The 72,089-nt window shown below is 40.9% G+C and overlaps 3 protein-coding genes across 6 annotated transcripts in view; all 3 read right to left on the bottom strand.

Moving 5' to 3' along the window:
• Positions 1-14,048, bottom strand: part of LOC137296955 (EGF domain-specific O-linked N-acetylglucosamine transferase-like) — a 21,890-nt gene extending 7,842 nt beyond the window's left edge. The window contains exons 1-9 of the mRNA XM_067828879.1: positions 14,019-14,048; positions 9,903-10,089; positions 8,297-8,388; positions 7,411-7,522; positions 5,257-5,357; positions 4,294-4,398; positions 2,570-2,676; positions 1,684-1,787; positions 704-796 (exon numbers count right to left, since the gene is read on the bottom strand). Of these exons, the coding sequence (XP_067684980.1) occupies positions 704-796; positions 1,684-1,787; positions 2,570-2,676; positions 4,294-4,398; positions 5,257-5,357; positions 7,411-7,522; positions 8,297-8,388; positions 9,903-10,088 (900 nt within the window). The 5' untranslated portion in view covers position 10,089; positions 14,019-14,048. The remainder of the gene's footprint in view (positions 1-703; positions 797-1,683; positions 1,788-2,569; positions 2,677-4,293; positions 4,399-5,256; positions 5,358-7,410; positions 7,523-8,296; positions 8,389-9,902; positions 10,090-14,018) is intronic.
• Positions 14,049-27,920: 13,872 nt separating this feature from the next.
• Positions 27,921-41,812, bottom strand: LOC137296588 (EGF domain-specific O-linked N-acetylglucosamine transferase-like). Its single transcript, XM_067828402.1, has 13 exons — positions 41,645-41,812; positions 40,858-40,961; positions 40,362-40,467; positions 39,320-39,417; positions 38,653-38,769; positions 37,158-37,264; positions 36,356-36,459; positions 34,267-34,359; positions 33,832-33,903; positions 32,563-32,596; positions 31,442-31,469; positions 29,986-30,088; positions 27,921-28,064 (listed from the first exon to the last, which is right to left on the bottom strand). The coding sequence occupies exons 1-13, from the start codon at positions 41,810-41,812 to the stop codon at positions 27,921-27,923; spliced, it is 1,278 nt and encodes a 425-aa protein (XP_067684503.1).
• Positions 41,813-46,838: 5,026 nt separating this feature from the next.
• LOC137296954 (EGF domain-specific O-linked N-acetylglucosamine transferase-like) lies at positions 46,839-69,248 on the bottom strand. Of its 4 annotated transcripts, none has more exons than XM_067828876.1 (17): positions 69,073-69,248; positions 65,746-65,932; positions 64,636-64,733; positions 63,923-64,040; positions 60,241-60,341; positions 58,781-58,885; positions 57,472-57,578; positions 56,255-56,358; positions 54,872-54,961; positions 53,560-53,631; positions 51,974-52,060; positions 49,968-50,036; positions 49,553-49,611; positions 49,215-49,242; positions 48,425-48,516; positions 47,714-47,816; positions 46,839-47,058 (listed from the first exon to the last, which is right to left on the bottom strand). In XM_067828876.1, exons 2-17 carry the CDS (start codon positions 65,929-65,931, stop codon positions 46,891-46,893), a joined length of 1,587 nt encoding a protein of 528 aa, XP_067684977.1. In that variant the 5' UTR covers position 65,932; positions 69,073-69,248; the 3' UTR covers positions 46,839-46,890. The 4 variants fall into 4 exon arrangements, with proteins under 4 accessions (XP_067684977.1, XP_067684976.1, XP_067684978.1 ...); XM_067828875.1 differs by lacking the exon at positions 69,073-69,248 and adding an exon at positions 66,535-66,818; XM_067828877.1 differs by lacking the exon at positions 69,073-69,248 and adding an exon at positions 66,535-66,807 and having other exon boundaries at positions 54,872-54,934.
• Positions 69,249-72,089: the final 2,841 nt, after the last annotated feature.

Here is a 72,089-nt window from a genome sequence, read left to right as displayed (position 1 = left end):
CATCACGATAAGCAATATTCCAACACTATCAAGGAAGGTGATACCAGAAATAGCATTCACTACTCAACCTATGGATTTGAACCTGGGTCTTAGGTGTGACGAGCAAACACCTTAACTACAAGGCTACCCTACTGGCCACCTCACTTTTAGATATTTGTACATATTCTATTGTCGGTCTTGATTTAAAAGATATTAACCTACTTGTAACATGTGCAACCTAAGATAAAATCTAGTTGAACGAGTCAAATTCCAAATTCGACGTTTCGTGCACACTATTATTTTCGTGATGTAGTACCCATGAAACCATAGCAACACAGAGAAGCTGTTAAAAAGAGCTGTCATAGCCGAGACATGTCTATAAATAGCAATGTTTCAGCCCCATAGCTATTCAAAGTCTAGAACAAAAATGAGCGGACATACTTATCCTTATGTTCCATTTATTGTTGAATTATTTATGAAAAAAACATTGGAGCATCTTTGACTCATAACTAGGTCACAATCTGTAACACTGGGTTGCACCAGTGCAAGTAACAAAAGCAGCAAATTGCGCCCCATTGTTCTGTCCAACGGCAATGTGCTTTACAAAGGAGCAGTCAGTATTTGTTATCCCAGGTGAATATCATTAATTATCAAACATTAAAAGACAAATAAGACCTGTCTGTGATCTGTTTTGTGAATAGAAAGGTTCCGAATGTCCACCTACCCTTTTGCCTTCGTATTGACGGAGAGGAATAATGGGATAATCTGAAAAAGCTTTCCACGTGGCGCTGAAGAAGTCTCCATAATGGAAGCCACTCTGCAACAAATAAAAATACAAAATGAAAATAACTGGACATTGAACATAGCAAAAGCAGTGCACCAATTGAAATTGGTAACTACTGCACTGCACAGAGTGCATCTACACAGGTCTCGTAACTCTGCTCCACATTGCATGTGTAAACGATAAGTTTACCGTCAGTTTGAATCATTAGCAAGCGTAGTACAGATTAATGAGAAGCCGGATCCTATTTTACAAAACAAACTCTCTGTCACGATTTACATAAAATAAACTGCAAGCCTGCTGAAAAATATAATTGTCTGGCCGAGCACAAATTGGTCAGCCCCAGATGTCTGTTTCAAACTCTGAATGTCGTATAGCCAGAAGATTGATGTGAGTGGTGTTAAACAATAAACACACAATAAGTGATGTTTGTTACTTGCAAGAAGTACCATAGTACAGGGAATTTGGACCCTTGCTTGTCAGAAGAGGCGACTAACAGAACCACGTGGTCAGGCTCGCCGATTTGGTCGACGCATGTCATGGCATCATGATTGCGGTGGACGATACTCATTATGACTATTTACAGACCTCCATCACACCTGAAGAATTGCTCAGCGCTTTGTTATATAACCAGTGATCTGGGTTAGAAATGGCCTTCTGCATGTCAATCTTAATCATCAATAATGGGGATTGGGTGGTCTGGTTCACTTTGTGTCTCGATTGCGCAGATTGAGGCTCCTGATGTTGCTTACTGGATTGTCTGGTCCAGACTTGATTCCTTTCAGTACACTGTCACATAACTGGAACATTGCTGAGTGTGGCATTAACCTACAAACAAACGTCTGTGAACAACAACACTGCTTAACTGATTTGAGAATGCAAATGTGACCACACGTCATCATATTGGTGACATGTCTACTGACCGTATCCCACATGACGATGTTGACGTCGGTGGAGAAGGAGTTGTTGAAGTGTTGGCTGAGGTAAAGGTTCACATAGTCGCAGAAATGATGGAACATATTCACTCCTGAAAACAATTCATAACAAATGTCAGTGTATCACACCACCAGAAAGGACACAAACTTGCATGATTGTATGTATACCACAGGTGGATCCATAGGAGGGATGCAACCCAAAACCCCACCTTTTGTCCTGGAATTTTGTGACATCACCATTGAAACTCGAGTGAAAATGAAGTGTGCACCACCCTTTTCTCAACAGTTTACCCCCTTTCTCAAAGAGCTGTATCCGCCCTGAAGGTACCCCAACAAAAGTTGTGTGCTATCAAATGAGTGATAACTGAAATTCTAAGGACCGGTGGAAATCTTACTTTACTTGTCCTGATGATATGTTGATAATGATACCCGAATGAGATGAAAATGTTTACATTTTGTGTCAGTCTTATTTGGTCAGTTGAGCTAAATACTCAAAACCAGTACAGAGAATACAAAATGATCACAGTAGCCTGTGAGATTTGGGTATATTTGCCTTTGCTGAGCTTGGGACTGTTAATGTCATATTGATGTGTTATTTTGACATTTTGTATTGACATGATACCTACTGATATGTTATATTGACACACAATATTGAAATGCTATACTGAAATGCTATCTTGACATGTTGCACTGATATGATATGTTAGTACGTTAACGCTGACAGTTTCTCTAAAAATCAAGAGAGTGGTTCCAGCTTCATATTTTGCTGTTCTGGTCAGCAGAAGGAGAACAGCTGTGGCCACTGTTGGCCATCGTACCAATGCAAACTGCATAGAAGTAACCAAGGGCTTTTGGACAAGGGGAGGTAACTCACCAGCATCAAGTTTAATGAGGTAGGTTGGTTTTTCGATGATGATGTCACAAACACCTGAGGTCAAAGGTTGTGACTCTAATGAAGTGAAATGTTCGAACTCTGCATACCTGAAACACGACACACAGGATGGAAGTAATTAATTACACTCTGTTAATGCCTTACTTCTTCCTATTTTAAAACCTTGTCTCATTAGATTGTTAAGTGCAATGTGTGCATCACAGTTCTGATATCTTGAACCATAATATTGAATATTCTGAATGCTACTGAAATCTGAATATAATTTATACATTTAACTTATGAATACACAACATCATTTAGAAAATAGTCAAATGGAACATATATTATATCTGAGATTACACATTCTAAAGTAAAATACAAATCTGGGATTCTAACCCACACATTGAGCCCCACATTCTCAGAGTATGTAAGTTGTGGTGGGTTAGGGACCATTCATAATTTATGGCTAGGGTGGTGGTGATGATTTTAAAGGGGGTCACCCGTTTTGTTCTGGGAAGGTGGGGTGATTCATCAAATTTGTACAGATGTTCATTGAATTTACAGATGACAAGCAGCGGGGGTGGGTTTGGGGGACTTCACTTCAGTGAGGGGGTTGTCCATTCACATTGTACATACAACACCATAAATATCATCATCACCACCCCTAGCCGTAAATTATGAATGGTCCCTAACCCACCACAACTTCCATACTCCGAGAATGTGGGTCTCAGTGTGACTTTGTGCACTGGTGTTTAAGTGCCTCACTCTGAGAATGTGGGTCTCAATGTGACTTTGTGCACTGGTGTTTAAGTGCCTCACTCTGAGAATGTGGGTCTCAATGTGACTTTGTGCACTGGTGTTTAAGTGCCTCACTCTGAGAATGTGGGTCTCAATGTGACTTTGTGCCCTGGTGTTTAAGTGCCTCACTCTGAGAATGTGGGTCTCAGTGTGACTTTGTGCACTGGTGTTTAAGTGCCTCACTCTGAGAATGTGGGTCTCAATGTGACTTTGTGCACTGGTGTTTAAGTGCCTCACTCTGAGAATGTGGGTCTCAATGTGACTTTGTGCACTGGTGTTTAAGTGCCTCACTCCGAGAATGTGGGTCTCAATGTGACTTTGTGCACTGGTGTTTAAGTGCCTCACTCCGAGAATGTGGGTCTCAATGTGACTTTGTGCACTGGTGTTTAAGTGCCTCACACTGAGAATGTGGGTCTCAATGTGACTTTGTGCACTGGTGTTTAAGTGCCTCACTCCGAGAATGTGGGTCTCAATGTGACTTTGTGCACTGGTGTTTAAGTGCCTCACTCTGAGAATGTGGGTCTCAATGTGACTTTGTGCCCTGGTGTTTAAGTGCCTCACTCCGAGAATGTGGGTCTCAATGTGACTTTGTGCACTGGTGTTTAAGTGCCTCACTCTGAGAATGTGGGTCTCAATGTGACTTTGTGCCCTGGTGTTTAAGTGCCTCACTCCGAGAATGTGGGTCTCAATGTGACTTTGTGCACTGGTGTTTAAGTGCCTCACTCTGAGAATGTGGGTCTCAATGTGACTTTGTGCACTGGTGTTTAAGTGCCTCACTCCGAGAATGTGGATTCGAATCCAAAAAGATAAAACATTGGTTACACAATGAAATTATCAAAAAGGAACACAAATGTTTCCCTAAGTTATTTTAACCATGTAAATGTGAATAAAGTGACATAGTTTAAATATTGCACTGATTCCCATCTCACCATGACTGGAGTGGACTCTTGTGGTCACCCTGTCTGGCTAGAGAGGCCTTATCCAGCGTACAGTGACCTCCAATCTTGCCATAGTCTAGGAGATCCTCACGGTACCTGAAAACACATGACCTCATTACTAGTGGTGTTCCAGTTAACTGAAATAATCGCCGCAGTGACCAAATGACCAAGCAGTCAATCACATTTTCTTAAAGCTAATAACAGCATCATCATCGATAGACACAGTTCACTAACCATCAAAAACATTTAGGAATCAGGGTATTTGGAGGAGTCCAAGTTTACTACCTGGGAACCCAATCCGCTAACATCTAATCTACCCACTGTGGGGCTCACAGGTGAGTGGGTGGGTGCATTCACGATTGGGAAGAGGAAAACTTATTATTTTATCTTGGTAAGTGATCACTAAAATGGGTCACAAGTGTTTCATAAACATTTACAGGGGATGTTTGTAACAGTATCTTTGAGCTATTTACAAATTAAATGACTGGCACTAAGTATACATCTAAATATAGCAGTTGTTCAGCAATGTCGACAATAAACGTCTGACTACCCCTTCTAATTTTGTGTCAATTAATAAGTCTACAGTGTGTCATCAACTGATTTTTGGTTTTGTGTGGTAATTATTGTTGATTAAGTGACTGGTCATTTACTACAAGCAATGTGGCAGGGGGGCAAAGAAACCCCATCCATATGACCCTCTTAAAATTGTGTAAAAATTGCCCCCTACTCCTCTTTGGCTGAATTTTTGAAACTACCGATGAAACAAACACTGACTGTATTTAGGTCTTATCTAGTTTTACGGTACATCACATAAAAAAACAAAAAAACATCAACATGTACTTCCTGATGAATTCTGATGATAATCTGAAAGAGTGGGTTGTCATTTCAACACTGATTACCTTCCCCACAAAACAAACAGTGATAAGTGTTTTGCATCTGTGATTAAAGTCTGACCTGTTGTTGCTCTGCTTCATGTTGGCACTGCGGAAGTCCAAGTAGACGTTGGTGGCGTGGCAGTACCGTATGTGGTCCACGCAGCGCAGGGAGGAGTCGTCCTGTACAACATGGACAACCATTACATCACCAGACAATGTACATTCAACTACTTTCAAAACACTTAAAGGTCACATGAAACATAAATCACAACTCTGCAGATTCTGACACCTTTTGGTATGCACTTACTGAAACAAAACATCAAAAGTGCAAATTCAACCTAAAAAAAAAACGCGATAAAAAAGCCAGTGAAATCAGAGTTCAAACGATTCACTGATTTTCCCCAGCAGTGGGGGAAAAAGTGGTTTGAACAGCTATCCTGCGTTGTGCGCATTACACATGTGCATTGAAAAGGTTCGCTGAGCTTCAGTCTAAGTAAACTTAGTCTCAGTGTATTTCTTAACACTCCACCACGGAGTCTAACAAAACCTAGTAGAAGGTTGTGTCAGGTAACCTTTGAGGGACCAATGACCGTCCAATCAAATGCGAGATGATTAAATAGATTTAACCAATCAGACAACGTCTACCATTTAGGGATCGGAGGGACTTTCAAAATATTCAGGTCACTGACACAGATCTCTTCACAAACAAAAATCTGCATATAACACAGTTATTTGACCTGCAGTATATACGCTTTGGGTTTTCTGTTGACATGGTTACCATTACCTGACATTTTTGCAAGCTGACATCCTTGAATATTGCCAAAAACACTATTTTCAGCGACTGTTTACTCACAGTTGTCATGGTTGTACGTACACTGTGTGCATCACCCAGAAACGTGTGTACGCTAAATAGCAGGCGGAATCGTTCGGGTACGAACCTTATCGAGATAAAAAGTTCAAAAGGTATGTGCGAATGTGCACTTTCGCGATTTGGTAAGCTGTGTTCTGACTGGTCAATCTCAAAGGTTACCTGACGCGACCTCCCATAAGGTTTTGTTAGACTCAGTAGTGGAGGTTGTGAAAAGTTGTCTAATGTTGGCTGTGCACACAAACAAGTAAATGATCTTCTTGTTACATAAAAAAACATGTTGATTGTGATAAGCAGACTCTGTCACAGAGAAAACTCAGTGTCTGGTTTACTGACACCTATATGTCTGCCTGTCTGCTTATGACAATATGCAATGCACAACTTCAATCACTGACCACATGCAATTTGAAATTAACACCTATTGGGCTTATAAGTCATAAAAGAGCCGGTTAAGTGTATCGGCAAATGAACTACTGGTCAATGAAAAAGCTTTGTTACACTTGAATGCACACATACTGGCTCCAACTGGGATTGTTATCACTTTTGATTTGCCATTATACGTATATAATTCTGTTTATTTGCATTTTCTTAATCAGCTATGCATTTTATACATCACAAATAAATGATAACTGTGTTTTAATTGTTTGATTTTTTGGTTGCATGTGACCTTTAATAATAATCTGCTTGTTACACCTTAATGACACCTACGGGACAGTTCATGATTTATGGCAGGAGAGGGAGTGGGTTTGGCGTGATGATGGTGTACAAAATACCTGAACACAAGAATAGGTACCTTGCAAACTGTTGCAACTGTGCAGGTACACTTGCACAAAGTGACCCAAATGTTCCGGCGATTGAGACTACCATGCTCTAATACAGACCTACAACAGTTGTAGCACTAACATTGCTTTGACGAACAAAACCCTGGTCTAAAAAAATTGGCCAAGTGGACTGACTGGATTCCTACAAACAAGCATGTGTTGCTGAAGACCCATTTGAACCTGGATCTTCACAGGTTTTCTAGTAAATGCCACACAATTCTATTTCTAGTTCTATGGATCCGCTGGTTGAATTTTTTCAAGAATAGGAAAAAATAAAATTAATTTTCCATGCCCCAAAATTAAAATCCTCATGTTTTTATTGATAAAAAATGTCAGTTTACAAAAAAAGTTTTACTTTTAGCCCCATATAAACTTCATAAATTACCAAAAATAACACACTTTTTAGTATTAAAAAGGAAAAGTATTTTGACCAGTGATTTTTATTTTTCATTTTTTCCCCTCCTGTCTTTAAAACAGGAAACAGAATTGGTCTGACCAAAGGAAACTAAATTAATTTATTTCATCTTGAGCACCAAATGCTTACTTTGTGATTAGGCTTGCAGTAGTACTTGAATTCCCCACGCCTCTCCTTCACCAATCCAAAGTCTGCCTGCTTCCAGAATATCTCCAGGTTCGTCTCCTCACTGCTTATCCTTCTGGAGTATATCATATATATCGACTAAATGTGGGAAATAGGGCAGTATGTCATGTACATCATAAAGGGAGCAGGTCAAAATGACCACATGAATAACAGGCCCAAAAATGGAGAAGGCAAAAGGCAGCGAGAAAGTTAAAAGGGCCTCAAAACCCCAGTGTAAAGGGCCGCATACAAAGGTCAAAATGGCCACATCAAAAAGTCGAAAGGGCCTCAGACCCCTAAGAAAAAGGGCCCCATATAAAGAAATCTTTTTTTAAAATATATATTTTGGTAAACCATTAGACACATATACAAAGTATCCTCTATGAAACTATTTCTGTATCTATAAGATATTTTTCAAAATGTGAGATTGTATTTATAATCAAAATCACTCTTCATTAGTTTTCAGTGAAAAGTGTACATCTCTGAACACTGTACTGCCAATAGAATTGCAGTGCAGCAATGTTATGACAAACTGTGACAAATTTCAAAATGCTATCTCCTAGCATGCTAAATCAGTACATCGTGTATATTAACTTGAGATTGTGTATCTCATATTGACACTTGAGACTTAGCAGTACATGGAAAAGGGCTGTGTATCGTGATGTCTCAAATAAAGACTTGAAACATATTATTTGTATATTCTTTCTAAGAACAGGATTTTCTTAAAAATCCATGACTACCTCATCGTTTTTGTCAGACTGCCCCTTGCATATTTTGTTTCATACTAATCATATCCTAAAGTACATTCTAATTTGATGGATACATATTTAAGGTTACCATGGTTACTCACCTCTCCTTGCTGTTGCATCGAGGCATGCTCATCCTCTGCTTCTCTGGACATGATTTCTCGAAACCCCAGCAACGCTTCGATTGTGTTTCAGCCTGAAAAACAGAGAGAGTGACTTGTGTTGAAAGTTGTAAGCAAACAAAATTAAAGCTTAGGTGTAATCAACAAAATAAACATAAATATAAAACACAATTATCATTCATTCATGACACATAATATACACTGCTGATTATGAAAACACAAACAAACAAAATTAGAAGTGCACAATTATACATCAAAGGTGCAATATTTTGTACTTGGATTTCCTACCCTCAAAATGAAGCACCCGGGTTCCTGAACTAGTCAGAGCGGGTGGGATTGCACTTAAGTGTGACAAAGAATTTCACTGGCTGGTTCATTTGCTGATACGCTCAGGGCTCTTTGTTTATGGTGTATAGCCTGACTGGTGTTAAGTTCAAATTGCATGTGGTCAATGATTGACGTTGTGCATTGCATGTTGTCATTAGCAACAAGGATTTTTTTAGGCAGCAAATGGATTATTTACTATATGTTGTTTGTGCACACAGCCAAGATTACCACTTTTCACCCCAGGTAGGTTTTTCAGTGAATCTTTTGAACTCTGACTTCAAAGGATTTTTTTCATCACATCATTTTTCAACTTTAAGCAGAATTTTCATTTGTGATAATTTGTTACTGTAAGTCCATACCAAAACGTACAAAAGCTACAAAGTTGTGTTTTTTGTTGTATGTATGTTTTAACTTTGTTCAATCACTGACATCTCTGAACCTTGTTAACCAGAATAGCAGAGGATGTATGGATGTACAGATGTACTGACTTGGTGAGTGGCCGGTGTACAAGACATCTCCGTTTTGTGTACTTCACTTTTAATTAGAGCTCACAGCTCCCCTTCCCACTTCAGATCATCAGTACAGAGGAAGAGACTTCAATCGGATAAGGTTTAAAAGGGGGTTGAAAAATACCATTGCCTGATGCCGGGGTCAAGTGGAATTTTTGTGTTGGTCAAGTAAATATCCAGATTTAACTTTAACGTGGCACTGGCTAAACTACTGAAATGTTTTGATATATGTATTTTGATGATGGAATATAAATGCAATTGTTTGTTGTTTATAATTGATATAGACTATTTGCAAAAGAAACCAAATTGTTAATTGTGGTCAAGTGAAATCAAATGGATTTTGAAAGTTCACTGGACCTGTGTACAGTGGAGTTCTGTAAAAAGATAAAATGCCTTGGTGTACAATATTACCCTTGAAGCTGAACAAAATTAGAAATGTAAATATAACTAAATTTTGAAATATTTTCATTAAAACTCTGGAAGTCATGGCCTCTTAATTTAGAACCTTGGGGAGGTGTAGTAGCCCAGTGGTAAAAGTGGTTGCCTATCACACCAAAGACCAGAGTTTGATTCCTCATATGAGTAACCTGTGCACTGCCCATATCTGGTGCCCTGCCGTGACACATCTGAAGTATTGCTTAAACTTTAAAGCAGCATAAAATCATACTCACTCACTTTTGGAACCCTTAATCGTGTTAATAAACTCCTGCATAATTTATCAAACACATGGTTGCTGCGCTTATTCTCCATACCTTATAAGGACATGCATCATCATCTTGGCACTTCTGTGCGATGTCTGGGTTATTCCTGAAGAAGTAAGGCACATGTTCCCTAGGGAGTCTCAGGTCCCCCCAGTCACTGGCACCACCTGCTGCCACCAGTACTGCTGCAAACGCCACCAGTGGAAGTAGCTGAGCATTCCTGCATTTTCCCAGCATTCTGTGAACATGGATGAAACATTCATGTTGAACTGCATATTAACTTCAAAGAATTATAACATAAAAATAAGAGATGATGTCTATAGTCTGTTTGCAGTGAAAACGTACAGATGAATTTCACATTCCACAAAAAAAATATATCTCAGAATTCTGTTCATCTTAGGGTAAATTTTTTTAAACAAATCATCACAGATTCTAATCGCTATCATTGGTTTATTACAAGGGGGTAAGCATAGTAGTTGGAACAGTGGAATAAATGCATATCAGGTATATGCTAAACATTAACTAAGACCAACCATACTTCTCGGTGTTTCATTTAATGTGCATACCCCCTTGTAATACAAAGCAAAAGCAGTGATTTGAAACTATGAATATTTGTCAAACAACTTATATCTTAAGTCGAACAAGAGCACAAAGTCATCAATATTCCCTGCAATGGCAAAATATCGTTCAATATGTCCACAAGTTATGATTATATTTTTGTACATGTATAAAAGAGTGGAAGGAGAATAGTGAAAGGTTTTAAAAGTTAAAAGAAGCACTATCAGTATGACTAATTTCAGTCGAAGTCAATCTTGTTGCCATGAAAACACCAAATTTTTTATTCAGAATTCCAAAACTACTAGATCAAGTTTGGTGAAGAAACAGTAAACGGTTTAAGAGTTCTGCTCTGGAAAAGAGCGCTACCATCATGTCAAAGTTGTTGCCATGGAAACACAAAAAACATTTTAGTTCAGGTTTGCTGAATTCATTGACGCATTTTATTGTAGCCCAGTTGCGTGGACAAAGTCAATCGTGTCAGTCACTGAATTGTTTGGGTCACATTACACTACTTTCAAACTGCCATCACACAGCAAGAGTAACGCTGAGAGTTTCATTAAACAAAAAGCAATAAATTATTTAAAGTTCAGTCAGACTCAGAGCTACAAGTTCATGTACTGAATCAGTGCCCAGAGTTTCAAAGTTCTCTTAGCGCTAAGATAGTCGTAAGTGCCATTCATTAACATTAATGTACGACTATCTGAGCGCTAAGAGAGCCTCGAAAATCATAAGTGCCACTCATTAACATTAATGTACGACTATCTGAGCGCTAAGAGAGCCTCGAAAATCATAAGTGCCATTCATTAACATTAATGTACGACTATCTGAGCGCTAAGAGAGCCTCGAAAATCATAAGTGCCACTCATTAACATTAATGTACGACTATCTGAGCGCTAAGAGAGCCTCGAAAATCATAAGTGCCATTCATTAACATTAATGTACGACTATCTGAGCGCTAAGAGAGCCTCGAAAATCATAAGTGCCACTCATTAACATTAATGTACGACTATCTGAGCGCTAAGAGAGCCTCGAAAATCATAAGTGCCACTCATTAACATTAATGTACGACTATCTGAGCGCTAAGAGAGCCTCGAAAATCATAAGTGCCATTCATTAACATTAATGTACGACTATCTGAGCGCTAAGAGAGCCTAGAAAATCATAAGTGCCATTCATTAACATTAATGTACGACTATCTGAGCGCTAAGAGAGCCTCGAAAATCATAAGTGCCATTCATTAACATTAATGTACGACTATCTGAGCGCTAAGAGAGCCTCGAAAATCATAAGTGCCATGCATTAACATTAATGTACGACTATCTGAGCGCTAAGAGAGCCTCGAAAATCATAAGTGCCATTCATTAACATTAATGTACGACTATCTGAGCGCTATGAGAGCCTCGAAAATCATAAGTGCCATTCATTAACATTAACATACGACTATCTTAGAAAAGATAAGAAAAGAGCTTCGAAAATCTAAGCCCATAACCTCAGTTATTGTATTTTATCTATCCTCAGTAACTTTCATCTGCAGGCAGTGTAGCATATGGGTCTGTTTAGTCTAAATTCCAGCAACTTTGATAACAGACACTAATTCACCAGCATGCAAGCTAAGATTTGACATTTTTGTATGAGTGTAAGATCAAATTTACTGAGCATTCAAAAAACTTTAATTGAACATGTACACAATAGACTTAACAGGAGATGGGTTTTCCAATTTTGTCTGCGTAAACTTAATTACCCAGGCATGCAGTTTATCAGTTCCTCTGTCAACAATAACAACAATAACATATTTAAAAGGTGAATGATTGTTGTTTCATGGTACAGTGAGTGTGTCCTGAACCATGATTACAACACACCAGCCATGAATACAACATGTGTTGTAGCTTCGCAATAATTCCTGAAAATGTCGTCCATTACTATTGTCTTCGTTTGATTTGGTCCTTTAACACCACTGTCAGCAATATTGCAGCCATATGGTGATGGTCTGTAAGTAATTCAGTCTGGACCAAACAATCCAGTGATAGCAGCATGAGCATCGATCTCTGCAACTGGAATAAGACAACAGTCAGCCAATTCAGTGAGTCTGACCACCTGATGGCAAGCATGGGTTACTGAAGATCAAATCTCAGGGTAATACAATGGAAGATGCCTAACCCGGCATTCACTGAGACTGAAGAAACAATCCGATTTAGAGAATGTGCCAGTTTGTAGAGCTGATAATAAAAGTACAAGCCATGAAATGATGGACGGGACTGAGATTTTATGCCAGAGCTGTCAGACTGGACTGATGCTGAACTGAACAAGCTCAGCTATAATCTTATAGTTCCACAATGTTTCTCGCACACAATATTGAATCGTGAAAGGACACCCCTTACCAAAAAAAAAAAGAGTTTGAAAGGCATTTAACTTATGACAAGGTTTTCTAGGTTTCCTGTTTCTCCCAAACATTTTAAAATCATAAGAAATATACAATGTATAAATATGGACCAATCTGCAAGTTAAACATGATTAGAGAAGATCTTGCTGTGAAAAATAACTTGCACTACTAAGAAAAAGATAACTTTCCTAACAAGCAGTATGATGTATAGCATCTATAGTGCTACTTTTTGTTTTGACTTCATCATTTTGTAAAGTCATGATCAATAGGTTTTGTTAAAAACTGGCACAGATTTTAATGCATGAAGTGTACTCCAAATATTTAGGTCAGATACTTTAATAATTCTGCAGTCATAAAACTAAGAATATATGCCAACAATGATTTGTTGTTATTTGCATACATCTGCTCCTAAATATGTTATTCTGAATTCTCTCACTGACTGTTCATATAAGTATAGGGACCACCTAAGCTTGGTTACAAATTATGAGTTATCCTCAACATTTTTAACATATGTTCAGATCGTTCACTAGTGAATACAGCTGCAATTTGTCTCCTGTTCAGACATTGCATCTCTTTTGATGCTTTGTGATGATATGACTTGACATAATAGTACACATCAGAAACCACTTGACCATATAATAGATATGGTATGTGGTACACAAAAGTGTCTCTCTCCCCATAGATCATAGACCATATATATAGCGACCAACTTATTATAAGGTACTATCTTATAATTATGAGATACGAAATAGGTGCACTAGGTAAGAGCCAATTTAAACCACAGGGGCTTGTAACGCTAGAAAAACTGCCATTGAGTTATATATTGTAGTAATAGTCCCTATCAGGGACTACATATAACTTGATAGCACTGGCAGTTTCTAGCAACATGCATCCCCACTCAACGTGTTACAAGTTACATTACAGTGTTGTCCGTGAGTGGCATTTGAAAAGATTAAGAGCATAAAAAACATACTTCTAACAGCAGACAAAACTTCAGTCATACACTGTAATCTGTACAGCGTAATCAGAGACCATATAATATCTATTATATGGTCTCTGGTGTAATGTTGTGGCTTCATAATTGGATTTGGGCATAGCATATCACATTTCACAAAACACCATGACAACATACAAAACACCACGAATACACATAAGCTCTCAAAAATAACCACAGCAAGACAGTGCAGAGATGCAGTGCAGAGATCTTGCACACTGTGACATGTAAACACCTTTGTTGTTGGTTCCCTCATGCCTCGTCGTCTATCCACGTTACTTCCTGGTATGCGCAATATCTTTGCGCAGTAAACGCCCATCGAGTGATCATCACGGCCAACTTTGTATTAATTCAGCGTGGGTTCGACCCTGCCTATCACGAAACTTTTTTAAGCAGGTTTCTTTCTCTATACACAGGGTAGACTACTTTCGATATAAAAATGGTTAGTTGTGTTCGTTGTTTTGTGAGTTTGAGTGAGTGCACAGGGGCTTGTAACGCGAAAAAATTGCCAACAGGCGATCGATGCATGCTATACTACTATACTCGCACATACATGCATCGATCGCCTGTGGGTATATACTGTAACTGATGGGGTATCAGTACTATATGAAAGTATATATACTACTTATACCCCGTCAGTGACCATATATACCTTGGTGGCAGTTTAGACTGCTTATGTTACATAGGCAGTTCGTTAGCTGATTCGTTATGTACACGATATAATTTGCGTACAGTATATGCAGGGTAGACTGTGTTTGATCGTTATATACACAGTAGACTGTTCGTTATATGCAGGGTAGATAGTGTCCGTTATATGCAGGGTTGGCTGTGTCCGTTATGTGCAGGATAGACTGTGTCCGTTATGTGCAGGGTATAGACTGTGTTTGATAGTTATAGACACAGTAGATTGTTCGTTATACACTGGGTAGATTGTCTCCGTTATGTGCAGGGTAGACTCTGTTCGTTATATGCAGGGTAGGTCAGCGTTCGTTTTATGCAGGGTACACTGTGCTCATTATATGCGGGAACTTCGTTATATGCAGGTTAGACAGTGTTTCTTATATGCGGAGTGCATTCGTTACATACAGAATACGTAGGTAGTTCGTTACATACCTGACACCAAAAACTGCCACTGGGATTCACCTGTTTGAAGTGTGGGTATTACCTACATGCCGGTTAGACTAGCTGAAAGGGCACTACGATCAAACAAGCTGAAATTTATACCCCGGCACAGTACGTGGTTAAACATTCGGAATGTTGACAAATACAGGCTCACTGGGAACATCCTCAGGTGGGCCGAGGAGGAAATGTGCAGATAGCACAACCGTTCACATCAGCTGGGTGGAGATGAAGAGGTCGGATATTGGAATGAGGCTAGTGTGTTCAGTAATATCCCGGAAGTATCACATCGAAATACCTAATATAAGGGTCAGTGGACAACTTGCTTATCTGTAAAGGTTTGGTAAGGTAAACCAACCAAACAAACGAAAAGAAAAAAAGGTGCGCGCATGAGAAGACGAAATACAAAGCTTATCGCATGCACCTGACAACGGATTTTGTGATAACCACAAGGAGATGGACAGCAGGGTGACCTGGCAGTCCATGCGTTCGCTTGACACGACTACCTGGGTTCTGTTCTCCATGCCAAATGTGTTTGTTGTTTAATGCCGCATTAGGCAGTTATCCAGCGTTTTGACGGAAGTCTGTAAACTGGCATCGTGAACATCGACCGATGTGCATGTACCAGGCTTGACCTACCGATCCCTATCAGTGTCTTACGACAAGCATGGGTTGCTGAAGACCAGTTCCAAGATTAAATATCGGCCTGCACTTATATCACTACGTTACTGCGTACAATGAGTGAGTGAGTTTAGTTTTACGCCGCACTCAGCAATATTCCAGCTATAGGATGGCAGTCTGTAAATAGTCGAGTCTGAACCAGACAATCCAGGCATCAACAGCATGAGCATGGAACTGCGCAACTGGGAACCGATGACGCGTCAACAAGTCAGTGAAACTGACCACCCTATCCCGTTAGTCGCCTTTAACGACAAGCATGGGTTACTGAAGGCCTATGTTCTAACCCGGATCTGCATTGGTAAACAGCATATGAGTGAGTGAGTGAGTTCATTGTTAAAGTTAACTGCTTTCATCTGAGTTTGTCCTGGCCATGACATAATCACGAAGAGCTGGGAAAACAAATAACCCTTACTCGATACAGTTAAACCTCACAATACCGAACGGTACCGACAACAGTACGTGTGAGGGAGCAGGGATCTTAAAATTCGCCACGTATTGCAACAATCTAGGAAAACTATAAAAACGGTTATCTAGATCTAACGTCATCAAACGCTTTAATAGCCAATGTGAAAGCGGCGCATATAGGCGAGAGATATGGAACAAATGGATTTTGGGCATGGCTGAGTCGGGGTTAACCCCGTTTCTGATTCAGCAATATCACATAATGACACAACAGTCTTTATTTTATCACCTCCCGTTCAAAAACCAAAAGCACCTTACATTTATCGTGAAAAGGAAATTATTCATGCATATAAAATGTCAAATGTTTGACTCTGAAATCTGATCAATCTACGTCTTAAAATGCAAGGAGGAAGTATCTTCACCCATTATGACGTTGGTCAAAGACGGTGTAGTTGTCAATACCAGTCATACAACTGTCACATCGTCATCACTCAGTCATGCCCCAGCGTTTTTCACACGCTCTAAAACGTGTTAATGAAACAGTACACCATAGATACGTGCAAACCTGTGACACATAAGCCAACGATATTCACCTGTGTTCGCCACGCGACGATGAAATTTGACGTCTCTCAAGAACCGGTGAGTGACAAACTTACCTGGTGTACATTTCAATGTGCAGGCTTTCTTGTGCATCGGCTTACCTGTTCGCTGTTCCCGAGAGCATTTCAGCAAATACTGGCCCAGCAAGTCGTCACTATACTCAAGTCTATTATACACACTGTTTACCAACAGTAACGCTGTGGCATGGACCGGCTTCTTTCAACAAGTCGAGTCCCATTTATACGACAACGACGAATGGCTAAAGCACACGTTAAATGTTGGAACTGCCCTTGGCTAGCCTCTGTGTGTTGACACATTAGGACAAGTCAAAGGTTCTAATTTGTCCATTTGAACACGCCTGAACCCGACACGAATAGATCTGCCGTCGTTGTATCCTTGTCTGCTTAAGAGATAACGGCATATTGCGGTGATAACGGTAATATGAAGTAGCGTATTTAATATGCTGGGCGTTGTTTTGAAACATGGCACACACAGGTGATAAATCAGTAATGATTTTTGTCCCTGTTGGAAAAAGCGGCTTTGTGTTGTTCGATCTGTTTGGTCACTGAATACTGAGTAGTGATAGAGAAAGCTTAACGTGTTATTTTTCATACTGTCAAACCTGATTAAACCATATTGTTGGAATGTACAGTATACAGTCTATGGCAATACGCCAGTACGAATTTTGAACTGGGTAATGGATTTCACTGTTATGGTGATGTCAAGCATTGTCTCTAAGCCTCAGATACTTTCCTAACAAAAGCCCTTTCGTGATCTACCCAAAACAATTCGGGATGTCAAAGGATGATTTAATTGAGACCTCGCGATCTTAACGTGGCACTGCACAATCTATGATGCAATACTTAACTTTGGTATGATATTTTGTATAGATTTGCCACACATTTCGTTTTAATTCTAAAGAGTGCCTATATTGAAATGTCACTTTAATCATTCTTGGTGCCAAAGGGCATGCGAACGAAACGAACTTTGCAAAGATAATTTAACGTCAACGTCACATGATTGTACTACTGGGTGAGTCTATTTAAAATTGATGTGTTGTTCCCTGTAAGTGTAAAATGCTTGATAACCTTTGTGAATGCAGCCAGATTTTATTTTGTTTTATTTTTTAATTATCCCAATTACTATCGTGTTCAGGAGTAACACATAATATTATTATTAACATTATATGTTCTCATTATAACACATGCTATATCTGGAGTTACATTTTCTCAGGAAAGTACAGATTCTAGTATTTGTGTTGGGTTGAGTCCGATCCAGGATTGGGGCCCACGCACTCAGAGTCACGCACCCAATCGCCAACACACAAAGTCATCCGCCAAAATCACTTACACACCCAGACATCATAATAATATGTAAAATTTAAATATTCATCTATTAGAAGTATTAACGTGTTGATTTAATCAACACTGCCGCCACGTGACAACTTCTCCAAACGCTACTTACGCCTTGTCCTGTTATTTCCTGTGTGAACAGTGAGCACTGACACGGAACTCTCCATTCTGCTTTAAAGTGATCTCTCTCGTTCAGACTCTATTAATTATTTTGTCAAAGAAAAACATGACTGAAATGCGTTTTTTTTAAAGAATAGCAAGTGACAAATCTTATGCTGCTACCGTAAAACAATATTGTCATGCTGAATATCGCAGTCATGATTGGATATGTTGGTGAATAAAATGTTTTGTCATGCGCATATATCATGCGATCTAGCTAAAGCAATTTTGGTCTAACAGATATCTAATGCAGACAACACGGTCTACCTGTAATAATTTTGGTCTAACTGTTGTCTAATCTTACTTGGGTCATACCATTGTCTAATCTCAGGATCTACCTGTAACAGTTCGGGTCTATAAATTGTCTAATCAGGTTGGCTATACCGATTTGTGTCTAACTATTGTCTAATCTCAGGATCTACCTGTAACAGTTTGGGTCTTACCATTGTCTAATCTCGCAATCTAGCTGTAATAATTTGAGTCTAATCACTGTCTGATCTCGCGATTTACCTGTAACAGTAACACTTTCTCTGATCATTCTACAACAATTTCGGTCTAACCATTGTCTGATCTCTTGATCTATCTGTAACGATTTGCGTCTAACCATTCGCGTCACTTGACATAGGATCAGTTTGAATTTTAGGAAACACAAACCAATCCATGCTGAACAACATCCAACATCTGATGGAATCGTTGTGAAGACAAAACGTTTGAAAAAGAGACGTTGTAACGTTACACTAACGTTTGTAGTGTATCGCTCAAACGCACTCTACACGAATTGCACGTGTATCACTCAGAGCTGAATCTTATACGAACACATCAGTGGTACTCAACATGTATTGCTTTAAGCCGCTATAGACGACAAGAGAATGAAAAGACTGACAGAAACTCAACGCCACAACGCCATTGGCCGTTTACATGGATGGGCATCGCAGCATGAGGTAGCAAGACACTTCAGCGTGTCCACACAGGCCGTCTAAAACCCATGGAGCGGATACAACAATACTGGCAGTGTGAATGACACACCCAGGTCAGGTCGACCCAGAGTTACCACCTCGGCCTAGGATCGCTTCACCCGGGTGAGGCATCTTCGCTGAAACACCATGACCGCAGCATCATCCACAACAAACCAAATCCCAGAACTGCGTCGAAACTCTGCGCAACTGGCTATTGGAAGCCAGACGTTTTGCCCAAAGACAAGTTCAATGTCACGCCGTTCCCATATCAACGTCAGCGGTTGATCTTTGGAGCTTGACAAGACTCGACCTCACGTTACACGGGTTTGACAGGTCTTCCTCCAGCAAAACAATGTTCAGGTGTTGCCTTGGCCTCCTCGATCACCCAGTTTGTCTCCCGTTTAACATCTATGGAATACTCTTGATTGACGCTTGCACCAGCGTTGTCTGCGAGCCCAGACTCTATAAGAACTGCACACAGCACTTCAGCAAGAGTCAAAACATTCCGCAAGACAGCATTTGGGATCTCCTTTCTTCTATGGGTCACCGTTGCTAAGCTGTTAGTGATGCTCATGGTGGTCACACCAGATTGTACTCTGACCAACGAGTTTGAACAGCCCTCTGTGGTTTCACCGAACACTTTCTCGATAATCATGTTTTGGAAATTTGTAAAGTGACGATTTTATTGTAACTGAGCAATGATGTCATGTTTGAATTATTTATATGCACCCAGTAAGTAAACTCCGAAACATCCTGTCAAGTTTTCAGTTTTGAAGAGTATACCTATTACTACTGAACAAAACAGTTGTCTGACATATATATACAGATATATCTAAACATATTTGTAAAGTTTAGTTCAGAACATTATGTAAAGATGCAACGGTTTTGAATGAAGAAACTTTCCAAAAAAAATACATGAAAAAAATGTCAATAGTGGCAATAAAAATTATATGTTGTACAAAACTGGACATAAATGGAGTCATTTTACCTTTTGAAAGCAGGAAACTGCATCTGGGAAGAAGTAATTTTGAAAAAAAAACTCCGAGGGGAGCATGTCCCTGTACCTCCCACAGTTTCATGGAGGCTTCATGACCTCAAACGTGAGCAGTGTTCCCTTTTTAAGAAAGGTTAACCACGGCCCTGGCAACATTGAGATTCAACTGGATCTAGCTGCAGCAATTCTAATTTCATGCTGCTGCCTACAAATTTGCCAATATTGACTTAATGCTGCTGTTTGCTACTGGCTGTTCTAACACGTTTTCCTGATAGATCCCCTGACCAAATCTGCATTCACTTGAAGGGTTGCAGAAAAGTACATGCATCGTGATCTAACCAGGAATGTGACATTAATTAACTTCCTGAAACACTTGTACTACAACACAGGCACGTTTGTTTTAGATAGATATTTACATTTCGAATTGGTAACTTGACCTGGAAGGTTTTTATTCACCTAGCGCTCAAAGTTGGTTGCAAAAGATCAATGCCATCTGTGCTTAAGTTTACAAAGACTGCTAAGTGATGTGTAGAGAGGTTCTATAAGTTGCAAGAACTAGTCCCCTATCCTTTTTCATTTAAATAAAAATATTTATTTAAGTGAATAAAATATGTTTAAATTACATGCAGTTGGGTGATCGAGCATTTTGGTTTGGCGTTTAATGCCACCTTCAGAAACATGGCACATCTTTGACGGCTGTCTGAAGTCCGTGTGTTTTCTTGACAAGACTTTCCATGTTCTATTCTCCAGAGGTGTACGCCAACCCACCTTTCGCCCGCTTGTAAGTGTAAATGCAATAGTCATATAAGCGAGTCTGGACCAAACAATCCAGTGATCAACGTCAGGAGCATTAATATACACAGATGGGATACGATGACATGTGTCAACCAAGTCAGCATGCCTAAACACAAGGTTCCGTTTGTCGCCATCGACAAGCATGACGACACGTTTAAAGGCAGTTGTTTTAACGGGTGAATCTAATTTCACTAGAACAACACGAATATGCATCTACATGTTAAAATCAACATAATAGGGAGCTGCAGAGACAAACAGCAGCTATTTCAGTCCGGTCAATATGGCAGGTAACCTACAGATTTATAACAAAAGGTTTCTTGGCAAAGTTGTCTCCTACAAGGTATGCTTTATAACAGAAAAAAGACTTCCAAAATCCAACAGTGCATTATGGGTAAAAACGGATATTTCCAAGATGGCCGCCCTTGGAACGTTCCAATCACCAGAATCACTATAACCTTGTCAATAATTGAGTCAAAATCATAGTTTTTGGTTGTTATCTAAGGTTTTGAAATCTATTGTGACCTTCCGATAGCCATAACACGTTTCCATGTAGCGACCATCCCGTAGAGCCCACGTGATCTAACAATATTAGGTAATACCTAGAAATATAACATATAATATTTCACAGTGTGTAGATGCTATCAGCAGTTTATTGTGTTGTATTTTATTTATTGCATTGGACATATTGTATTGTATTTCTCTGACTCATGGTTCCACGAGGACGTGTAGTGGATACTGACAATATGATACATCAAATTCCAAAACCAAATGTATCGACATTTCCAATGATCGTTGTTTTGACCGATGACATATCTCCAACCCCTTATAGTCCGTCTGACTCAAAAGTGGACAGATGCAATCTAACTCGAAACATATAAACATGAAATACTCGATGAAACGCAGATAATAATCGAACCATCAGACCAACTCTGTGAGTATTTTGCAGAATTTAAGTGTTTTGCTTACCTTTAATTTGACATCACACCGCAGCCGCTCTGATGCCGATGGTGAATGTGCAGACGCTGTCAGCAGCTTATTGTCTTTCACTGATCAATGATTTCACGAGGACCCGGCGCGTATAGAGAATACTGAAAACATGATATATTAGCTATCAATGTGCTGTTGTATTTAACAATAAGTCACGTAGACACAGACATATTCCCCATCTCCTAATAACAGTAATTTGAACCCATATTTCCGTCTCCATCTGTCGACCTGGTGTAAATCCAAAATGACATTATCTGCTGAAGTGCAAATAACAGATTAATTAAGAACATATAAACCAGTATTTGGTAAAATCTCAAAAGATGAGATAGAAATTAACCCGTCCCTGGCGTTCGGGCAGGCAGGTATTTCGAACGCTTGTTTAGTCCATTCCTTGATTGGGCACTTGTTATACCATCCCGCTTGGGGTGTGTACAAGTCAAAACAGTGCAGATTTATGTCGCTTCATACCTCTTTAGCTCAAAAAGACGCTCCTTACTTTACATTGTCGTGCATTTACAATTAGTGATATTGTGTAATTGGTTCTGGAAAAAAGAGATATTTCACTGTACCTCCTGTAAAGAACACACCCGTTTTTGTACTGATGGACTTTATTGATTGAGGTGTGGGTTGCTCCTTATATTCTAGCCTTGTTATCCACCCTCTTTCCTCTTTCCCTCCACGAAGCCCACCCTGCCAACGACGTTGACGTGCCAGGAACCCTTCAGCTTGTGACAGTGAGCATTAACCAAAGCCGTGTATATCAATACACAATACAAATGGACCCATCTAAAAGGTAAGCGTCACTATGGATGGACTCGCTATATAACTAGCTGGAGAGAGGAAGGTCCGTTGTTTGATCCCGGACCGCACCACAGCAATGTACGTCATGTATGGTACTTATTGTTGTCTAGCCTGTTCTGCTCGGTATCAGTATATTGTGTCTAAGTGTGGTAATCTTATCGGATGCTATCTCAGCCGAGGCACTATAAATCCGGCTGTAGCTCAGACTAGTACAGGCAATCAGGGACACACGCGCGCAAACACGTGCATCCCAAAAAGGCTGCAGTAATCTTGAACGCCACCTGAAACCCCATTTCACATATCCTAATTAAGAAATGCGTAACCAAATGTAACCCGTCTTCGCATAGAAGTCAGAAACAAACACAGCCTGTTCGTTGTTTGTTTATGACTTAAAAAGGTTTTTGCGTGAGTACGCTGTTCTGTACGCTGAAGTCGCATAATGACGCCCGAGACTGCAGAGTTTCAGGCACCTGCTACATACCAACGCACCTGCCTTGTGCTAGAGTCAACACAGAGGTCTGACGTCGGACATACAGGCATGTGTGCACTTTTAAAAATATAACTGAAGGCCACTGAAGCTTGCAAAAATGATCCAAGTGGCTGTTCGCACGCGATTCACCTTAAGCATCACTTACAGATTCTTTAAAGATGCTCGTCACGATATGGCTGAGATATTGCCGATGTGATGTTAAATATTAACTCACTCACTCACTCACTCACAAGATGTACAGACGTTTCGAGGCGGCCAAGAGTAGAATGTCCACCAAAGCATCTTTAACATTTAAATTTTTATTGTCTTTTATCGATTAATTTGGGATTAGATTTCTTTCAAATCACTTGGGAGGGTGTAGAATTGGTACTGACTTTGCTGAGATTTGGGGCTCGTTCCAGAGTACATATGTAACTAGTCTGTATCACAGTTCCTGAATTTTATCATTTTCCCTTCTGCCCGGCTCTTTCTGCAAAGCCGAAGCCATATATGATACAAATCAAGATTTGTCCCTTTCTCTCATCTCCCTGGGGAGAGTTTTCACTTAAAAAGGAATGTTGGTTTGCATCGGAATCGCATACATTCTGAGACTAAGGGTTAGTCTAGGATGCTGCATACCGGTTCTGTAACGATGCATAGAACCATTGATGGATTGCATTTGTTGAGTCTGATAGCAATTAATCGATGGTAGAAACGAAGAACTATCGATGCAACATAGTATGTTTGACTATCGATCGTACTGTTTAGTAACTGACTTCCGTTCACAAATATGCAGCGCAAAATGCAGGATGTACCAAATACGTTGACTTTCCTTGAGAGTTATCCGCCGCTGTTACTTCTTAAACAAACATGGCGGCAAACACGGCATGCGACTCGGAGTTTAAAATGGTGTCGTACCGGGAAGGCTAAAATATATTTTTCAGATGTCCCGGGAAGGCTAAAATGTATTGTTCTGTTTTCCCGTGAGAGCCAATTAGGGAAGTACAGCCAAAGCTACAAATAAGGTGCCGGGAAGCATAATCCATGTCGGGAATAGAGAGAATTCTTTTCAAAACATAGTAATAATCTCCGCTTCTTTTGAACTTTATACTTCAACTTTAACGTCTTTATTTTCATAAATCACCATCGGTGGTACAAGAGCAAAGAATATACAATATTAACGAATGTACATAAATATAAACATGCGCCATGACGATGAGTTATTTACGTAACAATTTATAGAAGTGAGAGGTAAATGGTGAAAAATATTTGCTATGCTTAAAATAATTGACAGGCGACATGGCCTTGTTCAGTGTTGATAAATTGGCCCAGTTGTAACAATTTTCAGGGGATGAATGATTTTCTGTTGGAATTAAGTCATGTACGTCTAAAAGAATAATTGAATTAATCGCCAACTAAATAGAAAATGAAGAGGGATTTATACATATTTCAGTTAAACCGATTTTGTCAAATAACTGTTTTATGGAGTGTAACCAAGGGCATGCCGTAGGTTGTTAATCATAGTCGCGGCTAATATATTGGTATATTGCATGAGATAGTTTGATCTCCTCAGTAGTCGCGAGTTTATGCCAAAGGGACAAAATGTTGACATGGATTCTTATATTTAATGGGACTATAATAAATTCGCCATAAACCGTAAAGTTTGGGGTGGATTTTTTCTGAGGCCACCAGAAGATCATCAAGGTGGCACTGTGTCTGAACTTCTCAAATTGTCTTAAACTCGAGGACAGACAGACAGAAATGTGATTTGCCACAGATAATGTCAATTTAATCTCAAATTCAATCAAATGTATAATGAAGAATAGAGGAGAAAATGTGTTAATAACTGTATTTATATTGTTATATGTGCCAAAATTAAAGAGTGTCCTCGCTGATCCTGTTTTCTTTGTAACTTGTCAGAGGCTCCGAGTGAGGCGGGCCACGTTCAGTCATTCGTAACATTGCGTTGGAAGTACCGCTCACTGGACCGAGAAGCGTCACGATTTTAGCCTCCCCGCCATGAAAAGTTTGAAATTGTGGACACCAATCTTGTGTTTAAACTGTTTACTTGATCTCGGTTTCAAGATTCATGTCATTTATTCAAATACGCCGAAACTACTTCAACCTGTTTTTATTTCATATAAAGTATGTATTCATTTTGGAAATGACTTCAAATAAGGCAAATGAAGGAGGAAAGAAAACACTACTGCAATAGTGTTGCAATAGTTAATCACAATAGACTATAGTCGTCGCAGTAGTCGTTTCCTCCTCATTTGCAGCTCACAGGTCCGTATTGTGTTCATGATGGAACGCAGTGGCCGATGTTGAGAGATATTTTGGTTTATTTCTGAGCAGTTTGAATGTTGCTCGGTTTGCAAGAGACAACCAGTGAAGCTATTCGAAGACTGGCGTGACGTGCTTTCGTCTTGGACACCTACTTGCGACTCTGGCAGCTGTGTTCTGAAGGACATGAGGACGACCAGGCGGCCATGAAGCAAGGTATTTCCCATTTTCAGTCTATGAAGATGCTCATGTGTTTTGCATGAGACTGATTCGATAGATCTAGTGGGATATATTGTTGTTTTAAAAACGAAAATGTGTACAAAAACGGCTATAATATTTTCAGCAGTTGATACTTTTAGAGTGAGTGAGTGATTTTAGTTTTACACCGCACTCAGCAATATTCCAGCTATAAGGCGGCTTTTAGATGAAAGCATCTTACGGGAGCACAAGTACAAAATCTGACACACACTGTATCTTGTATCACTATCTATATGATCTATCTGTACTAACCAGCTGTTCAGCATATTACAGAGATATTTACAATAGAAAAGTTTGCTTTTTTATGGATCCAGAATTCGTTGAAATTACAAACTGATGAATATGTTCAAACCAAATATATCAAGTCACTCAAACTGAATTGTCATGAAGAAACAGATAAAATGTCCCAACAGGAGACATAAATCGCAGCTGTGTTCGCTCGTGGTGGCTGAAATGTTCTGAACAGATGTTAAAAAGTTTGAGGTTAACTCAATCTTCAACCAAGATTACGTGCTCTCTATACATACATGAAAAATCGGTGAGAGAATTCAGAATAACATATTTAGGAGTAGATGTGTATAATTAACAATAAATCATTGTCAGCATGTAACTAAATCTTATAACTGCAGAATTATTACAATATTTGGCCCAAATGTACACTGCACTTCATGCATTGAAGAGAGAGAGGTAGAGATTCTGTTAGTCGCCTCTTACGAAACACATGGCTTACTGAAGACCAATTCTAACCCGAATCTCCACGGGTCTAGTTAATTATAGAATAAAAACTATTATTAAATCAAATTCTTTGATGTTTGTTGGTTTCATGCCGTGCTATTTTCGGATACCTAACGGCGAACTTTTTAATTTTTAGTTTCACTTTGAAAATAAACACGTAACAGCTCATATAATTAATATGTCTACGAGACTTATCACGCGCAACCTCAAATTTCAAACGTTAGTTATGGTGGTCACCATGAATAAAACAGATTTTGTCTGAGGGTAAACAGTACCTCCAGTCAAGACCTAGATCTATAGAGCGAGTTCTCATCGAGACATCGGACAGGATTCCCACTAGCGCCATCGGCTCGGCGTTTTGTCTCCTACTCCGATGTATTTAGTGGACATGTTGCTATGGTGACAGCTTTATAACTAAGGCTTTCCATGAAACAAGGATTTCTTGTTCACAGGGACCTTTATTCAGACACCATGAGGTTAGCGTAGCGGCAATTACATATCACCGAAGGGGAGATCACTCTACTTGTATGATTTACATTGATACCACATGCTGGCAGCCATATATGCTTATAGAGAACCTCTGTTTACTATGGTCTTAAGTACATTTCACCACAATTATATATATTAGTCACCCTGCTGTGACACGGCTCTTTCCCTACAAATGGGAATCTCAGTTTGACTCCCTGCTTATTTGTGTAATGCTTAAACGTAATGAATTTGTTTTGAAGGAGTGAAACTTCGTACAGGAGACTCCAAACGCCAGTATACATGTAGATGTTTTATCTTCCAAGATGTTTTTTGTTTTCTTTCAGTCGTCTTTCAAGGTCCATGTACTTTTATTTGGACGTCAGTATAATTGGATTTTCAAGGTAAAAAATATCACTGTTGTCATCGTTGAGCCGTATTTGTCCAAAGCGAACTATAAAGTATACGTACACATACCTGGGGAAGACGTTTTTGTGTATCTTAGCTTCGTGGACAGTGCACGAGAAGACACACATTCAGGGCAGATACATCTTTTTGTGTATTTTCACCCGGGAAGCTGTACAGCGATGAAAAAAATGTTACCATGCCCACTTGTTCTGTGAATACGTATACCCCCAGGCGCTTGCGCTATGATAATAACTGGCACAAACAGACAATTGTAAACACTCGTTGCAGTCGTTTATCCAAATACGTATTCGGGTCAAGCGTTTGGATCAAAACATGTTTATTCTAGAAATCGACAAACCTTTAAGAAGATATGTACATATTCAATTCAGTTTGGTGTTATGGGTCGTTGCCCCTGTACAATCAGAAATCAGTTTACACTTGCTAATTATTCAGAGAAAGAAACAGTTACTTTGTTATAGAAGATGTAACAGATTAAAAGGTTCCCTTCCAAAGTAGTCACTCTCTAGCTTACCACCTAAAGCTCACCCACCCACCAATCAAGTAGGCACTTGCAAACTTGCTTCACGTCTCCCTGTCACACACACGCACGCACGCGCACGCTCACACACATGCAAGGTAGTCTCTCACAAAGTAGTCACTCAGTAACTACCACTTAAAGCTCCCTGTGTCCCTTATGTGTACGAAGTCTTGCTTTCTTGAGGTCGTGGTGAGAGGTCACTTGATCTGCTGCAACTCGAACCAGTCTCACAAACTCCCCCACGTCAAAGCTGTAGTTGGTGCGGTTGGGCAAGGCGGTCTGAAATGTGACACACGACGGTGACTTGAGACAACATGGACGACAGCGAACTTTAGAGATATCTATACAATGCTTTTACCATACGATGGACATGGTGTTATGTACGACTTTGCGATTAATATTCAAATGACGTCATCTTGCAGGATCATGTATGCATTTATCTATCTCATTGTAAAAAAGACTACAAATTATATCTCTAATTCCCGTCTGGTATCTATAATCTGCTATGAAATATCACCTCTAGATAGAACAGAACAGAACAGTATTTCAGGGCCAGGAGACCAAGAGTACAGATATATAAAGTGTTAGAGTGGTGTGATGTTACGGTACATAATACACAATGCCATTGAGGATGTGGTTAAATGCAACACGTTCTGTTTGAGACCACGCCCTCCCAAATAAGTACAGACTCCCGCACCCCTGCCCGGACGTGTCCCACCCAGGACACCAACCCACACCCCGACAGCTAGGCACCCAACCGTCAGCACACAACCCATGCGTTGGCTGACCGGGCAAGGCGACCGACCCAGCCCAACCTAAGCACGAGAATCCGCACCGCTACAAGAGGGCGCAATCCCAAACACAACATATATATTACTCAGATTTAGCTTTATATGTTTTATACAAGTAGGTGGCTAGGCGGAGCATTAGATAACTATCTGCTGTTGATAACAAGGTACTAAATTTAAAATGTGCAGTACATGGATGACTACAATAAGTACATAGTTAGAAAATGTTCCCGAATATGTGCGTAATTTGGACATATAAACAGAACATGGTATTTGTGTGAATCAAGGCCCGCCTTAGTTGTACAAATTTTAAGATAAATATCTTTCAGTATGAAGCTGAGACAATATGTTGACAGTAAGGCAGAACTGCTACCATCTTGTTCCAATATTGCCTACACACATCTAAGGCACAAATTGAATTCTAATATAATAGTTTTACTATTTCCAGCTCCTTGACAAATCTATACGAACCCGAAGCCATGCGTAAATAGAGTAAGTCTGTCTGCTGATGCCAAGTTTATATAGTCTGTGTCACTATGATGCTTCCTGAGTATAGAACAGTGTTTAACATATCTATTACATTTCATACCGAGTATCCTTAACCAGACGCTAATAACACATCGCATCACACATTCATATTTTGAGCAAGTGATCGCAGATCTGAATACCTTGTTCTATCTGGTTCTACATATATCGGGTTCTAATTAGCTTAAAACACATTCTAGTATTTCAATGTAACACACGAACTTGTTAGGTTCTTACGTTAGCATTACATATACTACATACAGATTGCAGTCTTGTAATTCGAATCAATTGATGTGTGAAGCCATTCTCCGGATACTACATTTTCGGAATTGACAAGATCTAAGGGAGATAACTCTAAGTTTGTTTCCTGTCGTCTGCTTCGTAGATAAATGCCCAAATGTGGTAAGCTGTAATTAACAGCGAGTTGGGATTATTTCTAGTCCACTTGTCTCTCGGGTGACATAAGTTGACACACACTCAACCCCACAATACACATTTTGTTTTTTGCTTTGGTGGAACCACTGGCGGTTCATTTGGTTCGAACCCCCTGTACCCCATTCTTTCAAAATTCCCGCATTCGCCCATGTGTTTGTTCTTTATATTATACGATTGTTGTGTTATCTTATTGTTCTCCAGATGTCAGTGCTGGTTTTATCTGATTGTTGAAACGCGACGAATTCTCTCTATTAGATTTGAAAACTCGTTTTATCCGATTGTTCGCTTTATCTTTGTTCGTTTAGGATGTATAGACCTGGTTCCACTTCTTTTCACAAATAAATAGTGCTGGATGAACATCCATCAGGTGTATGTGGCTAACGGACGTTTCTGTAGAACAAGATCCCCACAGTTTCCTAACGAGGATATACAAAGTGAGGTAGGTGTGTTACTTTGTTTTCTGGGGTGAGGGCATCCATTTTCTCCCAGGTGATGTAGTTGATGCCCCTCATTCTGGCCAGGTCAGGGTACATGTTGTCGATCCCGCACCTGTAGCTGAACACGACACAGACGTAAGTCCCAGTACTTAAGAGACCATATGAGTGTTCATTGCGAAACACCGATAGAATACAACGTCATACTCGTGCGTTTGGGCCTCGTATATAGAAGATTATGTGTCATGGTTGGAGAGAAACAATCGATAGGTTGTGGTCACTGAATAAACATTCTTTGGTTTGGAACAGGTTTGTTAAATATGATCAAGAAAGTCAGATACCCTCACAGTTAATGTCACTGTATCTCAAATGCGTAAATCGATGCACATGCTGTTTATCACCGGATTTTCTGGTCGACTATTTACAGACCGTCGTCAGATAGCTGGAGTATTGCTGAGAGCAGGACTAAACAACAAACAAAACGTTTTCATACGAAATCTCTACGTAACGCCGTCAATTGTATGTTTCGAAAGTTAATGTTTGTGCTTCAAACAATGATGATAAGTTAAGATGATAGCGAAAAGTTGAGCCTATTCTGTCCCACCGAGGGTTCCCGTAACACAGGAAGGCAACAAGCAAATATATTGGAAAAAATAAGTGAGGGATATTGGTATTTTTTTTATTGATATTTTCTCAGTATGTCAGTGGGTAGATAGATCATTATTAACATTTTCAAAGTTTGCATATATCCTTAACGAGTTTCGTCCAGCATACGTTAATCTCAACCCAGCATGCTTACATTTCAAAGACGGTTGCCCAGTCTGGTAGGTAGAGCATGTACGTCAGTCCAGCGCCGTGGAGGCCAATGAACAGGTCAGTGTTGTGAATAATCTATAAGTAATAAGGGTTAGCGAAATAAAGACGATCGGGTACTATTCCCCAATGACGACATGACATTTTTAAATCGATAAGTTTCGTGTACCTTTACAAAGAAGTAATACCTGTACTACCTTCCAAGTTCCTGACCCGTGAAGACCCGGGTTAGAATAGGTCTTCAGCAACCCATGCTTGCCATAAAAGGCGACCGTACTTGTCGTAATAGGCGACTAACGGAATCGGGTGGTCAGGCTCGCACATCGGTTCCCACTTGCGCAGATCGATGCTCATGCTGTTGGCTTATGCTGTTGATCACTGAATTTTTATCAAAATAATCTATGATGGCAGGTATTTAAGACTAAAATCTAAACTAATTGGTCTGGTGTTCATAAAACCACATGTCACCGGTTCCAAATTACGCAGATCGATGCTCATGCTGTTGACAACTGGACTGCCTGGTCCAGACTTCATTATTCACAGCCCACAGCCATATGTCAGGAATATTGTTGAGTGCGGCGTAAAACTAAACTCACTCACTCCAAGTTCCAATAACAGGGTTCATAAGGTTTTCCTTACTTAATACTCAAAGAAAACCTACCTGCAGCTGGTCTGTGAAAGGTACTGATCTGCAACGCACAGCATTCAAGATAAGAATACTTTTCGCTACCACATCGTTAAAATGTTTTGATGTTATAGAACATTTTATTTAACGTGGGCATACAAGATGTGCTTTTCTTGAATATTTTACAACAAAGATTTACATTACGTATTGCAGCCATGTCTTTCAACAAATATGTCGCCAGAAATTAGCTGATTTAGGATTTCTTTCCCTTTACCCCAATAGCGCACAAGCTCTAAACTTATAATGCATTGTTTGGTACCATTTGATATAGTCGAAATTGTAAACATTTAAGACTAAAACCAGAATCTAACAACCACAATCGTGTTATTCCCGGACAGTCTCTTCCATTCATCACCACTCGACCCTTTCCGTAACCTCCAAGAAGCCGCGCTATTCGGCAGATTCCGGAATAACACGAGTTGGGCACGAAGCTCTTCTTCGAGGTTTCGGAAAGGGGGTGACGAATGTAACGGTTCAATCAATGCATACCTATTGAAATCCACCATTTGTACATCCAAGTCTGAGAGTCGTTTTAAGCCGGAAAATAGCTTAAAAGAATGGGAATAAAATATTAAAATGTGGTAAAATATAAAATATAAATATAAACATCATAATGCTACATCTACATAAACGGTAATGTGATAATATATTATATACGGGGGAATATGTCAGATGACGTATACGCGTGGTGGTTAAATCGTTCGCCCGTCACACCGAAGACGGGGGTACTATTCCCCATATGAGTAGAATGTGTGAAGTTGATTTCCTGGGTCCCCCGTCGTCATATTGCAGGAATATTGCTATAAGAGGCGTAAACTATTCTCACTCAAGAATTAAATATGGGTGAAGTGATGAGTACTAAAGAACTAATAAGTATGGATGAAGTGATGAGTATGGACAAAGTGATGAACTTGGTAGAAGTGATGAGTTTGGATGACGTGGTGTGTTTGGATGAAGTGATGAGTTTGGGTGAAGTGATGAGTATGTACAAAGTGATGAGTTTGGAAGAAGTGATGAGTGTACTACAGTGTCATGGAAGTGGTCTTAATGAACTGAACTTACTTCTTCCTGGTTTACGATCCGCCGCATTTTCGTACTTCTGACGAGGAATGTCACCCTGAGTTTCTCGGGCTGAACAGAAAAAAGATGGATTACATGACTATACATTCAGGCAAAGATGTGAATACTGCAAATGTTAAGTTCAAACAGGGTTTAACAACGCGTACAAGAATATGTCACTCATAATGCACCCACGTGGATGTCAATGGCCTGAATACATGACGCATTTTTGGATTACAACTTCTATTCATGCGACTTCGAAGGACCAAGAATTAGCTCTGAAACGTCGTACAAAAGAATAGAAATAAGTTGTTGTCCATTTAAACGTGTCATGTTCATCTAACTATTAAATGCCTTTCAAGAACCTCATGGACTAGTTGGGTTTTGTAGTGTCCGGCCTCCGAGCTACAATGGCACGGTTTAACATTGGTACAACACTGGGGAACATTATACCGACAGCACAGCCACTAGTCCTCGTTTTATCTAGATAAAATAATGTGGTCAGTCACACTTGTCCCCAGTTGAGGTATTGCTGGAATATTGATAAACTAAACTTACTCATGTATCCATTTAAATATTTTAGTAGTATACTTGGCCATAATGGTCAAAGTGCATGGTGTCTCCCGAGGTATCCACACACACACATGTACGCACGCTCACACGCACGCACGCGTGCACACACACACACACACACACACACACACACACACACACACACACACACACACACACACACACACACACACACACTCCCTCTTTACTTCCGCTGAAGGACTCACCAGTGGTCCTGTTTGTTGAATATTCAGATTATACAACACATGCTCCGAAAACGCCTTCACCAAGCCGCTAATCCTGCATCCCTTTACCTGTAACATATCCATGTGTTCCCTTCATCGTATTACTCTATATAGTGTATATCAATATGCCTCCAGATTATTTTGGGGACATTTAGTACTTAGTGACAAGTAATCATTCACAAATGACAATCGATAGGTTCCTTTGGGTATTCAATACGTTTTCACTCATTTCCAGTAAACTAGATAATCTTACTGGTGACTTATTTCATAAAATTTGGTTTATCAATATTCTAACTACATGTCGGCAGTCTGTAAATAATGAAGTCTGGACAAGACAAGCCAGTGATCAAGAGCAGGAGCATCGATTTCATTGTGCTCAATAGTGAGCAGATGTGAGCATGTATTTCTTTAGTTTTAATCACCCTTTGCTCAGTAGTTTGTGAATCTACGCGCAAAGTCTGCAGCATCGACTGATACCTTTTTAGTTACTGATATTGGATATAAACTTACCGGTGCTAAGTTGTAATAGATTCCGAGCAGCATCCGAGAAGGAAGCGAGAAGATGGCATCTCTAAAACAAACCTGGAACACAAAACAGAAGTCTCAAAAAGGTCAAAACACTACCTGGGTAGTGTTGGTAATGCGACAACTTAACATACGTTTTTGAAAGAGGTAGTATTGAGTTTAAACCGTTAAATTGAGTTTAAACACCTTCTCACTCCCTCATTCCCTACACCCTACTGATACATCCGCTCACTCATTGACACACCGACAAACACACCAGCTCACCCAACCACTCACTCACCCGTCCATCCAACCAACCACAAACTCACTTCCCACACATCCAGTGGCTAACTCTGTTACTCACACTCACTGGTAAACAGGTCACACCCTCCCTCACTCATTCACTCCTTCCTTCACTCACAAAGATAAAAACTACGTCACCCTCTTCCCGTCCAATTGTTTCAGAAGCATGACGTCATGCTTGGTGAACGCACCACGTAACTCGGACATATAACCAAGGAGGTCAAAAGCACTCTGAAAAGACAAGAGGGATTTTACAGTACAATGCACGATAGTGACTTCATGTCGAGTGAATGCTGCATCATGCCGAGGCTAATTAATCTGTTCAGACTGTTACCTACTTTCCAGCCGATCCGAATTTTCTCCAGTGAAAATAGACACCACAAACAACTCTGGTTACACCGATTTCCATGTTCTTTAAAAACAAGTTCCTTTTTCCAAATTTTAATAACACCGCATTTCTGTTTTTTATGTCGAGGTTTAGGCAGCATACCTTAATTAAGAAATCACAGACTGACCCTGTTTGATGAGGTCGTAAAATAATTCACAATGCATCTGGCTCACTGGTTGCTCCTCTTATGTGATTTCTGTGCTTATTCAGTGTAGTTCTGTAACCCACAATGTGATTGATGTAATATCAGTTCCGTACCAGACCGCCAAACCTTTCTAGCGGCAGGGCTTCGTTTTGAGATTTCTACGATTTCCAGGTTTCCGTTTGTCAGAGCTTGTCGTACGAAGTATTTGCAAGAATCATAAGGAGCGTAGTGTTGCAATATACAAGTGAATAGACGTATCAAATCATACCGATTAATTTTTATGCATCCACTTAAATGAATTACACGTTGTTCAGTTTGACCTGAGCTACTCTAGATATGCATGACCCAGGAGGTCAAATGGCACAAACGGCTGGTCGAGTTAACTTCATTACGTAGGGGAGCTCACTGCCTAAAAGCCCGAATAGGAAATATTAAACCATCTGTAGCTAATTGTTTAAAGAAAATTAGCACATTGCTGACGATTTCTCGACACTGAGATGTCAAACGCCGACCTTGTCTCGGCTGTTCGGGTATGTTAACAATGACCTGACAAAGGCGCACCCTTTCACAATAACAGACCCAACCAGTTGTGACACGGTCACGCAATGCATTAGTATTGACAATGTATTAGTATTAAAATTCTGGACTAGTTATCGCATTAGTTGCGCAGTAGGACGGAACGCAGTTCAGAGGACAAGAGGCTGTTTTGTAATCAATGTTTTGACTTGTCATGTGAGTGAGTAAATGCTGTTATTACTGTTGTCAGTGTGTGGTATACTGATATTCGATTCTGGAGCAAATAAACCAGTTGTTGAAACACGAATAACAACCATCGCCATCTGGTACGAAAACACGGGGAGCATTAACGCTGATGAATGTAAACATGTGTATCTATCGATTCAGTAACACTGTTCATACACATCAACCATTGTGATCATCAGATCTTCAATTTTCACATTTTTCAACTCTACAGAACTGGGCTCCGTTCCAAGCAGCGGGCTCAGCGCTAAGACTGTCTCATACTTTTGTTTTCACGTGACCTTGAGCAGTGCTGAGTTGGCCTTCCTTTATGCTCTTTATCATGGGTCTGACCCTTGTTCTGTTTGTTGTTTAACGCTGCACTCGGCAATATTCCAGCTATACGGCGGCGTTCTGTAAATAAGGCTGGACAAGACAATCCACTGACCAACAGCAGGTGAATCAATCTACGTAAGTGGGATACGATTACATGTGTCAACCAACTGCACCGTTGACCAATTCTAACCGATCTCTGGCCTGTAATCACTTTCGACTCCCGAGGCTAAGGAAATATCCAGTAGTATTTGAGGTCATGTTGTGTCAGCATAACGCACAAATGCTGAACAGCAAATGAAACGCAAGTATCGAAAAATGAAATCTTATAAAAGTAAGCGTTCATATTTATGTCTTCTATTGAGTTGAGTTTAGTTTTACGCCGCTTTTTAGCAATATTCCAGCAATATCACGGCGGGGGACACCAGAAAATGGGCTTCACACATTGCACCCATATGGGGAATCGAACCCGGGTCTTCGGCGTGACGAGCGAACGCTTTAACCATTAGGCTACCCCACCGCCCCTGTCTTCTATTGATTTAAATTGACAAGATAATTTTTTTTTAATTTTTGCGTTTCTTGTGCTCATCAGTATATTAGGTACGGCTGAAGGTTTGACCTACCGTGTCCCACACCAGGAGGTTAACGTGTTTGGAGAAGGAGTTGTTGAGGTGTAGACTGATGTAGAGGTTCATGAACACGCAGGTGTGATGAAATATGTTGTATTCTGAAATTTAGGAATGAAAATCTGAACGGGTTTCTTCGCCTTCCGGAACCGAGTGATTTCTTTGCCAGAAATCATTTACGGTTATTGTTTTTATATATTTATTTTTATTGCTTTTGACCTATATTTTCGTTTGTTGTACGTGTTAAAGATGTTTTCTTAAGTCCTAATTAATGTCCTTCTAATTAAAGTCTCCCTAATTAATGTTCAGAAACAGTGAGTTCCGCTCTCAAGGGTAAATATGTATCATGGTTAAGGGTTGGCCCTCTGAAGCATTTGTAATCCAATGTAATTGTGACAAAATTAGGAACTGAAAATATAAGGCTTGTTGTCATGTACATCTGGTTCCAGAACGTGTGTGTATGTGGTTGGAAGGTGTTCCATACTGTGTATATCAATTATTAAATAGTACATCTGGTTTGATGGTGTGTACATCATGTTCCTCAACGAGTATATCAGGTGTGGCGACCACAGTAAGCATATCAGGTTTGCCAGTATCCAGATCATGTTCAGAATGAATGTATCAAGTTTGATAGCGTGATATATCAGATTCCGCTTTAAGTATTTAGGTCTTTGAGTGTTTGATTGCGTCTTCTTTTGGCATTTATTTCTGATAAGAGTTTCCCTGTTGATGAAAACAGCCAGTAACAAAAACTAGGGCAACAAAATCAGACTGAAGGGACATATGGCACCGCTCATACCTTCGTCCATTTTGATGATGAGGGTTGGTCTGTCGACGATGACGTCACACTCACCAGTCGACAATGGCTGAGGATGGAGAGATGCGAAATGTTCCATCTCCTGCATCCTGTGTAAACACGTTACGGGATAATAGTAATCAACATTCACCACCATTCATCTGTCTGGATTTAACATTCAATACCATTGTTCTGTTTGGATTTAACATTTAACACCATTCTTCTGTTTGGAATTGACATCCAGTACCATTCACCCCTTTGGGTTTAACATTCAACACCATTCTTCTGTTTGGATTTAACATTTAACACCATTCTTCTGTTTGGAATTGACATCCAGTACCATTCACCCCTTTGGGTTTAACATTCAACACCATTCATCCCTCTGGGTTTAACATTCGACAACATCCATGTGTTTGCGTTTGCTTTACTTTACTACTTTACTACTTTACAGTCTTTACTACGATGCATGTTTCTGTAAGCTCGTAGTTAAGCGGGGACGTTGCCTTTTAATTTTGTAATGGTAGCGAGATTGCAATGTGAGGATACACGAGCCGGTACAGCGAGAGTTACTCATGCAAAAATATGGCTGTGTCGGCATGTGTTGACAGGATATAGACTGAGTGTACCACATGATTTGACAGGATACGGGTTGCTAGGATACAGATTGATAAAACACATGATTTGACACCGTGCAGACAAAATTCTTCAAAGGCATTTAGAAGTTGGTGAGGTAATACAAGACACTATTATGGATGACAACTTCTTTAATTCTTTTAACACGACGTTTCACGGCTAATTCTTGCCCCTTCGTCAGGTGAATTAAAAAAGTTGTCATCCATAATAGTGTCTTGTATTACCGTGCAGACGACTAAACGTATATGCCATGTCATGTTTCTCTTCTGAAGTGAGTGACGATATTTTTGACGTAATCAGTCGAAAATCCCGTAAAATTCGTCACTACTCGCCCCTTTCCGTAACCATTCGTGACCAACTCTTGTTATTCCCTTGTTATAATAACGACTCGTGCACCTCTGGGGGGATTTTATATTGGCGTAGGAACTTCAGAACTACTTCAAACGTCAAGAGGAGCTTGTCCGGGAAAAGCCTCATTCGTAACTACTCGTCTCTTTCCGTGACCTTCAAGAAGCCTCGTACCCCTCTCGTACGCCATTATTGCCAAGAATCGTGGCAAACCAATCAAAGCGCGTATTTCAAAACAGAACCCTGTCGTAAACATGGCCACGAGAGGGGTACGAGACGCCATCCGGCTTGCCGGAATGACAGAAGTAGTTACGAATGGGACAAGCCGAAGAGCGAGGTTACGGAAAGGAGCGAGTGGTGGCGAATGGCTGCAATATTTGGAAACAAACTGGACTTTTATTTCCGTGACTTCCCGTAAGATACAAAGTCGTGTGTGACCTGTAACTTGGTGTACTCAAATCTGTGTGTAATGTTAGCAAGCACTGACGTGTTGTAACGAAACTCCATTTTAGATTACCATGAAGCCAAGGGACGCTTGTTTATTACTGGTGTCGTCATAGCTGCATTTAATCCAACCTTGTCTAGATCACAGTGACCGCCAAATGTGCTATTGTGGACAATATCATTCCTGTACCTGTAACATAATGTCGAGAATTAAAGTTGAGCTATAATGACCTTGAATCATTTCTTCACCCTTTCCACTTCAAAATGGTATTTGCTAAAATGTACAGATAAAGGTTACAGTACACTCTGCTTCCAGATTATACTGAACGGCAAACGAAGCGCATGTTTCGAAAAAAAGATTTCATAAAAGAAAGTGTTCATGTTTATGTCTTTTATTTAAAATCTTGACAAAAACATAGCTGCGTTTCTTTTGCTGTACATTATATTTGGATTGAAGATGCTGCTTTTATGATTGAATGCTGTGTGTAACCAACCAAGGACCAAAATACTTTTTCCAGTTTTTTTTTTATTTTATCTTTTTGTTAGATAATTTGAAAATAGAAAAAGTGTTGTTAGTTTCTATGTGTTAGTTTTTTGCAATCATTCACTTCAGTCTGAAAAACCTGTGACTGGTTGATTTAGCGTAAACTTGGATTGAGAGATCCACGAGAACGGGCCGGGATGATCCCTTGATCTAGAGCGGATGGATCATTAGATGGGGTTGCGACAAAGAATTTCACCTATCTCTGGTTGTCATGTTGGCGTGGCGTAGGTCCAGGTAAATATTTCTACCTCGGCAGAATCCCAGTGCATCTGTACACTCTAGAGACGAGTCACTCTGGAAGAGAAGAGTCAGTGAGCGTCGCGTTTACCAGTGGGTGACGGAGAGAATCAGTGACTGATTGGGTTTAGTTTTAAGCCCCTCTTAGCATTATTTCAGCTATATGGCGGTGGTCTGTAAATAATCGAGTCTGGATCAGACAATCCGGTGATCAACAGCATGAGCATCGATCTGCGCAACTGGGAACCAATGACGTGTCAAGTCTGCGAGCCTGAAAGCCCGGCCCCGTTAGTCGCCCGTTAGTCGTTTTATGGCAAGCATGGGTTGCTGATGACCAATTTTACCCCGAAGCTTCACAGGTAAGAGATTTCTAAAAGAGGAATGGGTGAGCGAATGAGTGAGGGAGAGAGTGATTGACGCATTTACCAGTGAGAGAGATAGAAAGTAAGAGAGACAATCTGAACCGTCACATATGTCCAAGGGACATCAAATTGAAATCACGGGGCGATAGCCATGGAGAATTTGTGATTCACACCCACAGTCAGACGATCCTTTTCAACCAGGGTACATTCTGTGTCATGAGAATAACCGCGCACAGGCCACTTGGCTTTCTTCATGTAGTAGTTTCCTGCAGCAGCATTGAATCAGCGAATGAATTATTCGACCCAGTATTGATATATCATCATTAGCAGTGTGATTCAAGCGTGAATAATTCAATTCATGAGTAATGCAGAAAAGATGCGGTGGTACAAGTTTGGTTCATCAGCAGTTTATAAACCGATGGAGATTCCTGGTTGGAAACGATCCATCGTGTCCAAAGACGTGGACGTTGCATTTGGTATATTACGACAATACCCTTGAAGGTCCGGGTCAGAAATGGCCCCCGACAACTGAAGTTTGTCGTAACGGGATGAGGTGGTTAGGCTCGCTGACTTACTTGACACATGTCATCGTATCCATACCTTCACTATAGAATGATTGGCATGCTATGTTGTACTGACCGTGTGTGAACCCCGGCAGAATACCTTCATGTTGTCCATTCTGTCTTTCACATACCCAAAGTCAGCTTGCCGCCAGAAGAGAGATTTCCTATCAGGAACTGACTTTCTGAAAAGAATATGTGAATAAGCAAAAACGTAAAGTCAGTGTATCAACCTTAACGTGACTCGTCTACTACCGAAAATTGATATATCTTGAGAACATGTATAACTCTGAAAACTTCATTTATATCTCTGACTATGTTCCTGACCTCTACACGCATATGTTGCTGACCTGACCTGAATATCTTCCTGAAATTACCTGAATATCTTCCTAGCCTCTACAGGAGTATATTCCTCACCTGAATATGTTCCTGACCTCTACTTGAATAGCTTCCTGACCTCTACCAGAATATATTCCTGACCTCTACCTGAATACGTTCCTCACTTTCACACACACACACGCACACACTGCCCAACCCATCCCCCCACCACCTCCATATAGCTGGAAATACGGCACCTCCTTGTTGGCTCTACTTCTCCCTCACACTGTGGCAGGCTCTTCCTCTGAGACTCTGGGCATTTCTCCTCGTATCCCCAGCACCGTGTCTCCCGCAACATGGCCTGGGATTACACACATAGATTTTGCTCATCAGTCGTACAGAAATACCGCATTTAGCTGTTGTAACTTCTTTAGCAATACTCATCACAGTCACCAACCAATGATCGGCAATATAGGTATTTTTGGCGAAGTCGTGATAGGTGTCTGTTAACGTAATCTGTGAAGGATGTGATCTGATCGAATCAACATCTAATCCCACCAGGTACCCTGTCACTGCGGACCACCAAATGTAACATGGGTTACAGCGTGGGTTAAGGTTGTTGGTTGCTTGATTAGTTTGTTGTTTAAAGCCACAATCAGCAATAGTTCCAGCTATATTGCGGCAATCCGTAAATAATCAAGCCTGGGCCGAACATTCCAGTGATCATCATCATGAGCATTGATCTACGCATTTGGGATACGATGACATGTCAACCAAGACATCGAATCTGACCACCAGATCCCGTTACTCTTACAACACACATGAGTTGATGAAGACCAGTTTTTACCACTATTATGAATATTTCAGCAAAATTCCGGCGAGGGACACCAGAAAGGGTTTCACAAATTGTAGAAATTGTACTCATGATTGACATTGAATCCGGGTCTTCAAGGTGACGAGCGGACACCTTGACCGCTGGGCTACCCCCACAGCCCATTTTGGCGTCACAACGGTTTAACCTATTTCAAGCTAGTTGTGCCTCACCTTATAAGGGCAGGTATCCTCATCCTTACAACGCTGCTCCAAGTGAGGATTGTTCCTGAAGAAATAAGGCACGTGTTCCAGGGGGAGTCTCAGGTCCCCCCAGTCAGTGGCGCCCTCTGCTGTCGCCACCAGAGTGAGTAAATGAGGCCATAACCACAGCCCTAGCATTCTGTAAGGGAAGCCATAAGAAAATGTTACATTCTGAAACGACATGAATTGCAAAAGATAATGTAAAGTGGTGTTTTGAAGGAGATGTTTTATGTATTAAGTTAATGAAAGGTCGTTTCACGTTTTCCTAATCAACATCCGCTCCAAAATACCACATTGTGTTATCAGAACTGATATATTATCTGCAAACTGTAACATCAAATTCACCTTTTCGATTCGTACATTACGTTCCCAGTTCTTTTTCAGGTGAACAATTGACTAGCATTTGCATGTGTTTATGACGGGTCCCATCGTCGATATAGGATACGCTCACCTTTTCCCGCGCACCTGGTGTATATATTTTTTCATAAACGCGTGGTCATGATATACTCAAAACCATAAAATCGATTCTGTTCTTGGCGACTATGCCTGTTGTAAGAGATCGGGTGGTCAGGCTCGCTCAGCAACCCATGCTTGCCATGAAAGGCATCTATGCCTGTCGTAAGAGGAGACTAATGGGATCGGGTGGTCAATCTCGCTCAGCAACCCATGCTTGATATACAGGGCGACTATGCCTGTCGTAGGAGGCGACTAACGGGATCGAGTGATCAGGCTCGCTCAGCAACCCGTGCTTGATATACAGGGCGACTATGCCTGTCGTAGGAGGCGACTAACGGGATCGGGTGATCAGGGTCGATCATTTGATTGACACATACCATCGGTTCCCAACTGTGCAGATCGATGCTCATGCTGTTGATCACTGGATTGTCTGTTCCAGAATCGATTATTTACAGACCGCCGTCTGGAATATTGCTATGTGCGGCGTAAAACTAAACTCACTCACTCTTACATTCCTAAGGTAGATATTTTCAGGGCATTCTTGCACGACATCAATATTTTGCACCCTTTTCATATTTACATTATGAATTATATGCAAACAACGTATTTATCTCACCGCAATGTTACATGTACATTTCATAACATGTCAAAACGTCATGACTATGAACGACAAATTAGTTACTGTGAGACAATGCGAATTTCAGCTTGGCTGCTTCTCGCGACGTCATTGTCGTATGTGTCCTAATCAATACAAGCCTGCGTTACACGGGGCAGGCTTTTTGTTGCTGTTGATGTACAGCAAACAAGAGGACTCTACTGGTCACCGTTCGCTGCGTTTCTAGGTCACTATGCATCCGAGGTCATCGTCTTCAGCTGACATGAGACGCACACTTACAGTTTTAATAAAATGATGATGATTTGTTGTTGATGTAGAGGAAGATGATGATGGGGAGGAGTCAATGATGATGAGGGATGATGTCAATCACTGGATTGCCTGATGCAGTTTCCATTTTTAACAATCAGTGACAGTACTTTGTTGAGAGCTGCATGAAACAACACCCAAGACCAAGACACCTATTCGTAGAATACCTAAGCCAAAAATTATTTGCGGGATCGCGAAACTATTATCTTCCTGATGCAGAAACTCAGAGTCAGCAATTGACAAATAGGATTCTGTTTGTTGGTTAACCCTGCACACATTCCTATTTAACTGTGGACGTATTTGTACAGAATCGAGTTTGGATCTGAGAGGTCAGTCATGGGCATTCTGAGGATCGAGCAATTCCACTGGAAACCGATGACATGTGTCAGCCAAGTCAACACTCCTGACCACCCGATCCCGTTAGTCGCCTCTTACGGCAAGCATGCATGAGTTGGTGAAGACCAATTCAAATACCTTTTTAATCTAATGCACAGTGTATCTGTTACCTTAAAGACAGCAATCTGTTTAAGAAGATTAACTAAAGGAAACTATGTCTTACCTGGCTTGTCCAGGTTCACCCTCAAGCTACAAGAACAGAAAAACGTATCGCGTCTATCGCTTATAGTAGTAAGTATTGATCAGACTAATGGTTACTAGTCCGTGCTTTTCTCTCATTTCCCATCGATCCAAAATTATCGTTTCTTTAAAAAATGAAACACCGAGTGTCTATTAATCCTCCAACTTGAATATGTATAAACCTGATTTTTAAACAAACATGAAATTTAGTTTCATTCCAAGAATTTCCCTCTCTTTTTGTCTCTGGGTTTGCCACAAAATGGAAATAACCCTGTCGATCGTTGCCTTGTATTCCTTAACATCATATATTGCACCTCCAATATGAAAAGATTCTTTTCGAGAACGAGGTCCAAATTAATATAAAAAAATGTTTCTATCAGTGGACTCCTAGATTCAAATAGTTCACACAATTCTCAACTCAACTGCCATACGTTTGTTTTTTCAAGTGTGGGCTGTCTCGTGATAAGATTCATCATCATCATCATCATCATCATCATCATCATCATCATCATCATCATCATCATCATCACCACCACAGTCAGTAACAGCTGCAATAGTAGTGGTGGATGGGTAGTCGCCGCAGCATAAACAGTAGTAGTTGTAGTAGTGGTGCCCCCATAGGTTGCGTACAACTGTGATCTACAGGTGGAACATCGATAATGTATCTTGCAGTGTAGCAAAACTAGCGTCAACATTTATCCCGTCAACCGTTGTCCATTCCATACATCAGGACCTTCCTGCGGTCGATATCTTATTTACTTTTACAATTCGTGAACTCATGTGAGCATAAATTATTAACCGACACAGTACAGTTCGACAATCTGACGAGGGACTATTTCCTAGTTAGTAAAGTTGTAAACGGCGAGGTGATGTGAGGTGAGGTGGGGCGAGGTGAGCTGAGGTGGGGTGAGGTGATTTAATAGAGCCAGCTTACTGAGAAACATTATACTGACTCCGAGCCGACCAGTCCTTGTTGTACCCGTGCGCCAGGCAGGGACTAACAAGTTCCATATTTTAACGTCATTTGGTATCAGGCGGCCGGGGGTCCAACCTGCGACCTTTCCTGGAATACGCTCTTGCCACAAGACCTCGTAGGCGGTCAGTTAATAAACAAGCTGTATGTTAGGACTATCCCTATGTTGTCCTTGACTCTGAGTCCTCTGTTTTACAAGGTTCTTCATGCCAGTATGTATGCTGTCCATGTAACTGAATATGAGCGGCGAGTTCCCGTAGTTCCAACACAAACCTCCCATTTACCTTCAAAACTACGTCATCGTATCTCATTTGCGTAGATGGATGCTCGTGCTGTTAATCACTGGACTGTCTGGTCCAGACTTGATTATTTACAGACCACCGCCATATAGCTGTAATATTGCTCAGTGCGGCGTTAAACAATCAACCAACCATAGGTTGTACCCAGCGACCTGTCCAGTTTTTTTGTTTTTTGGGTTTTTTTATATTTTACCATGATGGTAATTATAATTCGTTTTGAGTCAGAGTACAATGGTTCCACACCCAAGATCGAGGTCAGAATTGGCAGTCATCATCGATGCTTGTCGTAACAAACTGGAGGCAGATCAGCTGGTTTGGTTGAGGCATTAACACAAATTTGATTGGGCAATCAATAAAATTAGATGCAATCAATTTCGATTAAAAATATAATCGTCTGATTTTATGGCCGCTTCACTGCGCACAACACTGCCGCACTTGAGTCTAAGTCAAGGGGACTCACATCCTCGATATGTCCATGGTACACGTTCCGATAAGTCTCCACTATACCCTGGATACCTCTACGGTCCTGCCAGGTGAATTTATTGCCTCCCTTGGCTGTTTTTTTACCCAATCAGGTGTCTACGCTGGGAAGTTCGGCGAACCAATCACAACTCACTTTCGCTTTTTAAATTATCTGATTAAACTTGGCAGTACAAGTGGTGCTGGGTACTCGGAAAGAGGTAGAAAGAGTTTGTGCATGTATTTTTACGTTTCGAAAGTTTCGTAAGTTTAAAACCTGTCAATTTATCTGCATGATTTCCCCAAAATGTGAGTCGCACTGCGAACAAACCTTCGCAGTTGCAACTGCTATCTTTGTGGACACTGGCAAGCTCGGTTGTAACGACAGCTAAGCTGACTGGCTACTGTGAGAATGCGGAGCCAGCCAAGGGAGGTATTAAATCTTAACGAGTCGTAGATGCATTCAGGGTATAGTGGAGAGGTATCGGAACGTATACCCTGGAGATGTCGAGGTTGGGGGACACAAGAAACGGGATTAATATCCCAACTGGGGAACCAACCAAATATTTCGTTATTCAAATATAATGTCTTGCAGTATCACGCTGACAGTGCATGGTTTAGTTTAAAACCTCATATACCTTGTAAAAAATTGTGTTTATGTTTCGTAAAAAATATTTTTGAAAATATTATTAATTGCATAGGAGTTTGTTCTTCTTTTAATAAAAAATACCAAGACCACGTGCCACGCACTCAACTGTTTTCACTTGGAAATTCATCCATGTAATACATGCACATTTAGCATAGTTTGATTGTTATTGATCTGTTAATGGGGAAATACATATCAGTTTGTCATCGCATGCACATGGTATGTGCATGTGTTGTTACTGATCATGCAATTTGTATTGCAGTTGATCAGTCACTGGAGCTCTCTGGATGTCCATGCCTCGTCTTGTCTCGAATGTCCAGATATCTCGAAGTTATAACACGATTCCGATGGGTGCGAGATCCATTTCGGCTGCTATGAACTGATTCCAAACTGTGCAACGCCAGATGCACCGCATATGATCATGTAACATAGCATACCAATCATATTTAATGACATATATTGGTGTGATTTATGTGATTAGGCCTCGGGGGTGAGTTTACGCCGCTTTTAGCAGTCACATCAATCTCATAGCGGGGGACACCAAAAATGGGTCTCACATGCTGTACATTGCATGTGGGGAATCGAACCTGGATCTTCAGCATAAAGAACAAACGCATTAACGGCTAGGCTAACTCACCGCCCAGAGTAAGTCGCACAGAATTATTTTGGGCGGTTGTGTTTGACTGAAGGTCGAAGGTGGTGTTGTGCCATTTTATAGTCACATGAATGGAAATACTTCGAGCACGGATTCCTGACCCAATGCGCCATTGAAAATCGCTCCAAGAACAGTGTCCCATTACGTTTGCATTCAAACACGATCACCATTCGTTGAATACTATTTCACAAAAGCAAATATATTCTACTATTATAACAGTGTGTCAACAATCATAATTCCTCTTTATGAATATGTTTAGAGTTCTCTTCCCCTGCTGAAACGAATGCATGATGGGACGTCACGTGATCTGCTGCCCTGCGAACAAGTCGAAGCGTTTCATGTGGGTCAAACTCATAGTCGACAAACTTTGCCATGGCACCTCCTTTGTAGGCATCGTCCTGTTAGAAAAAAGATACATCGGTGAGATATACTGTTAATGAAAAGTAGCAGTATTGCAGGATAATGTTTCTTATGCATTGAATAGGTATGCTTCACGACAATGAAAAGCCGCCTTCAACATTTATTTCTTTGCCCATCGCTATAACTGAAAGCCGAACGATAAAACGGGAACCTGAAAAGTACCACTTTCCAAACAAAACTACATACTTTGGCAATAATGCTGTTTTTCGAGGTGTTTTGCACGAATCGTTTTTCTTTCTTGTGTTTTTAGAATAGAATATGCTGCTGTGATAGTGGGTGAGTATGGTTTTACGCCAGTAATATCACAGCATGGGACACTGAAAACGGGCTTCACATGCTGTACCCATGTGGGGAATCGAACTCGGATCTTCGACGTGACCAGCGAACACTTGCCTCTGTATGAATTAATGCATGAATGTCTGAAGACAGCAGATACCCCGTCTGACGTTAAAGGGACCGCAATTCGCCACTGGATGACACGCCTCTTGTTGGCGTGCCCGGAACCAATAACAGCGGGATCAAATAATGGCATGTCATCATCATGCACAGACGAAACATATTTCAACCATGTTCTTCCCTGTTTAAGGTCTTAGGGTCTAAAGACCATATCGGAGCTAACCGGAATCAACTCACCACTTTGATTGTCTTTAGCTTGTCCATGTTTTCCCATGTCATGTATTTAATCCCTCGTAAGCGGGCAAGATTGAGATAGCAAGGTGCGTCCTCGCAATTGTAACTGAAAATGAGGAAATCCGTATGAGAATATGTTAAAAAGAGCCATCGATCAATGCAGTGATTTGGTTGGGTCCACCTTTCATCTGAACTGGTTCCTCTCCGTGAGAACGCTCCACCATCGAGTGAGTGAGTTTAGTATTTAGAAATAGTTCAGCAATATCACGACAAGGGAACACCAGAAATGAGATTAACACATTGCACCCATGTGGGGAATCGAACTCATGTCTTCGGCGTGACGAGTGAACGCTCCATCCACCAGGCTACCCAACCGCCCCGCTCCATCTCTGGAGTGGTGTGAATATACATCCTTTATTTACACGCAACATTTTCTGCAAAGTTTATATGCCCATAGCCATGTGGCTGTTGTAATCTATTTGACAGCCGAGTGATCAAGAGCAGTAGCAGCCATCTGCGCAGCCATCTGCGCAGCTGAGATACGATGACATGCGTCAACCAAACAGGCGAGCCTGACCATCCGATCCTGCTTCTTACGACAAGCATGGGTTGCTTAAGACCAGCTGGGATCGGATGTTCACGGGTCACGTGAAGAAGCGAGTTGTGACTACTTACTAAATCTGTTTTATCATTCTGTAAATCTGAGTGACTTACATTTCAAACACCACCGCCCAGTCGGGTAGAAACAGCATGTGCGTCAAACCAGCGCCGTGGATACCGATGAGGATGTCAGTGTTGTGGGAGATCTGAAAAAGAAATGAAAATTAGATTTGCAAAACGTTTCAGTCAATTTTATATTGAGCTGATATAACCATCTCTTCAGGGTGGATAGTAATATAACAATATTGATCTTCGAACTTCATGACATGAAGTTAAAAGTGTGTACATGTATTTGCTGAAGATTTTTCTTTGGTGGGCTGGTTCGGTTTTACTAATGAACTACATTTGTAGTACAATGGTGCGGCATGTCAGTTACACTTTCTGCTACATCTGGTAAATTAAAGATAAAGGCTATGTTACAAATCTAATATCCACTCGGGCGGTGGGGTACCTCGCGGTTAATGCGTTCGTCCGTCATGCTGAAGACACGGGTTCGATTCCTCATATTGGATCAATATGTGAGGTCCATTTACGGTGGCCCCCACATAATATTGCTGGAATATCGCTAAAAGCGACTTAAAACTAAACTCACTCGCTAATGTCCAGTCGTTTCAGCGTTCTTATTATCACGAACAATCAATTATAATCTGAATTGCGCTATTCGTCATGAAATGCGATGGTTTTACGCCGCTTTTATAGCAATATGTGTGCAAGATCACGGCTGTGAACATTGCGTAATGTACAGTTTGGCTTGTCAAAAAGGGATATTAGTTTGTTTGAAACTCAAGGACAGGAGTAAAGCATTTTCATGAAACCATTTTCATATAACTGGAAGTGTCATTACCTCTAATTGCTTCGGGAACGGTATATGTCTGAAAAAAAAGAAAGATATGTGGCAAATATAAAGAGTCTTGCATGATGTATGGGTGTTTGCGTGTTGTTTAACGATGTCCCAGCTATATAGCAGGGTCGAGTCTGAACTTGACAATCCAGTGATTAACAGCAGGAACATCGATTTACCAAATTTGGATACTACGACGTGTCACCTAGGTCAGCGAGCAAGCATGGGTTGCTGAAGACCTTTTCTAATACCGACCTGGTGGGATACGTCAAGAAACTGTTTTGTGGAATGTCTTGTCACCTGTTTTGAAATCATATTCTGTTGTAAAAGTAAAATCTCACCTGTTGTAGTCAACTACCTTCACGTCAAGGTCGGGGTGACTGTTCAGGGCGGATTCCAACTTGAACGAATTAAAATATAACTTAAATAGTTACCTTACTATAACGCAGCATAGACTCATCACCCTGTTGAGGCTAGGAGGTATTACTGATTATCCATTCCTCATTACTGAATGCGCCATAGTCAACCCTAGTCCAGCTATAGATCACAGCGACCTATACATAATTCTATCAGACCACGGAAACCACTTGGTCACAGTGACCTGCAGTTCCCTCTGTCAATTTTGTTCCCTAGGGGAACCTTACTATAATTAGTGTAGAGACATGTTTATAGTAGCAGTAACATTACCATAATCATGATTATCATCATATTATCACCATCACGTCATCATTATCATCAACAACAAGAACGACCTACCTTGTCTATGTTCCGTATCTTCCTGTACCTGGTGTTTCGTGACATGAAAGTCACACGTACTTTCCTCACCTGTTAACGAAGAAGGGATTATCGGGTACGCTTTGGGTAGAACTACAAGTCGATGCCGTGCACACCTAAGTTATAATACATGCATTTAGGTATTTTAAGACGCGTGATTGTTTCTATCATACTTCACAAGGTGCGGTGCAACTGTGCACTTACGTGTCACACGCTACACTTGTAATGGTGGATTCTAAGTTATTGGCAATTAAATGTCTGTATTTAAAACGCACAGTGTCACACATTTTCGACAATAGTTTGGCCAACATTATATATATTGGAGCATATGAATTCACTTTGATGAAATAAGAGACTTCCTATACCTGTTATCGATAACTGAAACGTCGAGGCGAACACCTTCCAAACAGACCACCTGACAAAATGGAATGTTAATAATTGCTCCGTACATCGAAAACTGGCGTTCGCGGTGTTGTCGAACCTTTGTGGAACTGGTTTCAATCACAATTTGCGCATATGTTTTGACACCAAACATTAGCATCACTGTGTCTGGGGCTTACACCTGTCTACTAAGAAGTTATATGTTATTTGTAAATAGAGCTCCAAGGGACATAACTCTATGTGGTTCGCTTGAAAGCGGAAGCGGCCTCGAGAGTCGTTGCATTAATTCGAACTCTTGAATTTGATTTAGTGATCTAAATACCTAATTTTGTAATCTAAGTACGTAATTTTGGAATAAATATATGGACGGCTGATTGTATTATTGAGAGAAACGCAGTATTTGTATTTAGAGAAGTGTGGTGTGAAATAGCGGTTTTAGCATTGGTGGATCTGAAGTTGGAGCAAATGTATTGACATCAAACACTTTAACTTACGCAAGAATACATGTTTTAGATGTACACAGAGCAATTACAAACAGAATCCGGAATCTATTACGTTTCGGCGCAATAGCCTCTATCCCTTAAGGCCGGGGATCTTGGGCATGTTCTTCGCGTCGTATACTTTCACAACTGTCGCATGCTTGTATCGGTGTAATAACGAGCACTGCCCACGTGCACTCAGTTATTATGGAACACACCTGATGTTGATCACGTTGTGAGTCTGCTGTTGCATGAGGTGATGTGCTCAACTGCCGAGTCAGCTCGTTGTGGTGTCGCCTCGTCATTCGTAACTACTCGTCCCTTTCCGTAACCAGGGTACGAAATGGGACGTGTTACATGTTTACTCTTGCACTATATATTAGTGTGTTCGTCAACCACAGCCCCTTGAAGATCCAGATTAAAACTTGGCCCACTTGCACGAAGCGATCTTAGCGCTACAGTGATTGTAACTCCCATTCTTCAACATAGGCTTAAGACAGTCGTAGCGCTAAGATCGCTTTGTGCAAGTGGGCCCTAGTCTTTAGCAATCCATGTTTGTCGATCATTTAGAGGCTGCTGCCACATAGCTGTGATATGGTACGGGTTGCTACCCTGCCTGGTGTTTGGGATAAAGGACATAAGACAAAGCTCTGTTCGGAGTCAGTGTCCTGTGCCTGAGTGGGATATCTGGGTTAATTTGCCACAGTATATATACCAGTGGGCTAGTACTCAAAACAATATTAGTTCGGATAATCACAAGCAGCTACGCTAACGTAGAGCTGCTGATGAGGCGTAAATCAACATCCACTCACTCAAATATATAGGGACTGAGATCATGCTGACTAGTGACTAGTATCAGACAAACTAGCGGTTGGCAATGTGAGCACGTTTCCACACTGGAGCACACAATCTGAATCATTCTTGAGGTAGGTGTGTGGTCCAGCGAACCCAGAACGAATCACCCTATTAACCCATTTCAGTCGGTGTCTCCGGCGCAGACAATTCAAACTGGCGTATGGTTTTGTATAGATTGTTTTGTGCGTACACCTGTATAGAGGAGAATGTGTACGTGCGCGTGTGCGTGTGCGTGTGCGTGTGCGTGTGTGTCTGTGAGACTGTTTGACGTACCAGAGGTCCGTGTTGACGTATCCCCAGTCTGTGGAGGATATGTTGGGAGAACGCCCTCATTAATCCGCTATTGTAGCAGTTATTTACCTGGAAAACAGTGGGAAAATTAAAGGACTATTCTACAGATACAAGACGCGGTGGGGTAGCCTAGTGGTTAAAGCGTTCGCTCGTCACGCCGAAGATCCAGGTTCGATTCCAAACACATAACATGTGTGAAGCCCATTTACGGTGTCCCTTCACCGCGATATTGAAGAAATCTTGCTAAAAGAAGCATAAACCTTGTTTCAAATACATACATAATTAGAAGTATATATGTCTTGACAACAGCAAACTGTAAGCAAAAGTATACATACATTTGAATATTTGATGTGATAAATTGCTTGTTTATAGTTACTGAGTGTAATATTCCCTCTTAAAGTCCGCGATGGTGGAGCGGTTGACAATAACAATTCTTTCCTAATATAGAAACATTCCGTGGATTTAAAGTTCAAATTCCGATAAAAACAAATCCCTAACATTATTCATTATCAAATTATTGTGGATAATCCATCTTTGGTTTTAAACGCAGTTATTTTAATAAGCATTTATTTTGACTTGAAAGTACTACTACTTCATCCATCCATCATTCATTCATTCATCTGCTTGTCCCTGCAGTCTGTCACATTTTCTTCACACACTATATCAAGGTGGAAAACGAACCTGGGTCTTATGCGTGACGAGCGAACCCTTTAAGCACTAGATTACCCTAACCGCCTCTACAGTGAGTGAGGAAGCTTGGTTTTAAGCCGCTTTTAGCTATATTCAATGAATATCACGGGACATCTGAAAAGGGCTTCACATATTGTACCCATGTGGGAAATCGAATTCGGGTCTTCTGTATGATGAGCGAATGCTTTAACAACTTGGTTACACCCCCGCCGCACATAGAACGAACCAGGTCACCAAGAACTCGCAACATTGCGCTAATTGTTGCCTCCTACGACAAAGCGGAGGTTGTTGTGGGCTTTGCATCTCAACGAGGTCACATATATGTTATATGGGGTCACACATATCAAAGCGTTAGTCACAGGTTAAAAGCAGGGACGCTGCCGTCTTTACAGAACTACACCCTCCGGGCCATGCAGGGCATTGGACCGCGACCACGGGTACTCCCAGAAATAAAAAAATTGAATGGGCTATAGAATTAAACATACATTTTCTGTTACTTCCAACATAACAGTGTTCAAACATTGAGAGACATGCTGTGACGAAATGATCTAAGTTGGAGTTGGACATCTGCCAAGCAAACATAGGCTTTAAGCGTGAGTGAGTATGGTTTTACGCCGCTTTTAGCAATATTCCAGCAATATCACGGCAAGGGACATCAGATATGGACTTCACACATTTTACCCATGTGGGGAATAGAACCTGGGTCTTTGGCGTGACAAACAAACACTTTAAGTGCTGGCGAGCGACGCTATCCAACCGCCATGTCTAATTTTAGGGAAAAACAGGAGCTAAAATGATTATAGATCGTCTTAGCACTGTGAATCCGCGATTTCAGTAATCCTCAGCAAGTGTTCTACAAAGATGCAGTATGTACTCACGGGTCGAAGGGCGTAGAAAAGTCCCTGTGTCATCCGGGCCAGGAAAGAAAAGATCGCGTCCTTGAAACAAACCTGAAATATTACATTTAAGAGGTGACTGCCATGTTTAATGTGGAAGCTGAGTGAGTATTGTTTTACAATGTCTTCTGTCTTATACCAGCAATATCTGGGGACGCTAGTAATAGGCTTTCACATATTGTCACTATGTAGGGAATCGAGCCAAGGTCGGTATGGCGTCATATGTATGTAGCATTGTTCCCTCCAACCCAAATTAACAGGCAAACCCCAAACAATTTTTTTCGATAGGAATTACAACAGGAAACATGAATATGTCATTTCATCAGTTACATCTAATCAGGTTTCTCTTGAAAATCCCATCACCCAATAATGTTAACGGATAAATGACATGATGATGAAAGGATTGAATAAAACAACTAGCTGCAGAAACTGCATTCATACGAAGAATCAAACCCGGGGTGATGAAGAATAACTTATGAACTGCATTGAATGAATAAGAAAGGTATTTACATCCATGTTCGTTGTGACGAAAAAGAAAAGTTCTAATAATAAAAATGGCGACGAACATATATCGCCACATAGAAACTGCAGAGATGCATGTTATATTTGGGATTCCACTTCATCAGTGAAATTGAGATTCCAATTCTTTTGTTGTGTTGAGTTCCATCATGATTCGAACCCACATCCTCAGAATCAGGCACTTCAAGCCAGCACACAAAGTCAGCCGTCTAGCCCACTTGGCCACCGCGGCTTCCAAGACGATGAAAGTCAGACAACTGGTAGCTGGGTATTCTAGACAAATGTTTTTGTGTACCCCTCTGAGAAGTGTAAATTGGCACGACTCTCACGATCGAAAACTATGAACACACAATGCCATTTAGACAGTGGTCAAACGTAACACGTTATATTGGAGGTAGAGGACAGTTTCTCACACTTTTGTCGAGCCTCGATCTGGACCTCCGGTTGTTCTACGCCAACTCGTCAACGGTATTTATTCGTTTTGTGTATAAAATTCATTCAAGAAAAACAAAGCGTTTTAAAGCGAAACCTCTTTCGTTTCAGTAAGCTGAAAACAGAGAAATTTTACGACCGGACGCTATCAGGTTTTCCAACACACGATAGTATATATTAATCAAGTGACAAATCAATATTGATCACGTGACGAGTTAAAAAAACGTGATCACTGTCAATCACGTGATGTAATTGTCAAATGAAATGTGATGTTTCGTAGAAATGTGATATTCTCAATAGATGTATATGAAAACCATTTCTCATCGTACATAAGGGCACTCACTCTTTTCCCTTCCAGGTCCACCAGCATAAGGCGTGGATGGTCAGTAAACGCGTGCCATGTTTCCTGGAAGAGTTCCATGTACTTACGAGACTACAACGAGAAGACAGGTTACATGCTTTCAAGAAGTTCAGCTATGAATTATCAAGAGTATGTTTTGGCCAAGCTGACTGACTGAGTAAGTTGGATGCAATACTGCCTTTTAGCTGTGTTTCTGCGGACGTGGGTAGAGTTAGTGAGTTTAGTTTTACGTCGCACTCAGCACTATTCAAGCTATATGTCGTAAATAATCGAGTCTGGTCTAGGCAACCTAGCGATCAACAGCATCAGCATCGATCTACCCAATTGAAAAGGTGGGAAGGTCAGAAGTGACGCAGGTCTCAGAGGATTTTCACTCTAGTGAAACCTGCGAGTTCAGGTGTGGTCGTGACAAATCTTGAAACATGATCGAAGTGAGCCTGGATTCGAAGATAGATAAGCCATTAGATGTGATATTAGATATGTCGTTAGATGAGCTATTAGATAAGCCATTAGATGTGATATTAGATATGTCATTAGATGTGGCGTTAGATAAGCCATTAGATGTGGCATCAGATATGTCGTTAGATGACCATTAGACATGTCGTTAGATGACCATTAGATATGTCGATAGATGTGGCATTAGATAAGCCATTCGATGTGGCATCAGATATGTCGTTAGATGACCATTAGATATGTCGTTAGATGACCATTAGATATGTCGTTAGATGACCATTAGCTATGTCGTTAGATGAGCCGTTAGATAAGCCATTAAATATGGCATATTTGAAGAGCTGAGTTAGAAGCGGTCGTAAGCAAGCTACGTTTCTCATAACTAACCGGATGGTTATCTCCATTAAACCTGCGACGTTCAAACCGAGTCACGTGAGTGGCCAGTGCTGAGAAGAGGCCATGAAAGGCGATAGGGTGCCATAAGTCTAGTGAAGACCGTACAGCGGTCCAGGTTTGAATGCAGCTGCATCACAAATTTCTCAGCAGAAATAAGATTTCAAGATGTCATAAAATATTAATTGAAATAAAATCGATTTTAAAATAAAACAAATGGGTTTATTATATACCCATGCTATAGTTATTGTAATCCCTAGCAAGATCTAAGGGGCGACAATTATGAACATGAGGATTAGCTGAGAGTTGGAGTGAGCGAGTGAGTGAATGAGTGAGTGAGTTGGGATTTCCGCCACTTTTAGACACATTCCGGCAATATCACGGCAGGAGACACCAGAAATGGGATTCACACATTGTACCCATGAGGGGAATCGAACCCGGATCTTCAGCGTGACGAGCGAACGCTTTAACCAGTGGACTACCCCCACAACTCCGACGTTAAACAAACAAAGACATACTTACCGTGTCCCACACAAATATGTTGACGTCAGTGGAGAAGGAGTTGTTGAGATGCTGACTGATATAGAGGTTGACGAAGTCGCAGAAGTGGTGGAACATGTTCCCACCTGAAATGCAATATTGATGTTCCTGTCGTTGAACCAACACTACACACTCGGACGCTTATCATCGAGAATCCCAATGAGTCTCGTGGAGTTCACGGGTTGGTTTGTTTCGCACGTACAATATACTCCGGTTATTACGAACTCAAAGGGACCAGTGATTTTAGTTCGGTATAACAGTAGTTCTGTTAAACAGTTGTGAGTCCACTGTTCTTGCTGAATCTTACTCACTCAATGATCCATGAAGATCCGGGTTACAATTTGTCTTCAGTAATCTATGCGTGTCGTTAGTGGCGACTAACGGGATCGGGGATCAGGCTCGCTCACTCACTCACTCACTCACTCACTCACTTTCTTCACACTAGACCAGCCAGTAGACCAGGCACAAACAACCAAAATGAAGTCCTACATTATGACAGTCGAACAGAGTACAATGGAATACGCGTATATCGAACTCGCTCATGTCGAACTGACGAATGTAACGAATTGGTTGTTTGGGGTTTCATTCAACGCAGCTGCTAACGGTATGATTCAAAGTGAGAAAAATGATCCGTTATCACGAACAAAAATTTATGATCCCTTTAAATTAGTTTTAACCTTAGTTTACTATGCAGAAATTCTTCGAATTTGCTCATGCTATTTTCTAATCCATGACAGAAGCAGCACATATACCCTTGAAAAAAAGTAACGGAACCTGAACTTTGAAGTCTGGCAGAAAGAAAACCCATTGAGGAACGTTAGGATGGAATGTATGGGGTGTCATTGTGAATCTTGACGTTTTTCAGACAGGTCGATAAATCACTATAGATCATTTTTCCGGTATTTTTCTTGCATCTGTGCATGGTCAGGGTTTTCAGGGTCAAATCACACACTACTGACTGAAAATTGTAAACCTGAAATTTTCATCTTATAATCCAGTCACCTAACAAGGGGGATAACTGAACGAACAGCTTTGCTTTGAATGAAATCCATATGGTGATGCAGTCTCTAAACATCCATTAATATTATTGCATCAACACTGATTCAAGCTCACATATCTCCCAATATCGGCAATCGTACATTGAAAGGACAGTTCCCCTACATTTTTTAAGGGTGTATGACCAACAACCGTTCACTCACCTGCGTCAAGTTTTATAATGAACGTTGGTTTGTCGATAATGACGTCACACTTGCCGGATTTTAATGGGCGAGAAGTAAGTGAGGTGAAGTGCTCAATTTCATGATACCTGTGTTGAGAAAACAATCAACTTGTATGGATCTAGTAATGTTTGATGTAAGGCCGCTTTGGCATGGAGGCCTCGAGGGGTCATCGCTCTCTCGCTTTCAGTTGCGGCCGCGAGAGAAGGCCAAAATACCATAACAGAGACCAGTTTCCGCCTTCGACGAAGTTCCGTTTCAACATTTTTCTTCGGCCTTATTTTCCTCGTACTATTCATGTGAGTTTTAACTAGAATAATCACCTGATACAGTTCACAGATCGATGACGTAAATGCACCTGGAGTAATTGATGTTCATGTTGTTGATCACTGGATTGTCTGGTCCAGATTCGATTATTTACAGACCGCAGCCATATAACTGGAATATTGCTGGGTGTAGTGTAAAACAACAGCCAACAAAGCAAATCCACCCGGAGTACTATGCAGTAGCGTACATAACCATGGGTGCTGGTGATCTATAGCTCATTTACATATCGCATCGTTTTGACAAGTATATTTTAGTGATTACATACATTTCCTCTTTGTGATACTCCTTCCTCTCCTTTCCTGTGACCGAGAACAGCTGGAGAATTGCTGTCTCAGTGTAAAGCAATATTCATCCATTCATTCCTGTCCTGTGTCGATACACGCACGCACGCACGCACGCACGCACGCACGCACGCACACACATATATATATATAATGAAAATATAGAAAAATGACAGTATGTATTACCTGTTTCAGTTACGACTATATAGATTTTCACTCACTCACTTGACAAAGTCGGCTGAAATTTCGTGGCTCTATCTTAAGTTCGCAACTGTAACAGTTTTGTCCCTTATATGTCCCTTTTGTTAACCAATGAAACTGATCCTCTCATGTCACTTGTATTTGCTTTAGACATATCACGAAATGCAGGGCTACAGTTTACCAGTTGATTTAGAAACTAATAGATCTGGAAACAGATGACTAACCGGATGTCGATTTCGTGTCTCGGCTGTGATTGGACTACCACAGACTTTTCGCCAGCCAGAACAGTTAAAAATTTCAGCCTATTTCGACATGGGTGCAAACTTTATAGTTGATCCATTCACTTGCGCAGAGAAGATGCGGTCAGTGTGCGGACAGCTGTAGCTAAGATCACAATGCTCGTTAGTCGACTGCCTGTTAGTACTCGTAGAAATCTGACCAGTGGTATGCAATCGTTAATGAAAAATAGCTGACATACTGACCAAGACGACAGGAATCCAGTATTGTCCTTCTGGGCGAGGAGGCCAGCCTTGTTCAGCCGGCAATGACCGCCAAGCTGACCACTCGTTAGGACGTCCTGGCGGTAGCTGGAGAAGTTTCACAAGTGTATTTGACATAATGTACATGGTGGGTCCAGGTGTGTGTGTGTGTGTGTGTGTGTGTGTGTGTGTGTGTGTGTGTGTGTGTGTGTGTGTATGTGTGTGTCTGTGTGTGTCTGTGTCTGTCTGTGTCTGTCTGTGCTTCTGTGTTTTTGTGTGTGTGTCTGTGTCTCTGTGTGTCTGTGTCTGTGTGTGACTGTGTGTGTATCTGTGTGTGTCTCTGCGTGCATGTGCGTGCGTGTGTGTGGTGTGTGGTGTGGTGTGGTGTGGTGTGTGTGTGTGTGTGTGTGTGTGTGTGTGTGTGACTGTGTGTGTGTGACTCTGTGTGTGTGTGTGTGTGTGTGTGTGTGTGTGTGTGTGTGTGTGTGTGTGTGTGTGCATGTTCAGGGGGGTTCTACCTTTTTTTAAAAAATGAATTAAGGCCACACTGAATGGTTTGGGTTCTGGGGTGTTTAGTCATCGGGATAAACAGAAATCGTGGAGTGTAGGCATCAGAAAATATTAAAAACAATAGAAAGGAACGGCTTGGGCGATAGGCACTTTGGAACCAAACCAATAAATCTTGATTCCCACGATGCGCCTATTCCCACGTTTATTTGGCGGCTTTTTTCGGGCTGTCTGAAGTTAAATACCTGCCTCCTACACATCGCAGTCAGGACTTGTCAACGTACTCCACAGCTTATATACATACAGCGGCACGTACATTTGTCTCGCATAACAGTATTGATATTTAGCGTTACTTAAGCAGTAACGATGGTGCTTACATGCTTTAAAAAAAACTGAGGATAACGACCACTTCACAAACCATTCAGCAGGCTGTAAAGATGTGCACATGGAAACAGACCAGTACGACAACATTACGTATGGGAACTTTCGAAATTTCTATAGCGTATTGAAACGTAAGCAAATATACCTGTAAGGTTGTTCAGTTAGGGAATGTTTCTGTCAGTCCTGTGAGTCTACCTGTGTGAAATGACCTGCCTATATCATATTTGGGATTTCACTTTCTTAGTAAAGTACAAATTCTAGTATTTTTTGGTTGAGTCCCATCCGCACCCTTAGTCAGGCTGGCGATTAGGTGCCTGACTCTGAGGATGCGGGTTCGAATCCCGTTCTAGAAAAAGTTCTAGAATTTGTGCTTTACTAAGAAAGTGAAATCCAAAATGGCATCGTGCTGAACAATGACCTGTCTGTCGTCATGTTTAACTAAACATTTACGGAATCCTAGAGGGCACATTGTCACGTTCTGTCATTCTAAAAACCAAGCAAAAAGAGACAAAATTAACACAAAGACAATGTCCCTACTTGGATTCCATAGTTAATTTTGCCACATGCAACTGTACCTCTTTCCCTGATCCGCCACGCCGGCTGTACGGAGGTCGATGTAGATGTTTGTTGCGCGGCAGTACTTTAAGCCATCCACGCACTCCAGTGACGAGTCACCCTGTAGGTGTAGAATACCTTATTACTCTCAAGGATATGTACTCATAGAGTGAGTGAGTGAGTGAGTTTAGTTTTACGCCGCACTCAGCAATATTCCAGCTATATGACACTCAGCTATATTCCAGCCTGTAAATAATCGAATCTGGACCAGACAATCCAGTGATCAACAACATGAGCATCAGTCTGCGCAATTGGGAACTGATGATATGTGTCTACCAAGTCAGCGAGTCTGACCACCCGATCCCGTTAGTCTCCTCTTACGACAAACATGGTCGCCTTTTATGGCAAGCATGGGTTGCTGAAGGCATATTCTACCCCGGGACCTTCACGGGTCTATACTTATAGAAACAAATACTGGAACACATGAATGTACAATTGTACAAACCTTGCACAATCCAGAATTCAAACCTTGTTAAGAAGCCTGGAAAAGAATATTGCAACACTTGTATTTTCATATGTTCCCTTATTCGTTTCAAAGGGTATTTTGTATTTTAGATATTTCTTCACATAAACATAGAACAGTGTTAACGTTACCAGAATATATATTCCTGTCGGTTCACGGCGACAGCTTCCTCGCGAGTTGGTGTACAGGTTTAGGTGAACGCCTGTATTGCCGGAAGTTGAGTTCGTCTTAGACTAATGCTTGGTCTCTGAATATACTAGTAATATATAGTATATAATATAATATATAGTAACAAACTAACTCATATAAATTGAAAAGGATCCCAAGGGAGACCAGAGGTCCTGAACATGAGGAACTCTAGACAGAGGGGGGGGCTTGGCACTGGGCGAAATAATGTGGTTCAGGGACTGTGAGACAGACCTGGATCGGCTGTACCTGTTGGGATTTAACGTCGCTTTCAGAGACATTCGTTAAAATGTGAGTGCGAGTGTGTGCGTCTCTATATATACTCAGGGTGGTTCGGGTTTTTTTTAATTTTTGTGTGGTGTAGTTGTTTTGTTTGGGTTTTTTGGTTTTTTGTGGTTGTTTTAAATGGTGTCAATATGGAAAATAACAAATTATGACGATTCTATGGTAAGTATTAAATTAAGTTTTTGTAAGTGATTCTGTCCCTTTGTTCATCTTTGTGTAAAGATAATGGTTTTTCGATAGTAATGGGTTTTTTTTATACGGACACCATAGTTTCGGAACCGTATTTTCATGAGTGCTTTTTGGTAGGTGTGTGTGTATGTGCGTATGTGATTGTGTGTGTGATTGTGTGTGTGAGTGTGTGTGTGTGTGTGTGTGGGAGAGAGAGAGAGAGAGAGAGAGCGTGTGTGTGTGTGTGTGTGTGTGTGAGAGAGAGAGAGAGTGTGTGTGTGTGTGAGAGAGAGAGTGTGTGTGTGTGTGTGTGTGTTGTGGGGTTTGTTTGTTTTGTTTTGGTTTTTTCTTTATTTAGAGCTCGGACTGGGTTCTGTGGGGAGGGTACGACAGCATACTTTTTTTTAACGTTTTGATCACGTTTCTGGTTTTTAGTCCAGAAAAGGGCCACACTTTACGGCATTCGTATTAAAGGATTCAGACAATCTGGGTGTATAAGTCAACATGCATGCTCCGACTTGATGACCGGCTTCGGTCCATGTGACACTGGGATTAATCGAACTCATGCACGAGACTTATTGCTGTAGCATGTTGTCCCGTAAACTGTGTGCACAGCTAAATACAAGCTGAACAATGATGGTCGCGGTGACCAAGTTCGACAGCTTGTGTTAATTGGACTTCGGTAACATATGTTGTCTGTGGTAGCCGTGGGCAGGTGGCCTTCAAATTATATCTCCCAGCAGTGTATGGGTACCCAGTAGGACAAGATTGAACAGTGTCGTTAATTCCTAGCGCATAACAGGCCTGTATTCCCCCAAGGGAGTCGAGAATGAAAATCGACTGCACACTGGTCCATATATCGTGTCAGTAACCTAGTGGGGCGGTGAGGTAGAAAGTAGACTAGTGGTTTTTAGTGTCCGCTCGTCAAGACGAAGACCTGGGTCATTTACGTATTGACAGTTTAAACTGGATATTAATACCTGCATAATTAAATTACATGACATCACCAGCTATCTATCAAAAGGGAAGATGAAATACTTAAAGGTATATTAATGGGGTATTATTTTATGATCATATGGATAACTTTATTTTCCTGTTTAATGTCCCTTAATTTCTTGTGTCCCCCGTCGTAGTAATGCTAGAAGTGGCGTAAAACATGACTCACTTATTTAGCTTTCTGATCCAGAATAATATAAACTGTTTTCTCTCTGTCCACAAACTGTTTTATGTCAAACAGAAATTTTGTCATAGATTCTCGCAGTAGGCACACGCTGTGGTCCATATGCCCTGTTTTTTATGTAAAAATAAAATAAAAATAAAATAAAAATTACTCACTAACGCACTCACTCGATAACTCGAGTGTTCACAGCATGAATGATGATGTGGATCTGACGTTACAAATATGCATAATTTTATCACCTTTATTGTCGTCGTTGTTGCTGTTAGATAACATATCGTGGCTTTGATGTCATTTATGAACTGACAGAATGATTAATATCGATCTGTCGTGTACAGAGAACGCCAGCTTCCTATATTCACCTGTTGCGAGATGCATGTCATGTTACCGTAAGCCATGAACTGTTTCAAGGCCTGCAGGTTGGTCCGACATGACGTTACCGCCATCACAAATGTTACGCATGAAAGCGATGTATCAGGTGTTCAGGGATTTGGCTGCATCAGATAATGGGACATCGATCACTAACAGGGTTTGATCAGGGTTGCAAACTTTAGGCCTGGGAAAACCGTCAGGTACGTTTATATGGACATGAGTGAGTGAGTCTGGTTTTACGCCGCTTTTAGCAATAGTCCAGCGGGGGACACTAGAAACTGGGCCTCACACATTGTACCCATGTTGGAATCGAACCCGGGTCTTCGGCGTGACGAACAAATTCATTACCCACTTGGCTACCCCAAAGTCCCTACGAAGTGCCAGACACTGCCCTAAAATCCATTATTCTAACGTGTGCCATGATGCGCCGTATTTGTTCAGCTGAGAATCTGAATTGCCTTTGCATGTGTTTGTGACGTGATACAGGTTGATCATAAATACTTAAACTCTGGTGTCAACACTATTTGATAGACATACATAAACAAGTAGTCTTGTCATTGTTTAAATTGTACAAAGATGGCCTTCGAAACCACGAGCTACAGCTTTGTAATATCAGTGCAATAATTACTCTTGCGAGAGTACATTTTTTAGCCGTTTTTAGCAAATGAGGCAATGTACCCTAGTGGAAAATCGAACCGGGCATTTGGCGTGCTGACCGATCTCTTTAACGACATGTCCTACCCATCACCCTGTAATTAATGCAGGACTCCTAACTATATATTAAATGAAGAAGACAGAAAATGACATTGAATATCTATAATCAACAAATGTATTCAGCCAGGGCGCTGGAGTGGTCTGGTGATTAAAGCGTGCGAGCGTCTCGGCGAGGTCCCGGGTTCAATTCTTCACGTAGGCCCCAGTAGTCAATCCCATGTATAATGCGTAAAATACAACCAATCAATATATTTTATGAAAGACATTAGGGAACAACCTGAGATTGTGGGTTGCAATAGGTCCTCAGGTTGTCTCTCCTCTCCTTAACGTAGCCAAAATCAGCTTGCTTCCAGAACATGTCTATATTCCTCTCCACCACTGAAGGTTGACCCCGTCTGTCGACAAAAAACATTCCAATATACATATTTTGTACGCAGCTGCAATTCCATTGGCTGGAGGACTGAGTCAAATGAGAATCGATACCCGAAAATCTTCTCGACGTTTTACTTTCATGCGTCCTGTGTGACCTTTTAGCGTATCGAATAATCACAACTCCCGCAAATGAGGAAACATGCATGCTCCATAGGTATCATACATATTAGTGTGAAATCTGACGTTTATAAAACAAATATGCGCATTGGAATTTGGCGATCATTTCTAGAAACAAAAATACAACGTAAATACTTTGAAAAGTGTTTGGTTTATGATTTACATGTCTCGAACATTGTGCACTTGTTTCCAAAACACCGGGGTGTTTACCCATCGCAGTTTTGATGGGCATATCATGAACATCAGGGTTGCGCCGCACTGCAACCAAAACACCACTACACAACAGAACACTGCATCACAACTACATTTTTTTTTCGCACTGACAATGCGAATATCATTGAGCAGTTTTGCAAATAACAGGTGTGGTTGACTTGGGATAGAAAGCCTATTAATCTTTTACAAGATTTCGTATTTTCCAAACTTGGATAACTTTCAGTTTACCTTGAGTTCTCATCGTCAGTGCACAAGGGCGTACTCATCCTCTCACCGGCTGGGCACCTGTCTTCGTATCCCCAGCATCTCTTTTTTTCCAGGGAGGACTGTCAAAACACAGCAAAACAGGCTTTATACACACGGACTGCTGGTTCGTGGTATTAAAACAAATATTAGACGTTTAAAACCACACCTACCCCTCCTGATTTGTAAATTCCCAAAATATAGACACCAATATCTTAGAAACCTTAAAGAACGACATTCCTGGTTAAGGGCACAACTGACTAGGATCATACTCTTAATTGATTTACTAAATGAGTCATTACTGTAAATACTGTTTTAATATCGTATCCTTGATTATGAAAATAATATTTGTTCTTTAGTTTTGATAACTACGACATGAGAAAAGGTGCTGAACAGAGTCTTCTTTTATCGTGACATGAACATGCGAATGTTCCCGATAGGTGCCGACTGTATCCGGCAGGGATAACTAATTAGGGATGTTCCATTTCAGCCGGGGCAGTTGACTGAAGTAATGTCCCTCATTAGTGTCTAAGGTAAGGGTTTCTGAGATATGGGTGTCTAAGTTTTGGGAGATAAATCTCTGATACTGCTACAGTTTATGTCATACCTGTGAAGTACTATACACGCTAACCGTTAGCTCATACGACACCTTGTACATATAGAAAAGACCCCTTTCGCATCCATAAGAAATCTCTCCTGAAGAAGAGTCAATTAATTTGGAGTAAATGGTCATGATCAAGTGTTTGTGAAACTCTATGAACTGATGATACCGGGTGTCCGCGAGAAGATGAGCGTATCCTGCATTACCAGTTGAACTCTTTGTAAATACATGCAAAGACTTGTCAGTTGTCCACCTGAATATTACCGGGAACAATATGTACAAGTCGAAAAGGTAATTTGATTTTTATCATGTACAAGTTGAAAGAGGTGATTTGATTTTACAGTTTAAATTATCAGTTCTGATGATACGGTAATTTGTTTGGGAAGCTGGTTCGAACTGAAAACCTGATGACACGAGGGGTTCGCGATTAGGTGACCTGCATCACCAGGGTAACCCGTCATAAACTCATAATCTCCAAGTTGTTTGTGCCTCACCTTATATGGACAGGTATCATCATCTTTACAACGCTGCTCCAAGTGAGGATTGTTCCTGAAGAAATAGGGCACGTGTTCCAGTGGGAGTCTCAGATCCCCCCAGTCACTGGCGCCCTCCACTGTCACAATCAACGCGAACGTCACAACCAGAGGAAGTAACCCGGACCAAGTGCATATAGTTCCCATTCTGTGAATTAAATACTTTTCTATAAAACAGGATCAAGGATAGATACTTCTACATTTCTACGTCGGATACAGGGGGATCAAGCGGCGAGTGAAGGGGAGGATCCCCACCCCACCCCAACTCCTTTTGTCCCGTAAGTTTATCAAATGACCATTGAAACTCTATTAGCTGTATTCGCCTTCATCAATCCGTCAGCCCGTCCATTCACCCATCCGGTCGCGCATTCGTTCATCCATCCATCCATCCATCCATCCATCCTGCATACAAGTGACCACCCGACCGCATTGGTTGACCAATTTCAACCGGATCTTCACGGGTATTCTAGGAGGTAGTGAGGGGGGTACTGAAACCCTCATGTCGAGGAATAATAGCTCTCCAGAAATGCCCCCAGAATATCTTCTATATAAGTGACTGGCCAGGACTGGCTAATCCCACATCATCATGGCCTTTATCCATATTCACTAATTCATTTAATAACGAGCTCTTTCATTACACCATTCTTTTAAACATGCATTATAAGATTTCACTATCCCACATGCTTCATACCTTTAAGAGAAGAAAATGTTTTTAAACGCATGCGGTCATGCAAAATCCCATCAGTTTACCTTGATATAAAGTCCAATTTCACATCCTTTAAACGCACTTCTGTAATTCGCTGTGCGTAATGGAATATGATCTAAGTATCCAGCATTCCAATCTTTTGCAATGTCACCGAAAATCCTGTGATATAAGTCGCTGTCACATCCTACCAGCATCTGAGCGCAGTGTTACAATCCAGCCACTTACTAACCTACCCAAACCTATCAGGGAGGCAGTGCACTGTTGTCGTAACACGCCCTTGCCCGCCAGCGGTGTGTGCAAATATTGTCGGCAAGTATATTGTATGGATCACATATTGTCGGTCAACTAGTTTATATAGATTTAAAGCTGCCCAGAAAGGTCGTATATACTTACGGTGAGATGCAACATTCTATTTTTTGTGTACAGAGGTTTATTCATGAATGTTTGCAGAGAGTAGTAAGTTGGCATTTTTCTCCCCGTGCTTGATTCTCACCATCTCACACACACACACCCTCTCTCTTGTCGTTCTCTCCCTCTCTCCCTCCTCTCTGTCGCTCTTGATCTTTTCACCACTCTCTCTCCCATCACTTGCTCTGTCCCTCCCCCACTCTCTCCCTTCTTCCTCCTCATCTTCTCTCTCTCTTTCACTCTCTCCACCCCTCTCTCTCTCCGTCTCTTCTCTCTCTCTTTCTTTGTCAAAAGACCAACGTAAACCGCCCGCAGAATGTGTGTGGTAGACGTCTCTCTATGGATTGTGCGGTGGCGTAATGGTTGAAACGAACGCTTGTTACGCAGAAGACACGAGTTCGATTCCCCACAATGACTCTCTCTTTCTTTCTTTCTCTCTCTCTCTCTCTCTCTCTCTCTCTCTCTCTCTCTCAGAACCGCTTTGCTGATGACCCCTGTAATATTGTTAAAATATTACGTTCCATCTATACAATGCAATGTCCATTTTGTCGATAAACAGATCAGCAGGTTTATAAGCCTTGTATGGACAGAGCTGGAATTTAAATCCTGATCAATATGAGAATTGTAGGAATTGTGCTGACAGTTGGCTTTGGCCTATTGTTCTGTGACAGGTCAAGAACTGAAGACTTATTGAACAATCAGATGTATTTACAATACTGACAGCGTCACAACCTCCACCACAAAAGCCCATAAACATATTTACATCAAGCAGTAGGCCACTCTCATAACAGCAGCGTAGCTTGGCCACGAAGCCTTACATCAAAGCAGCTAAACTATTTTCAGTATAAAGATTAAAATGTCAATAGCTCTTAATTTAGAGTTCAGGGTTAGTATAATACTTTCTCGAAATCTAAAATTGTTTAGTGTGCAGTAGAGATGACTATTAGCACAAACACATGGAAGGTCTGGGATCGAATCCCTACATTCTCTTTAGCCAAGATATTTATTGCTGGAACACAACGAAAACGGATTGTGAGGATTAGAGAATATCGACCTATATTTAGCCTTCATGTATATGTGTAAAGCCTCTACCGGAACTAATACCTTTAGTTCGTGAGGGGTTTTGTTTGTTTGGTGTTTTTGGGGATTTGGGTGTGTGTGTGTGTGTGGGGGGGGGGGGGGGGGGGATGTTAGGGTTTTTTTTTTGTTTTTTGTTTTGTTTTTGTTTTCATTTGCTGTTGTTTTGGGGGGTTTTCATCGTTGAAGGTGAATATAACCAAAGAAGGCCACTATGGACTGCAGTATTTGTAGACAGACAGACAGACAGACAGACAGACAGACAGACACGCACGCACGCACGCACGCACCCATACAGGTTTCATTATCCGCCGAAGTACAAGTTCAAAACACAACCCACCGTCGATTAAATATTTTCTGTCATTCATTTTGCCACAGTCAAACGCAGTTGAAAACTACCTACATTTTGACAGACAGTGTACATTCTTCATAAGTATACTTTTAGTCCGCTTTTAGCAATATTCCAGCAATATCACGGAGGGGACCACCAGAAATGAACATCACACATTGTACCCATCATCATCATCTTTGTTTATTTCAGTCTCACCTCGTATAAAATATATATATATATATATATAAAATACGAGGTGAGACTGATATATATATATATATATATATATACACATATACATATACATATATATATATATATATATACATACATACATACATACATACATACATACATACATACATACATACATACATACATACATACATACATACATACATACATACATACATATATATATATATATATTATACGAGGTGAGACTGAAATAAACATATACAAGTTCAATAAAATGTATACCGAGCCACCCATATCGGGTTATGAGAGCCTATGAAAAAAAACAAAAAAACAAAAAAACCGGGTCTACGGCGGGTACGAGTGAGTGAGTGAGTGAGTGAGTGAGTGAGTGAGTGAGTGAGTGAGTGAGTGAGTGAGTGAGTGAGTGAGTGAGTGAGTGAGTGAGTGTGTCACTTCGGCGTACCGGGCGAAAGCGTTGAATACTAATTCTACCCCACTACCCACGTGTCACATGAAACAGCAGATTCACATTCTACAAGATACGGAGATTCAGATATTATATTCTTACCTTAAATTCTACAAGCGCTGTATGTAATCTCTCAGTGTGGCTGATGATTTCTTTGATTAAAAAACCCAATCCTGTGATCTTGTTTCAGGTAAAGGATCACTAAATTTGATCTCTACCGCAGATGTTTATTGGAGACTTTGCGCAAGTACCATCGCGTCAGCTTGTCAAGAATCCTTATCTTTACGTAGACTACCAGCTGTATTGTTATTACACAATCCACGGTAAGGGCTTGTCAACATTACAATATGCCCCTTGCCGTGTTTAGTTCAACAACGTTGCTTGCAAGATATAGATCAATATACTGCACGTTATGAGGTTCTCATTTTCTGCTCGACATGGGCTTGTAGGAAATTTGCAGTTTGCCCTGAACGAGGATATTACAATTTCTCTCCAAAGGGAAATGTATGTAAAGGTGCGTGGTCAGAAGATAGATTAATAAACATACAGATAGATTAACGGATATGCACATTGTACACCGCACGTGTCAATACAGACTCTGTGGGCATATTCAGTATATGACAAAAATGGAAATAGGTGAGTGAATTTAGTTTTGTGCCGCTTTTTGCAATATTCCAGCAATATCACGGCGAGGGACCAGAAATGGACTTCATACGTTGTGCCTATGTGGGGAATCGAACCTAGGTCATAGGCGTGACAAGCAAACGCTTTAAGTACTATCTTACAAAACCGCCCTACTAGGGAATATAAACGCGTGCATGTTCATGCTTTGGTTTTTTCAATCAGAATGAAAACAGTACCTTTTGTCAGATTTTGTATAATGTGCGATATTGCTGCAAGCCATCGGATTTTGATTATTGTGGTAACCACAGGAATTATACCATTATAAATGTACATCATTTAAATATATGCCCGTCGACAATTACTGAAAAAGTTTCTGTAAATATTTCTCTCACGGTGAATCTGACAGTTAAATGGTGCTGTTAGTTAGAGGTTATTGTGATGATTTGAAACCTCTGACTGACAGACTCGAGGAAGTTTTTCACATTCAAGTTGGAATTCACTACAAAGATTAAGAGCACAAGCGATCCTGTTATCCTGGGGACCGTATTGGGCTGCACAGAGTTGCCTCCCTGACACTCCAGAAACCTGTGATTGCGAGTTCGAATCCCGGATCATATTCAGAAAAGTGGTAAATGGTTGAGAACTTCATTACTTTCGGTTTTATTCTCATTTGCCCTCTGATGTAGCGGGAATATTGCTGAAAGCATCGTTACTCTTGGGCTGGTTCCCCGCAACCTTTGCGCGTTGTCAGATTGCGATTAAGTTATACACTGCGATGTGAGAGACGGGTCCAGGCATCGATACACATAACTTGCGTACACAGTCAATATGAGAATTTTTAATGTCAGTCTCTGAACAAAGCAGCCTCGACAGCAGGATGATTTCAATATTCTTCAATATCCGTGTTAAAGTGTTCGCTAAACACCTGATTCCCTACGTGTGCACAATGTGTGAAGCTAATTTCTGGTGTCCCCCGCCGTGATATTGCTGGAATATTGCTAAACGCGGTGTAAAATCATACTCATTCACTCACCGATAGAAACAGATGAGTGGTCGTGCGTTATGCTCGAACCAGCAATATGGAAAATCAGCATTCATTACATCATTTATGATGTGTACTGCATTCTGCACAGGGAACAAAAGAGAATCCCGTTAGTGTTGATTGGCGTGCTACATAGTTCCGTATTCACTGCAAGTCTTAATCTGAACTTCGTAATTTGTCTCATGTATAAACGAAAAATATGATCCTATTCAAGTACGCTGCAGAGTAAACTGTCTAATCGGCAAAAACTGTTTTATCTAGATTTGTTTTATCATGATTCTTGAAAATGTTGTAGTTGTAGCAGCAGCAGCAGCAGCAGTAGTAGTAGTAGTAGTAGTAGTGGTGGTGGTGGTGGTGGTGGTGTTATTAGTAGCAGTTGCAGCAGCAGCAGTAGTAGTAGTAGTAGAATAGTAGTAGTAGTAGTAGTAGTAGTAGCAGCAGCAGTAGTAGTAGTAGCAGCAGCAGCAGCAGCAACAGCAGTAGTAGTAGAATAGTAGTAGTAGTAGTAGTAGAATAGTAGTAGCAGCAGCAGCAGTAGTAGTAGCAGCAGCAGCAGTAGTAGTAGTAGTAGTAGTAGCAGCAGCAGCAACAGCAGTAGTAGTAGAATAGTAGTAGTAGTAGTAGTAGAGTAGTAGTAGTAGCAGCAGCAGCAGCAGTAGTAGTAGAATAGTAGTAGTAGTCGCAGCAGCAGCAATAGTAGTAGTAGTAGCAGCAGTAGTAGTAGTAGTAACAGCAGCAACAGCAGCAATAGTAGCAGTAGTAGTAGTAGCAGCAGCAGCAGCAGCAGTAGTAGTAGTAGTAGCAGCAGCAGCAGCAACAGCAGTAGTAGTAGAATAGTAGTAGTAGTAGAATAGTAGTAGTAGTAGCAGCAGCAGCAACAACAACAGCAGTAGTAGTAGAATAGTAGTAGTAGTCGCAGCAGCAGCAATAGTAGTAGTAGTAGCAGCAGCAGTAGTAGTATTAGCAGCAGCAGCAGCAGCAGCAACAGCAGTAGTAGTAGAATAGTAGTAGTAGTAGAATAGTAGTAGTAGTAGCAGCAGCAGCAACAACAACAGCAGTAGTAGTAGAATAGTAGTAGTAGTCGCAGCAGCAGCAATAGTAGTAGTAGTAGCAGCAGCAGTAGTAGTATTAGCAGCAGCAGCAGCAGCAGCAGCAGCAGTAGTAGTAGTAGTAGTAGTAGCAGCAGCAGCAGTAGTAGTAGTAGTGGGGGGGGGGGGGGGTAGTAAAGACGCACATACGAACATTCATGCATATACGAGCGCATGCATACCCGCGTCACTATACGTGCAAACATTGAAATTTGCATTTCCAAGCTTCCCTCTACTATTGATATATGCCTATTTAGTTTATTAACTGCATTAACATAACAACAAAACGCTTGTGAGAAAACATGTGATCAATCACACAGATATTCAACACTCACTTATTATCTGTACGTCCTCGGATCATTCGG

This window comes from Haliotis asinina, chromosome 9 (assembly GCF_037392515.1).
Source record: "Haliotis asinina isolate JCU_RB_2024 chromosome 9, JCU_Hal_asi_v2, whole genome shotgun sequence".
NCBI classification, from domain to species: Eukaryota; Metazoa; Mollusca; class Gastropoda; order Lepetellida; family Haliotidae; genus Haliotis; species Haliotis asinina.
The sequence above is the reverse complement of the archived record's forward strand: the minus strand, read 5'-3'. Positions and strand labels throughout refer to the sequence as shown.

What these genes read in the sequence shown, in the direction of transcription:
- LOC137296588 (XM_067828402.1), bottom strand. Translation starts at nt 41,812, where the DNA reads ATGCTAGGGCTGTGGTTATGGCCTCATTTACTCACTCTGGTGGCGACA. An exon ending in AACATGACAACCAGAGATAG is followed by an intron (nt 38,770 to 39,319) that starts GTGAAATTCTTT and finishes ATTATGTTACAG; the next exon opens with GTACAGGAATGATATTGTCC. An exon ending in CTTTCACAGACCAGCTGCAG is followed by an intron (nt 30,089 to 31,441) that starts GTAGGTTTTCTT and finishes TGTCGTGTTCAG; the next exon opens with CTACAGGTGCGGGATCGACA.
- LOC137296954 (XM_067828876.1), bottom strand. Translation starts at nt 65,931, where the DNA reads ATGGGAACTATATGCACTTGGTCCGGGTTACTTCCTCTGGTTGTGACG. An exon ending in CATTATAAAACTTGACGCAG is followed by an intron (nt 56,359 to 57,471) that starts GTGAGTGAACGG and finishes ATTGCATTTCAG; the next exon opens with GTGGGAACATGTTCCACCAC. An exon ending in CGTTCCCGAAGCAATTAGAG is followed by an intron (nt 48,517 to 49,214) that starts GTAATGACACTT and finishes TTTCTTTTTCAG; the next exon opens with ATCTCCCACAACACTGACAT.